The 72,089-nt window shown below is 40.2% G+C and overlaps 1 protein-coding gene across 4 annotated transcripts; it reads right to left on the bottom strand.

Moving 5' to 3' along the window:
* Nucleotides 1-20,438: 20,438 nt before the first annotated feature.
* LOC148030368 (chaperone protein dnaJ 15-like) lies at nucleotides 20,439-71,644 on the bottom strand. 4 transcript variants are annotated; one of them, XR_015692184.1, is made up of 13 exons: nucleotides 71,160-71,644; nucleotides 54,202-54,297; nucleotides 43,482-43,605; nucleotides 42,326-42,408; nucleotides 42,110-42,221; nucleotides 41,901-42,005; nucleotides 26,756-26,806; nucleotides 26,562-26,651; nucleotides 26,330-26,438; nucleotides 26,050-26,198; nucleotides 25,793-25,846; nucleotides 23,535-23,621; nucleotides 20,822-20,944 (listed from the first exon to the last, which is right to left on the bottom strand). XR_015692184.1 is itself a non-coding variant. In XM_087686691.1 (12 exons), exons 1-12 carry the CDS (start codon nucleotides 71,321-71,323, stop codon nucleotides 20,732-20,734), a joined length of 1,350 nt encoding a protein of 449 aa, XP_087542817.1. In that variant the 5' UTR covers nucleotides 71,324-71,638; the 3' UTR covers nucleotides 20,439-20,731. The 4 variants fall into 4 exon arrangements, 3 of the variants coding, with proteins under 3 accessions (XP_087542817.1, XP_087542818.1, XP_087542816.1); XM_087686691.1 differs by lacking the exon at nucleotides 23,535-23,621 and having other exon boundaries at nucleotides 20,439-20,944; nucleotides 71,160-71,638; XM_087686692.1 differs by lacking the exons at nucleotides 23,535-23,621; nucleotides 54,202-54,297 and having other exon boundaries at nucleotides 20,439-20,944; nucleotides 71,160-71,633.
* Nucleotides 71,645-72,089: the final 445 nt, after the last annotated feature.

Genomic DNA, 72,089 nt, shown 5'->3' with positions numbered 1-72,089 from the left:
ACAATATGCATGTTTTATGTGCGTGTACAATGTTCGTTTGAGCACCACTTGCTCGAGTGAACCTACCCCATCCTTTTTGAAGAATCCTAGGTGTTCACGAAAGGTATGACAAACCTCATTGTGCAACAATCATGTGCACACATGACAACTCGCAAATTCTCTTGGAGATCTTAGTTTCAGTGGGCAGAGAACCCAACACAAGCCAATTCTTGAGGATATTCTAGAATGCTCTCATGGACTTGTCATTGTCCTCCTCCCCCTCTTCATTCTCCATGGGCTCTTTATATAGCCTCCATGAGGGATTAGATTAAGCTAATCTTCTTGATTAACATAATCCTAGATGATGTATGGCATCTTTGAAAATATGGAGCATAGTGAATGGGACAAGTCCCCACCTTGGTCATCATGCAAGAAGCCAAGGGTGGTGGTAGACAACATAGAGAAATGGAGCTAGATTACAAGAGGTGGGTGCCCAAAGCACATTATTATAATATATTTACAAGAAGGATAGAGTGGAAAGTTGGTGTGCTGAAAGAGAGAAGAAAATTGCATGTAGCCAGCAATCTGCGCCTTTGTAACTTCAAATCTATGAGGAATTTGAAGATTTTGAGGCTTCTATTGCTGAGAAGCTGGATGTTTCTCAGTTCAAAGCTGAGAACATCATTGAGGAGAGCCAAGGAAATGCAAAGCCTGCAACAACTGATGAGAGTTCTCACTATACTGTTCCTTCTCTACCATCTATACCTTTCAAGGAGAAGGAGTACACATTACTGTCCGATATTCAAAAACTTTTCAATCTTAGGGAAGATTATTGTCTAGCCATTATTGCAGAGGCTTCTAATGCTGCAAATGGGATAGTTAGCACAGAGAATGAATCAAAGGAAGAGATACTCAAACTTGATACCGAAACTGGAGATGATAAGTTTATTGATGCTGGTGAAGCCCTCTTTCTTTGTTTTGGCAAGGCAAAAGATGCTGATAAAGAGTTAAGTATTACTAATGAGAATTTCGATCACATGCAAAGCCAACTTGGGATTTCCAATTATGGAAGAGAGGAGTCTGAGCACGTTAAAGAATTGATAAACACCAACGAGACATCATCATCAATAAATTTATGGAATCCAGTTAAATTGGAGTACGATGAAAACCAAGTGGTAAGATTATTTCAAATTTGCTTTTACACATTGGTAGGTTTGAGTTCCACGCCCATTTGGTATGGGTGTTATTTGCAGTTGGAGATTGCTGATTCAGATAACTTCTTGGGATGTGGCAAAGGATCGAGAGCTGGTGGTAGTACATTGAAAGACATTGCACTTGGCCACTACTTAGCTAGGATTGACCCTAATTCCTTTTTAGTACTTCATAGTAGTTTCTCAGAGGATGCAACATGGCCCATACTTTGTATTAAAGCTCTTACAAGGCTTCTAGGTTTCTTAGGATTACAATATAATGTCCACAAAGTAATGTTTTTGGAAAGATTGCAGCAATTAGGATTTTTGGCTACGGTCCAGGTTACTCTACTTCTAGAGCAGGATACTTTTTGGCCTTCACATCCTACGCCTTGGCTACAAATCAAACTGATGTAAAATCCATAGTTGGCTACAAGAGAAGAAAATTTCTACGTTATAGAGGAAAGATCCCTGAGAAGGAAGAGAATGTGAGAGCTTTGGCAAGCTAGCTTTGTATATATTCTATCTTATATATAAAAGTGTGACTGCTCATGTGTCATTGCCATCTTTTATCTGCATTCTTTGAAGTTGTCATCGAAAAAACCAATTGAATAGCTCCTCCAAAGCATTGCTTTTTGTAACTCCTCCCCCATGCCTTGTGCTTCGAAAATAACTTGTGTGTGCTTGATATTGGGATTTTTCCATGCCTTGGCTACTATAAGTTGCTAAGGGGCCGTGCTCCTCCACAAAGTAAGGCCCATGAATATGAAGAATATGCTGCAACACAAAGTAACACTCATTTTATACCAATTGAAAAACCTATCAAAATAAACCCATATTAAATAATTGTTACTTTACCAGATAAAAAGTGATATCTTTTTCTCCCCATGCCTCTTTTATCTCCTGAACAAGATTTGTGATTGATCTTTTGAACTCTTCCGCATATGTATATGTTGTCTTATGTTGCTTGAGGAGTTTCAGAAAAACATCAAGGTGTATCCAAACCTCCATTCTAAGAAATGCAAGCCTCGGCATGCTTGCAACATTTGTTGTGATCTCACATAGCTCTCTCCAACACTCCCAAGCCACATTCACCTGCTTTCTTGAATGGTTTCCTAAGAATAGTCTAGCTTTTGAGCCTCCCATAGAGACATCGGCCAAGATATCTCTTGTTTTTCCTGAAAGTGTTGGATCCTTTCTCAAGTGAACTTGGCATCCATGAAATCCCATTTTCGATAGTAATGCCTCGCATTTATCAATACACTCATCTGATAAAGATAATGGCTTAATGGAATATGCGTAGTCAAGATGCAACCTGAGAAGCTTATCGATTATTCTAATCTCTGCATGCAAAGTACAAATATGAACATTCTTAAGAGAGATTGAAAGAATGGGATCCCAAATGTCTTCTATGTTTTTAAATTTACTCGAATCTATAGAGTCTCTATTTGGGGCTATTCTTACTGGTCGCAAACTACTCCAATCTTTAGATCCAACACTTTCCATGCAATAAATGCAAGGATATTTTGCATTTGCACCATTACATATTCCAAGCATACATTTGATAGTTTTTAAATCAACACTTATATACAATTCCACATTAAAATTACCAACCCCATCAACTACCAACATTTCGCCTTCACTTTGAGACTTAATGATATTTGGAATACCTATATGGTGAACAACCATTTCAATGTTTGATGATTTTCAATTGGTATCTGGGCTGCACCAATCCACCAAATCTCTATCTCGGATTGGATCTTATGCAATGGAGCTTGGCCCTCACCATTGCTGTGGTCCAATGCCATGTTCATGAGGAAAATGCTAACTCTTTCCATCTTCTGCCCTTTTGAATCTGTCCTTCATCCAACTTCAAGGCAAACTTTAGAACGCCATAACTTTCTTCTACTGTGATTTTATACATGTGAACCATTGCAATTTGCACCTTTTTTAGATCAATCCATATATTGTTAAACGCATTGTAATAAAAATTGACTTTTTTAAAATTTTTCATAGGACATAGACCCTTCGATGTGAATGTGATCTCTAAAAACATGTGGAATCTTGCGATTCATGGCAATTCTTGGAGTCAAAACTGCAAGGGCTCGGGGCAATCCAAATGCAGTTACCCTATTGTGCCTAAGATTTTTAAACCATAATCCAAAGATAGCACGATAACCTTTCCGACTTATACCCACATTATCACACGTCTCTACAATTTCATTTGCTTTCACCGTGCCTTTTAAGTCCTTCACTAACTCTTTGAGAGTTGGACCTCCCAAATCCGCATTTTCGGGTGACAAGAATCCTCAAAATATCTTTCTTATTCATGGTTTCCTTCAAAAGTTCGATTATTTCCTCATTCTCTCGGATATTGATGCCTAATATGTTAGAGACATATTTCTTTGTAAGATTTAGTCTCCTTTTCTTTGCTCTCTCACACAAGTTGGTCATATTTTTTAATGGTCTCTTCCTCTCTCTAAATCCTATTGGAGTTTCTCTTAAGCGTGTTAGCTTATCCTGCAATGACTTGTTAACATTTTTCAAAACATCAATCTGACTTGTCAACTCTAAAATATTTGTTTGTGCAGTTTCTAGTGCTTTTTTCATTTCGTGCATTTGAGCTATATATGTGTAAGATGCAGAGTATAACCTCATACAATAGCCAAGCATCCCATTGTAACCTTCTCCAACATATCTTATATAGTCATGGACATTGAAAAAAGGAGGTGGTTTACCTCTAGAAGGATCCCTGGGATAAATATTTCCGTCCACCCACAAATCTATATGTTTCATTCCTTGTGTTCGCAACCTGTTGGCTTCGATCTCATCTATCAATACTCGATGATGTATACTTCTCCAAGATGTGTAAATCGGATCTAGCTGAACAGTTAGCTTGATTTACGTGTGCTTGCGCCTGTGTTATTTGAAGAGGTATTGCTAGACATTTTAGCAAATGAACCAAGCAAGAATCTCACAGTGATAGAAAGCAAGTGCAACAAAAAGAATGGCGAAAGAGAATAGTGTGTAGAAAGAAAACGTGGGAGCAAACAAATGTGATTTTCGTGCAAAAATCTCGAAAATACAAAATCTCTCAAGTTCCAAGACAAAAACGACCAAAAAGGTGACCCCTGACCTGGATTAAAAGATGAGGGCAATTAATGGCCGACCTCTTCAATGAACCAAATATTATCTCATTAATCACATCTGGACAACCAAATTTAGAGGTTTCATTCTTCCTAAACCTTAACTAATTAGCAACTTAATCACTTTCTTACAAGTGCCTTTTTTGAAGCGGTTTTGGCCCTAATGGCTAGCATATGGAATGATGTTTAGGTTTCTATTAACTAAGAGAGTGGAAAAATGTCGTCGCCATTATGCTTCATGGCTTCATGGCTCGATAGGTTACATAGAGTATAACAAGATTTTTCTCCATCATGGGACCTTTTGGATCAAGAAAGGAGGGCTAGAAAAATGCATTTCACACTTGGTAACAGTGAGGGGAGGGAGACCCCACTCCCTGTTGCTAGCACTTTGTCGCACCATGAAAGGTAAGCGTGAGCAATGCTATCAAAAAACCGTGCAAGCATTGAAAACACTAATGAAAAACACCATTATAACTCGGCTTTAGCAAGGTTAATGTTACTCATCGATTAATAGCTACCTTTACATGTAACTCTCCTATCTTGCACTAATCAAATCCTACTTTCTAGCATTCTGATGCTTTTTCTTCACCCTCTAAGGATAGGGTGTAAGTCCATTTGATGCCAAGGGCAACTCATTTGACTCTAAACCCCACTATCCATATATGTGCAAGACACGACACCACTGTGCAAAGCTTGGTAAGACATTCACCATCATGGGACCTTTTGGATCCAAATATTCCACCCTCCTAGACAAACTTCTTAGTACTAACTCAACCGAATACAGTGGACCTTTTGCTTTGTTTCAAAATAGAAGGCAATAATGTAACATATTGACATCCAAGGAATTACGAGAAGATGCTTATTGATCTGGTTCCTAAATCATACTAGGGTTAGCAATACATGGGTTGTATTAGAGTTTTGTACACTTTTCGCAAAGAAAGTGGGATTCTTAACCCTTTTTTCACAATTTGTCAACAATGAGGGACATGTCCACAGTTATAAGAAACTAATCATCATGGTTATGTAATTCAAAAGTTATTTATCTATGTATGTGTCTAGCTATATACACATTAGTGTTTTAACAAGTGGGAGTATGTACAATAATTCTTAGTATTATGCGCCAATTGTGTATGTATATAAATCTCAATACACAAGTGCTACTACTCATATCTCAAAATTTAAGATGATACATATGTAAGTGTCAAACAAGATATGCCTTACTATTTCAACATTGAGGGGTATGTAAGGCAGTTTTTGATATGTGTGCACAAGCTGTGTGAATATAACTACATTTTAAAATGCAAGTGATGTCTCAACACATATGAATGCCTAGGTATGTAAGGATGCAATAAGTATATTCTACTAGAATGTTAAGTTTTCATTAGTCAAAGTGTTCTAGCAAGAAGCAAGTAACAATATAATGCAAAATGTTGTATGCACACATCTATACACATTTTCACATATCTTTTAGACATGGACATGTAATGCTACCTTACAAAGTAACAATGGCATCCTTAAAATTTTTATGAGTGTGTTAAAGTATTATAACTCAATACATGAATAAAATGTTCTTTTAAGGATTCAAGTTGCCTAGATGATAATACCATCAAAGTCAAATGAGAGATCATGTGGTAAACCTTTAGGGATAAGATTCCACAAGGAAGACCAACATCTCTAATTTGTAGATTCTTATTATGGGTTGTTAAGGTTGTAGTCTAAGGGTGTGAGCATTTCGACTCAAGAGGCCTCTTTAAGAAGTTGGACTCAAGTAACTAGTAGAATTGGTGGGCCTACCATTGTGCTCATCCTTGTGGCCCCATTACAGTGGCTATCACATCCCTACCAAATGTAAGGCTATCTAGCAAGAGCAGCCTTTTGGTCTTATATGTGATTGGCATAGCCTAAATGTGTTGCATGATGTGGGGAGGGTTGATGAACATCACATGGTGAGCAACTGGTGCAAGCATATGGTCCCTACTAGCATGCTTTGCATGGGTCCATGCTAGAGCTACAACAAGCATTGGTTGATTGGCTCATTCAATATATATTAATGAGAATATATACATTACTAGTATTAGTACTGTTGAGATATCGAGCTCCACTCGTGATATGCCAAGGTGACTGGTGTGCATTTATGTCACCGACTTGTTAGTTGCAGATGCGGTTGGTACACCGCCCATGAATAATAGCTAGATGACAGCTATCCTTATCTACTCTAGTTCGTGGTTCAGTTAGTATGCCACCTTAGTTAGTTGAGTTTGGTTTGAGACCCATATATAGGGTTCTTTTATTTCTTTGTATGAGAGTTCTTTTGGCTTACACAACTAAGAAGAGGAAAATTGTTTTCAGCCTCCACCTTTGTGTGTATTCCCCCATTGTGTAAGTGAGAAAGCTACAAGTGAGACTCCTTCCTTCTCTAACACAACCTTGACATGGCATCAGAGCCTTGTTCGTGGTAAGGAGCTCAAGAAAGCAAACCAAGTTCGCGGTGTTCTGGTAAGAGGACCAATGTTGCTTTCATTTTTCTGTTTTGGGAGCAAGTCTCTGCAGGTAGCACAGCCGGAAAGTGCAAGAGTGCATTGTCTTAGATTGAGACGCCCTTCACGGTGTAGCAAGAGGGCAGTATATGCTGCGGGATAGGCCTTTAGCCCTTGGTTGCATTGTTTTTTTTATTTGAGGCCATTTCGGGGCCTGTTTTGGAGGTGGAAGTTTTTTGCATGCACACAGGAAAAGGCCTTGTTTTATGCTGTGCGACCACTGTTCTACAGGTCGGTGAAAAGTTACCGTAGAAATTACATCGTATGGGGTGCACAGAGACATTGGGAGTTACAGAATCATCCTTGTTGCCTGTTGATGCAAAATTGTCACTAGGAAGTGACTGTGTGATCAAATACCACTTTCGTCAGTTTTGCAGATTTGCCCTTGTGAGGCTAAAGCTGTGTTTTTTACAGTGACAGAATTTTTTTGCAGTGTTCTGTAATGGCGTCTGATTCTCTTTCACAGATTGTCACTGAAAAGCTTGACAAGAACAACTTCCAAGCATGGAAGTTTAGAATGACGAATTTTCTTATGGGAAAAGGATATTGGGAATTTGTTGCAGGAAATGAGGAAGAACCAGTTCTTCCTAATGTTCCCAATCAACAGCAAATGCAGGCATTTAAAGGATGGCATGAGAGAGCCAGAAAAGTTATGTACTGGCTGTCTATCAGTATTTCAGACTCTATGATTGTGCATATTCAGGATGCAAGTACGCCAAAGGAGGCATGGGATACTTTGTCAAAAATGTATAGCACAAATATGCAAGCTAGGAAAATGCAGCTCAAGCAAGAGTTGCACAATGTGCAAAGAGAAAGTATGAGCATCAATGACTACCACATGAAGGTGAAGAAGATTGCAGATGCAGTTGCTTCCATTGAGTCGCCAGTGGAAAATGATGATTTAGTTTTTGTAACCTTGAATGGTCTAGGAAAGGATTATGCACAGTTCCAAACATCCATTTCCGTCCGTGAAAGATTTCCTAATTTTGAGGAGTTGATTGCTCTTCTAATTTCTGAGGCAGAGAAATGGTGGTGCATCTTCTTCAGGAGGAACTTCAAAAGAAACTGTCTTCTACTCAAATGCTGGAAGAGGTAGAGGCAGAGGTAGAGGAGGCCGATCTGGAGGCCGTGGTAGAAATCAGAATATGCAGCAAACTCAAGAAAACCAGTCCTATGGAGGAGGGCATGGTATCTCTAGAGGTAGGGGGAGCCAAAGAGGTCGTGGTGGATGGCAAAGAGGCCAAAATGCAAACAACAATGTTGAATGCTACTACTGTGGTAAAATGGGTCATATGGGTAAAGACTGCTATAAAATGTAGAATGACATCATGAATGGAAAATTGCAACAAGGGAATTATGCATCTTCTAGTAGACAAGGTGATGACAGAAATGAGCATTTGTTTATGGTGCAGCACATGAACAATTCTGTGACAAGTGCAGAAGAAAGCAACGAAGTGTGGTATGTTGACTCAGATGCGTCAAACCACATGACAGGTCATGCAGAATGGATGCAGGATGCAAGGAAAATGGAAAAACTAGGATTTGTGGAGACTGGTGATGATACTGCACATCCTATTGTGCAGATTGAAAAATTTCATTTGTCTATGCAGGATGGGAAAAAGAAATACCTGTCAGATGTATTTCATGTCCCGAATATCACCAAGAATCTGGTTTCTGTTGGTCAAATGGTTGAGCAGGGCTTGTAGGTCAGATTTAATCCTCATGGATGCTTTGTTGAGGATATGAAAAATAAAGGTCGCTTGATAGCAAAAGGAAAGAAGAAGGGCAGAATGTATACGTTGGATGCAGACATGCCTGAATTGAGTGCAGCAATGTTTGCACATGGGACCGGTGTAGTTGCAAATATTGATATCTGGCATAAACGCATTGGTCATGTTAATGTACAGCGACTTAAATCAATGCAGGCCCAAAATATTGTTGCAGGATTTCCTAAATTCAAGGTTGCAGAAATGCATAAGGTATGTGAAGCCTGTCAATTTGGAAAACAGGCAAGGAAACCATTTCCTACACATGTTCAAGAGAGTAAGAAGCAATTGGAATTAATCCACTCTGATGTGTGGACTACTAAAGCTGCATCTATTAGAGGCTGTCATTATTTTGTCACTTTTATTGATGACTATAGCAGAAAAGTTTGGGTGTATTTTATGAAAAAGAAAAGTGAAGTCTTTGGGCATTTCAAAACTCTTAAAGCTATGGTTGAAAAAGAAACAGGCCTGCAAATAAAATGCCTAAGGTCAGATGGAGGGGGAGAGTACATCTCAAATGAGTTTGCAAGGTTCTTGCAGGAGCATGGCATAAAGCAACAATATTCATGTAGTCATACCCCACAGCAAAATGGAATTGCAGAAAGAAAAAACAGGCATATTGGAGAGGTATCTCGTGCCATGCTCAATGAAAAAGACCTGCCAGATTTTTACTGGGCTGAGGCAGTTGCTACAGCAGTCTACATAATGAACAGGACTCCCACTACATCAATATATAACATGACTCCAGAGGAGAGGTATACTGGTAGGAAACCAGATATTTCTCATTTGAAATTTTTCGGTTGCATTGCCTATGTTCATGTGCCAGATGAGTTGAGATCCAAGTTGGATCCAAAAGCTGAGAAGTGCATCTTTATTGGTTACTCTCTGCAGAGCAGAAAGGGTATAGATGCTATAACCCTTCTAGTCGTAAGTTTACAATGAGCAAAGATGTTGTTTTTGATGAGATGAGTAACTGGTATAAACCAGTAAATGTGATTGATAATGTAGATGCACAAAATGGTAATGCTGCACAGAATTCACAGCAGTAGTCAAACAAGATATTAGTGGACCTGGAGTGTCCTCTAGCAGTGGTTCACATTCTTCGCCATGGACAGGCAGATTGAGATCAAGAGAATCTTCTCAAAGCAATGCAGATAGTGGTATGCAGATATCACGAAAAGGAAAAGAGAAGGTAGATCAGCCCATGTTTGATGTGAATGCAGGTCACTCTTATGTGGATGGTGAATCCAGTGGCTCAGAATAGAGCATTGATGATGAGTTGGGTATTCCTTCTATTGTTACATCTAGAGTAAGGAAGACCAGGGATGTTTTGAGAGTACCTGGAAGTGAGTCTACTTTGCGTAGGTCTACCAGAGCTAGGTATCCTGTGGATAGGCTGAAATATGATGGATTTACACAGCCATTCACTATGCCTATATAGTCAAAGTGATACAGAAACCAGAACCCACTTCTTTTGAGCAAGCCATGGGAAAAGAAAAATAGGAGAAAGCCATGGATGAAAAAATGGATGGTTTAGAAGTAAATGCTACATGGGAATTGGTACCTTTGCCTAAAGATAAGAATGCAATTGGTTGTAAGTGGGTTTATAAGATGAAGCACAATACAGATGGTTCTGTGAGCAGATACAAGGCAAGATTAGTAGTCAAGGGGTATGCACAAACATATGGCATTGATTATGAAGAAACATTCAGTTTGGTTGCAAGGATGGCAACCGTAAGAGCAGTCATTGCTATCGCTGCATCAAAGGGATGGTCTTTATATCAGATGGATGTAAAGAATGCCTTCTTGCATAGTGATTTGCAAGAAGAGGTCTATATGGAGCAGCCACCAGGTTATGTGCATATTGTTCATCCTGAGTTTGTTTGCAGGTTGAAAAAAGCCTTATATGGCTTGAAACAAGCACCTAGAGCATGGTCTAACAAGATAGGACAGTATCTTGTCACTATTGGCTTTCAAATTTCCAAGGCAATTTTCTCGCTTTATGTGAGAAAAACAGAGAAATGTATTATGTTGCTTGTCATTTATGTTGATGATTTGATTATCACAGGTGATAGTGATGAAGATATCCTTCATGTGAAAATGCTATTGAAGCAGAAGTTTGAGATGAAGGATTTGGGAGAGCTGCGTTATTTCTTGGGCATTGAGGTGATAAGATCACCAAGTGGGATATGGCTCTTGCAGAGGCAGTATGGATTGGACATGCTGTCCAAATATGGGATGACAGGCTGTAAGCCTATTTCAATTCCTTTGGAGCAGAATGTGAAGCTGAGTGCAGATGCATGTGAGCTATGTTTAGAAATACTGAAGCAAAACAACATTGTAAATTGTTACAAACTCGTATGCTAAATTTTCAAGTGTAAGTAACAAACCATCAACTTCACTTGCCACTGCTAAGTGATGTTTGGCTGCTGTATATAAGTTGTTTTCCTAGTTTCCTATAAGCTTGGAGGTTTACACCATGCTCATGTCACAAACCTTCATCCCACTTTCAAAATTCATCAACATCATTGCTTCAAAAACTGTTGGATTGATAAGTCAGTTTATGCAGACTCCAAGGAAACCGCATTTGGATGCGGCTAGACGCATACTCAGGTATGTGAAGTCTACATTGCAGTATGGACTATTTTATGAGACTGGGATTCAGATACAGTTGCATGGGTACACTGATGCTGATTGGGCTGGTAGTATTTCTGATAGACGATCTACCAGTGGATATGTGTTCTCTTTTGGAAGTGCTGCAGTCACTTGGAGCAGTAAGAAATAGCCTACAATTGCCTTGTCGAGCACAGAGGTTGAGTACAGGGGTGCAACAATGGTTGCATGTGAGGTAGCTTGGTTGCATAAGCCACTTTATGATATGCATCAGCCTACAGATGGGCCAGTTGTCATTTATTGTGACAACATGAGTAGTATACACTTGGCAAATAACCCAGTGTATCATGCTAGAACAAAGCACATTGAGGTGCATTATCACTATGTACGGGAGAGGGTTTTACTAGGTCTTATTGATCTAGTTTATGTCAGCACAGAGGATGAAGTAGCTGACATATTCATGAAGGCATTGGGCGCAGAGAAGCTGCGCAAGTTCAGAGACCTGCTTGGTGTGCAGGAATTGGGATTGAGCTCGAGGGGGAGTGTTGAGATATCGAGCTCCACTCGTGATATGCCAGGGTGACCGGTGTGCATTTATGTCACCGACTTGTTAGTTGCAGATACGGTTGGTACACCGCCCATGAATAATAGCTAGATGACAGCTATCCTTATCTACTCTAGTTCGTGGTTCAGTTAGTATGCCACCTTAGTTAGTTGAGTTTGGTTTGAGACCCATATATAGGGTTCTTCTATTTCTTTGTATGAGAGTTATTTTGGCTTACACAATTAAGAAGAGGAAAATTGTTTTCAGCCTCCACCTTTGTGTTTATTCCCCCATTGTGTAAGTGACAAAGCTACAGGTGAGACTCCTTCCTTCTCTCCCACAATCTTGACAAGTACATGTGCAAGAGCTAGTACCATTGGCGTGCCTTATAGCTAATTAATCTATCTATCATAAATAGACCATGACTATGATAGTTATGACTCGTGAGTATGAGCATGTTACTATTGTTGGGCTTTGCACCCAACTCATAAAAATACAAAAAAAAAAAGAAAGTTGTCATGAGTATTCTCCAAACTCGTTAAGGGATTGCTTTGTGATTCCTACTGTCTAGCATAGCTACAAATGTATTTGTTCTTTTGCTTGTAGCCTAGTCTCTTCTAAGTACTTTAGGTATTGTCAAAATCATTACATAATTAGTTATGAATACTTTTCAACATGAAACTGATGAGTTTTGAAGTAAGATTTAATTTGGACTACTCGTTTAATTCTATGTCATCATTTTTTCCTTGACTTTAACAAAGTGAACTGCAATCTTTATAACTAAAATCTTTCACAAAATAGAATCTCCCCCTCTTTTTTTGCTAAAATGACCAGTAAATTAAAGTAACAAAAATCAAAGAAAAGTGCACATCTTCTTGAAAGAGAGGGGAATGGTACCTTCCCCCAAACTATGAAATAACAAATACCCTTGTGCCATCTCTTCAACATGCTCCTCTATGCTTTTACAAAGTTATAAGTTAATTCATAACCAAATAAATATGTAAATATCAAAGGCACTCCATCTAAGACTTTAACCAAGCAACTTTCTGGCTTTCAGTTCTATGTTTTGTAAGGTACTCGTCATCAGCAAAACATGTCAAGCTATGTGACAAGTATTCAGCCAAATTTAATTAGCTTCAAACACTTACGAGTGTTGTTTATCTCATGCATAGTTAAAAACATACGTTCAACAAAATTGATATGATCCATTAGTAAAAATGCATTCAATTCTCATACATATTTCAAAAGGCATGAATTCAGTTTTTGTAGATATGGCTAAAAGGAGCTTCAATTCGGCAATACTTATATGATTCTTAATGTAAATAGTTAGCTAAACCTTTGTGGACTATAATGGTGTTTGATCTCCCCCCTCTCTCTCTCTCTCTCTCTCTCTCTCTCTCTCTCTCTCTCTCAAAGCACGTAGAGGAGACGGGCTTCACTGCCAGCACAAAAGCTTTTTTTTTTTGTACTGCGAAAAGCCAAGCGGTAATGGGAAGAAATAGAGCGAGCGAGCTCTAAAAATGTGCTGTTCTTTTCCATTACAAGGAAGGAAGGCGCGAGGACGACAAGGACGATGATGAGGATGATCGAGTACGTGAAGAAGAAGAAGCAGCAGCTAGAGCCTAGCGTGTAGGAAGCTCATGTTGGTCGTGCTGGTATTATTCATGTTCATGATGATAGCAGGCCGCTCTCACCAATTAGCTGTACTGGGCACAAGATCGAGCTTCGTGATCTCGCATATCGCATCAGTATCGTCGTCATGGGCAGAAGACGGAAATCGTGTCGATCGGCTTCTGTTAGTACAGACCACGTCAACAGCTTGTGATGATGACCATCATCCTCATCAATACGATCAACAGGCCAAAGTCACCACAGATCGACGTCACGACCACCAATATATTATCACGAAGCATGATCACGATCAACGTCACATGATTAAGTCGGGGCGCATGATATTAAGCAGCACTAATCATAATAGCCGCTATATTCTTAGTCGCCGCCGTGGCGGCGCCCGGCAGCATCTGCACGCTGGGCTTCATCGTCATCGTCGTGAATCGTATAGTAATAATGATCACAAACCACCGGCGTCAGCTCTGCACGATCGTGATCTTCAGTACGATCGTCATGACCGCCGTCGTGCTGACGTCGGTGTAGGCCGTACTTCATCACGGCTTGCTGTGAGCCGCAAACTCAAAACCAGTCCCACCGTTCCTTCCGCTCCCAGTCCCTCAATCCAAAAGCCGTGAAGGCGCCGCTTCACGAGCTCGCATGCCTGCCATCTACTCTCCTGTTAAAGATCGATTACTGCAGAAACCTTAATGGCTTCCTTCATGTTATTTTTCTGTAAACAAGTGATCTCAAGCAAGCCTGTATAACAGCTCGCTTAAGCACGCTCTCCTTGTCTCGTATCAATGGTTAAATTAGAATAGATATCAGTTTTTAACTTCTCATATTCATGTGTATACAACGGAGTTAGCATGTGCTGTCTAGCCACACACAAGCCATCGCAGAAAGTAGAAGACCTCTAGCTCATCAAATCTGTTCGGCAAGGTCCATGGCAAGGAGACGTTCAACCCTTTCGACCCCCAATATCAGAATATCTATATTGATCTTCGGAGTTCAAGACAAGAATTATTAATATGCCAGTGGCATTGGCAATAGAGCCATGGCATAGTGGATCGTGTGTAGGTTGAGTTCTATGTGTGCGTGAGTTCGATTCCAACGTCCCATATCCCCTGGGGTACGTTACAAAAAACTATTCGTGTGCAATGTACTAGACTCGGCTCTAATTAAGCGAATTTCAATCACAAAGTTTTGGCGAGGACCCAATGAGCTATGAGGAAGTTCTTCCAATTGCCATAAGGACCTAGACCCTTAAAATTTTTTCGTGATGAAGCCCCTATTGTTCAACTTTCAAAGATTCAAGTTCTTCTACATGTGATGCAGTCTATCCTAAAAGCACCAAGACATAAATAACAAGGAGCAATCTATACACCAAGGAGGTTTGTAGAATATATTATCAACTACATCTCCCATGAAGTCGAACATGTTTTGTGAAAGTGTCTACATTTGCCCCAAATAAGATGTATATATCCCATCTTAAATGCTTTTAAATATCACAATCTTGAGAGATCTCCACAATCTTTTGAAGCTAGAAAACTAGTTATCCATGCTTAGACTCGGCTCTAATTAAGCGAATTTCAATCACAAAGTTTTGGCGAGGACCCAATGAGCTATGAGGAAGTTCTTCCAATTGCCATAAGGACCTAGACCCTTAAAAATTTTTCGTGATGAAGCCCCTATTGTTCAACTTTCAAAGATTCAAGTTCTTCTACATGTGATGCAGTCTATCCTAAAAGCACCAAGACATAAATAACAAGGAGCAATCTATACACCAAGGAGGTTTGTAGAATATATTATCAACTACATCTCCCATGAAGTCGAACATGTTTTGTGAAAGTGTCTACATTTGCCCCAAATAAGATGTATATATCCCATCTTAAATGCTTTTAAATATCACAATCTTGAGAGATCTCCACAATCTTTTGAAGCTAGAAAACTAGTTATCCATGCTTAGACTCGGCTCTAATTAAGCGAATTTCAATCACAAAGTTTTGGCGAGGACCCAATGAGCTATGAGGAAGTTCTTCCAATTGCCATAAGGACCTAGACCCTTAAAATTTTTTCGTGATGAAGCCCCTATTGTTCAACTTTCAAAGATTCAAGTTCTTCTACATGTGATGCAGTCTATCCTAAAAGCACCAAGACATAAATAACAAGGAGCAATCTATACACCAAGGAGGTTTGTAGAATATATTATCAACTACATCTCCCATGAAGTCGAACATGTTTTGTGAAAGTGTCTACATTTGCCCCAAATAAGATGTATATATCCCATCTTAAATGCTTTTAAATATCACAATCTTGAGAGATCTCCACAATCTTTTGAAGCTAGAAAACTAGTTATCCATGCTTAGACTCGGCTCTAATTAAGCGAATTTCAATCACAAAGTTTTGGCGAGGACCCAATGAGCTATGAGGAAGTTCTTCCAATTGCCATAAGGACCTAGACCCTTAAAAATTTTTCGTGATGAAGCCCCTATTGTTCAACTTTCAAAGATTCAAGTTCTTCTACATGTGATGCAGTCTATCCTAAAAGCACCAAGACATAAATAACAAGGAGCAATCTATACACCAAGGAGGTTTGTAGAATATATTATCAACTACATCTCCCATGAAGTCGAACATGTTTTGTGAAAGTGTCTACATTTGCCCCAAATAAGATGTATATATCCCATCTTAAATGCTTTTAAATATCACAATCTTGAGAGATCTCCACAATCTTTTGAAGCTAGAAAACTAGTTATCCATGCTTAGACTCGGCTCTAATTAAGCGAATTTCAATCACAAAGTTTTGGCGAGGACCCAATGAGCTATGAGGAAGTTCTTCCAATTGCCATAAGGACCTAGACCCTTAAAAATTTTTCGTGATGAAGCCCCTATTGTTCAACTTTCAAAGATTCAAGTTCTTCTACATGTGATGCAGTCTATCCTAAAAGCACCAAGACATAAATAACAAGGAGCAATCTATACACCAAGGAGGTTTGTAGAATATATTATCAACTACATCTCCCATGAAGTCGAACATGTTTTGTGAAAGTGTCTACATTTGCCCCAAATAAGATGTATATATCCCATCTTAAATGCTTTTAAATATCACAATCTTGAGAGATCTCCACAATCTTTTGAAGCTAGAAAACTAGTTATCCATGCTTTGAAGTTAGAGAAGAACATTGTTGTTTTGATTAAAGATTTTGGAAAGTTGAAATGAAGGAAGAAGAAGACCTAGAGGATCATGGGATCACTAATGGGATGAACTTTATTTTCACATTCCAAAGGTCTAATTGAAGAGGCAATCAATTTTCAATATGAGATGAAGGATTAAAGCCCAACTAGAGGAGGAATATTCAATTGGGTTTTTGGTGTTTTTTTTTTTGGGATCACTCATAAAGAAGGGTGCCATATAAAGGGGTCATTAACAAATAGAATTGAAAAGGGTGTTTAATCTAAGACAAATTCATATGTAAGGGTATTTTTAAATAGGCCTTGAACCTACATGATATAGAGGGTTTATATATAATGAGCTCTCGAGGTCTACCTTTACATGAGGGCTCTATGAATGTATCCATGGATTATGTTTTACTGGAGTTTTATTTGGTCATGATATAGGCTTTTCTATGGAGTTGTGGGATGAAGGGAAAATATGACATTGAAGAACTATGTTTTCAAGATAAAATAGCTAGGAGAGGTGAACGTTGAAAGAGTTGGGGAGACCATTGGGGATTTCTATTAACTAGAGCATTGCAAAGAGCCATCTCTTTAAGTAGAAGTTATATCAACAATTCACAAAAGATGACTTTAGATCACAACAGAATTATGCTAGCACTTTCATTTGTTTTTAGCCAATTCAAGAAGTTTGTTTCAATGTGAAATTTTACTATACCATCTTATGCTTTACATGGGTGCCTTATGGATTGAAGATTGGGGATCGAGAAGGGGGGGAAGAAATTAAATGAGGCATTGGGGCTTTGTTTGGAGAAGCTAGTGGTAGCATATGGTTAGGGACCATTTCTATGAAGGCATATACTTCTGAAATTGGTTTTGAGCCAAACTATGGTTGTATACAATTAAAATTTTCCAAAGACTCCCACGAAAATATTTTTACTACATTAGCTTCTAGGCATTTCATTACCAATGGCTCTTTACCCTATTGGTATAAGGTAGCGCCTATAAAGAAGAGGGAGCTAGATCCATTCCCATGAGTGGCATGTGCCTTTTGCTCAAATTTTCCCAAACTATGGTTGTATACAATTAAAATTTGCCAAAGACTCCCACGAAAATATGTTTAATACATTAGCTTCTAGGTATTTCATCACCAGTGGCTCTCTTTACCCTATTGGTATAAGGTAGGGCCTATAAAGAAGGAGCTAGATCTATTCCCATGAGTGCCATGTGCCTTTTGCTTAGATTTTGCACCGCACAATGTGGGCCCTTGTCAACCCCTTAATGAGGTTGTCCACTACTGTGGTCTATTTGCAATGGTGGGCACGACATTCAAACCTGTAAAAATGCAAATTTTAAACTTCTTGGTATCAACAATTATAGATTTGAATTTGATTTGTCCCTCTTCACCTATGTTTGAATTGGATATTCAAAAATGAAATTTTTTTGGCAAAACCACTATCCTTCTGAGAAAAAACATGACTAGTGGACTAAAGCTAGAAAAGCAAGTGGATAGAATGTACACATCACCCCCTCTCCTATTGGTCCACCTCAAATCTTGTATGATTAAAAATGTGATTAACAGTTTAGCTGAGGGCCCTTTTTTAAACCATATCTCCCCAAATGACTTTTTCTTGATGATCAAGATAAGGAAATGTATCGTAACTCTCAACACGCCAAAATAGCCTAGTGAATTGTTAGTCATGGAGGAGATGGAAGCATGCAATTCCTAATGTAACTAAGTCATTATGGAATTCTTGGAGTAGCGAAGGCTTGAAGCAAAAGCTTAAATGAAGCATGTATTTGGGAGCTAGACATAAGAGGGACAACCTTAAGGAAAAGGTTCAAGCCATATATCTCTTATTTAAAAACTCAGCCTTAACTTTCATGATAGTAGTTTTGCCAGAGTCTCTACTTTATAACAAACATCAAACTTCTCTACTTCACCTACATAAGCAGAAACCGATTTACCATACAAATATTTAAATGTTGGTCTAATTTCCAAGGGTTATTGTCAAGATTTTGCACAATCCAATCCCTTTTCGAATCAATCTTTACCTTTGAGAATTACACAATTGTATACAAAAATTTTAATAGCCTTTCAATGCCATTGCACAAATCTTGAATAGCGGAAAAAGTTGCATCACAACATATCCAAAGAGACCATCCTCACTAAATAGCCCGTCTCCTCAAGTGAGCCAAATTTTGAAATTTTCCTTCCCGAAAAAGCATAATTGTATACACCTTTTGAGTCTAGGTGACAATAAGCTTGAACACAAATAGGAGCTCTAGGTATTATCAAGATAGGTGATGGATGCATTACAAACAAGGCCTAAATTTTATGCCTCTAATGCCTACTAATGATTTTCCTTTTTGAAACAAAACAAGCAAAGAATTCGTGTCTGCCAAACATGTCGTATTAAAAACATTATTTTTCCTTTAACATTATTAATAACATACCTATGTAGATAAATGGAATGCACTTCAACAAACTTAGCTATCACATGAATATTGGCCATCTTGCCAAATTCAAGCCTTGCTTACAAAACCTCACCTGCACTCTAACTAAGATATTTACAAACTAAAAACCTCCACATATGTACTTGTATAGCCATTTCGTTCTTAAACACCATTGGTGTCTCGGCTCTAAGAGTCACAATGATAACTAGAATCCCATACATTAATAATCACAATAAGCATTTCCAACCTCTATAGTGCACATAGCTCTTTTCTACACGGTAATATTGCTCAATCCTAGTAAAGTTGTTCAAAATACTCAAGCGATCAAATGAAGTTGGCACTTTTTTACCATTTAGTATAAATATCAAACTTCGACAATAATATATGTGTTCTTCCATTGGAATATAAAATATGAAACTCGGACATCAATCCATGCAGCTTCAGATGGTATAATGATACCTTGGCCTATAACAAAGGGGATCAATATTAATACAAAAATGCACACCCCTTTGATTAATTAGGTGATTGTTAAGTCAAAAAGCTATCATTGGAAAGCAACTTACATTGGGATTCATCCATTAGCAACATGTTCAACTTTAAAAATGATAACAAGATCCTCATCACAAACCCCTTTCTGCAATAATGGCATTGTGACCCGCTCTCAAAGGTATGTTGATGCAAGTCGTACCCATGGCTGGCATCCACAACATATTTGCATCTCTAGCAGTGGTCCTAAGGCTTGAGTATCAAGCCAGTAAAGAATTCATAGGATCTTAGAAACCCAGTCTTCTACGGCTTGCTCAAGAGGAAGAGATGGAGGGCCCTTTGAGGTCCTCCCTTCTAATATCCTATAAACATGGTATGGCAAATCATGGTTAGTGTTGTCTTACAAATGCCTTAATGGTTGCACAAAGCCCAAGACCTTCATTCTTTGTCTACAGCTCGTTGTCTATGGCTGGATTCTTGAGGGCTAGTTAACATGCACGATTCTTTCTTTGGGGAACAACGTGTGAGGTCATTGTCGAAGTCAATTTGTACAGACGTGGGCTCATTCTCACAAACAACTTTACAAGTATCGTTCTCCCAGCCATGTGTGAAGCTTAATCATCTCAAACTCTGAATTGCAAGTCTGCCAGTTAAATATTTCGTCTTTGGAGTTCTAGACCCATTTTGACTTGAAATTCATCATTAGGTGAAAAACAGCATCCAACTATTTACTTGACTGGATACATCACATAAAGGTTAGAGATTTAAAAATACCATGTTTTGTTAGTTATTTTGATGGTGCAGTGCTTGTTCTACATTCTTGCAGCTCTTATTCTCTTCTTAAAAGCCTTACTTAGAGAAGGATTGTGTTCCTTGCATAAATGCTATCAACTCACAGGGAAGGATACCTGCAGAAGTTCCATGAAAGATTGTAATGAGGCACATGAAAAAGCATCCTCTTTGAATGAATAAAGTGTTATTAGTCTAAACCAAAACAAAGCAGCTCTCAGATCGTGAGCCAGTGTACGAGCATAGTCTACACCTCCAATGCTTAAGTCGAATGCCTACCAATCGTACAGTGCACATTATACAGAACAAAAATTGTGGAGACCCCGAGATAGGGTCTTATAGCCTGGAAAACTGTCTGAATCTAGCTAAATCACCAGACTAGACCAGCTAAAAGCAATAATTTAATTACAGCCAGCTTCTAAAAAGAATAGTCTCCCTGTCATGGTGTCCTCTTTTCAGCTTTAAAGCCAAACCACTTCTTCTTATTCGATCTCTCTCTCCCCCCCTGAACATCTTCCTTGTGCAACATAGAATCTTCTTTCCTGTCTTCATCTGGAAGGTTAAGGTTTGTACTGCTCATGCTTCTCTTCAGCATTGAATTGCAGGAAAAAGATGCCTGAATGATATCCCGTTGTTTTAGTAGTTCTTCGACCTGTAAACATACCAGTTAGCTTTGTACCAAAACGCACACAGACTACAGCATCATAACAGTGAGCACTCTCAATGGCTGCACAGCATCATAACAGTGAGCGCTCTCAATTAGACAGCTTTTGCCAGCAGTAACTATTTCCATCACAATCATCGCCACACATAAATGTACTTCATGTCCAACTTAATAACCTGACATTATATCCATCTTGGTAATCATCATTCTCACATTTTTTAATATCCTGCAATTATGTTGCACAAGTCGTGACATGCACTCTAATGTCTCATGTTTACTGAAATTTGGAGAGTAGTCAAGAAGCCTCATCCATAAGATTGGCCACAGGATTTTAACCAGTTCGACACAAGCCAATAAGTGCTGTAAATAATAATAAAGAACTGACTGTTGAGATAGGATTTCACAGATCATGGATTATAACATAGATGTTACAAAGAGGGTTCCTTTTAGAATGGCATTTTACTCAGGGTCTAGGAAGCCGCATACTGATTCTGAAATGTGAGTCAGCGTCGGAAATTGTATACATTGTAAACTAAACAGACATCTCTCCCAGTTTCACACTCAAATTTTGTCCCATACTTCTCTAACCATGTGACAAAACTCTTGATGTTAACATAATCAGCATTTTCAATAAGCAGAAAATCATGAACATATACTCCCCCTTCCTCTAAATGGAAATTATCTTTCAGTACTGCTAGAAATTCTGTGGGATAAAGTACCACCAATTCCGTAAATCATCTGTGGCTGAGGCTACACATCAGAAGTCTGAGGAGTCATCTGTTGGCTAAAGCTCCCTAAGCCATAGCAACAGGGGGACACAGGACGGGGGTCCAGGATGGTCCCTATGTCCCAAAACCCCATCCCTTGTGCCCGGATTTTGGTCCATCCCATTTTGACCATCTGGCAAAAGGGGACACGTCCCAGGACATTTTGGGCGCCAGAGGGCTGAGGGGGATGATGATGCCATGTGGCATGGTATGTTGGACCTGGCACACCTGCCTGGGCCATATAGCATTGTGCCTTTCTGCATCTGCCAGCACTGCTCCTGACAGCAATGTGTCACCTTCCCGCTATACACAACTAAGGACTCACCATTGCTGCCCAGCTGTAGCCTCCCTGTCATTGCACCAACTAGCAACTCCACCTGGCACCAAAAACTTGTTTCCTGCCATCTCCGCCAAGTCCCAACTTCCAAGCTCTAGACTGCCTGTGAACTCCCGTGAGAAACCTATCTTGGGACCTTGTGGGCTGCCATCTCTGCCAAGCTCCATGAGGCCTTTGTCCACCCACACCAAAAAAAGTATGTAATTTTCTAGGTCCCCGTCCTGCCCCACCCCCCAAACACTTTCCCTGACCTCCCGTCCCCTGTCCCCAATCCACATTGCTATGCTTCAAGTATTCCTCCAAACCATTTCTGGCTGATGTGTGAAGGTAGGAAAAGTGATTTGATGCCATGCTCATGGGGGCACTATCTACTACTTGCATCATATACTGTTCAGTGAATTGAGTCCTTAGAGCCCCTCCTCCAAACATCCTGAAACATGACTGCAAAAGTAAGCCCTGCTGCATTGCTGAGCAAAATGGCCGATCTGTTTGCATTTGCAACATACATCGGAGAAGGATCCAGAGATAAGAACCCCAAACATTCAATCTAACACCCAAAAAAGCAAGAACCAGGATACTCGTGTCCATCAAGACACTTGCCCAGGATAGGTATTCTTTCTTGGGAACATGCAATCCCCTGCGAAGAAACACTGTGATGGAGTGAGCATCTGGCATTTGTAACATGTAATACCCTACAAAATTGCTGCAATGAAGTGAACATGTGCATCAAATGCACTGGCAACCCTTTTCAAGTGATCCCGTACCAGGCTTCTGTCATTGGCTAGATCACAGCACAGATCCAATGTGCAAGGAAGCCATTTCCCCTACTACAAAGCCACTCCATATTAGAGCGTTCAGCATAATAAAAGCCTTTTCCAAGTAAAATGAAGCTATTTCTCCTGCTGCCTCCTTGGCTTCTAGCAATTTACAAAGCCTCTGTAATGATAGACCCCATGAAAACATACCAAACCTAGATGCTGAGATTTCTTCAGTGTTTGCAAATTGAATATCTCAGCAAATGTGACAATTCGATAGAGCCTCTAGAGACTGGAAATTTGATAGGGACATCCTAGGGGTTTCTCCCTTTCAACTTTCCCAGCTTACAGCAACAAAAGCATGCAATACTCTAACTTACTGTTACATGGATGAAAGCATTTGCTATCAGCTTTCGCATGTGAATTAGCTTTTTACATCCTGGGAAGATAATCTTTGAACAATTTGGAAGAGCAAACTGCCACAAAAACAAGAGGTTTTTCCATAGTGGCACCTGGTCAAACGCAATATTTTGGGCAATAAAGCACACAGCACCTGCATACTGCGAAAAGATATTCACTTGGTTGTGCAATGGTGTACCATTTACTCTAGACTCAGTTTTTCCATAGTGGCACCTGGTCAAACGCAATATTTTGGGCGATAAAGCACACAGCACCTGCATACTGCGAAAAGATATTCACTTGGTTGTGCAATGGTGTACCATTTACTCTAGACTCACGCATTCTCCCAAGCCTTCCCAGACTTTCTATGTGAGGTAAAATAAGTTACCAATAAGCCCAATTCTTCACTGCAGACACAAGTAAACAATTTTTTGTTCTCCTTTACCTCTCTCTCATATGCAGAGATACACAAAGAATGTCTCCATATACACTTTAGTTGCAAAGCAACAAAACTTTAGTCCTGCATGGGACAGCTGCTTTCATTAACTTAACAAGAATTGGTAGAAAACTCCTAATTGCTGTAAGGCTACATCTATGAGATCACAAGTCACAAAAGGAATGCTGTCATGATTTCCTGAATGGGTGAGCTTGTTATGGGGAAAGCAGATAGGTCGCAATGTCCAACAGATGAGCAAGGGGCACCCTGCCAAAGAGCCAGAATTGTCTATCCAGAATCCAGCTCAAAAACTGGCTTTCAAATAGTGTGGCAATCATGAGGTTCTATCAAAACACAAGTCTTTCTCAATAATGAATTGCCGACTGGAATGCTTGCAAGCATTTGGGAAAACTCTTAAAGATACAATGTCTTTTTAATTGATACATTTTCTACAACTCTGCAAAACCTAAGTCATAGTATACATCTGTTGAAAATGTAAGAAAACTAGGGGGAAAGTTATCACTAAGCTATGTAGCATGAACACAGTAAGTGCTTTGCTGGCTTCCAAAGAAACATTGATAGACTGGAACTGGACAACTGAAGTTGAGTTGATAGCAACTCTTGAAGAGGTGCATAAACAGATTGATGGTTGATCCCTTGATCATGACTTGCCAACTAGTCACAGAAATGAAAAAACATACTTTATTCCACAAAGAACAAATCATACAACAAATATCCCTTTATAAAGCTTCCATTCACTGTTCACATTCGTAACGTCTCTCAATAAAAAACACTGGGCACTGTGCGAGAATATTCCCTCAAGAAACCACCTAAACAAGTTGTCAATGGACAGCCAAAGAATCCCATGTTCAAGATGAGAAATCCTGCATGGTTGCCTGGGAGTTTCTGTAATATTTCTTTGCCAGAGATATGACAGCACCTAAGTTACTACAACAGGCCTTCAAAATTCTCTTTAGTAGAAAATCCAAAGACTGCCAAAGTATGGGCTGCCTAGAACAAGCAGCAGCAGTTATCAACCACAATGTTTCCAACTACCATGAAGCCAGCATATGCTGCAGAAGAGGTCACTTCTCCAAGTTGCCATCTTAAAATATGACCTCAAAGAGCTGATGATTGTGAAACTAAAAGACGATGTTGTAGCTGAAGTATTTCCTTAAGATATTGGTTTTTCACAGCTTCCATGCTTTATCCACATTTTAGCGATCTTTTCACTCTTCATTTCAGTTTTCTTGCTTGTTTTGGTCAAAACAATAACACTGCCAAATAACAGTTTCTCTGCATAGGTAAGCCCACAGACTGCAGTACCTGATCATGTATTATCAGCTGGGTTTTACCAGGTGTGTTTCAAAAAGAGCTAACCAAATCACAATAGAGCTAATAGTTCTGGCTCTAAATGTAAAAGAAAGACACAAAAAGCCCATGGTCTTCCTAGAGCATCTATTCAAGTAGGAACATACTCCAAAAGAGAGTGCTGGTAGTGGAGCCTGAAAAAGATTTCTTAAGAGAGAGAATGTGACAAGAACGAAAAATTGGAGGATTTACAGAAAGTGTCACATCAAGCACTGTATACAGTCTGATGATAACTCCAACAACTTTTACATGTTGTGCCCTTTGGCATGCTTTGTAGCTGTTGATTTAGACAACATTAAGCCATATTTGAACTTTTTTTATTTGAGAATGTTTCATCCTTGTGCATACCACAGTTCCCTATGTTTCCTTTCACTAGAAATAATGTTCAGATTTGGCCAAACTAAACATAAATTTTCCTCATCAACTTAATGAGAGCAACAAATTTGGCAGGAAGAGAATCCATTTTACCGTACGGACCTACTTAATGACCAGTGACACAAATCATCAATTGATGTATGAGCCTTAGAGAGACCTTTCATTTTGCATGTGTCATAAAAAATTTTAAGAGGCCTTCATGAATCAAAATAAATAGCAAATCAATGGGTGACCATGCTAGAATGCTTTAGCACTTAGGAAAGGGACATCTGTCAGCAATGACAGCATAAAGCATGTGTTCAACGCTCATGAGAACCACTGTGTCCCATTGGCATTCATGCATTAGAAAACTGCCCAAAAACCAGGATACCAGATTTGAAGGTTGAGAGGACATACTTCCTGTTTCTCCTGCGTGTACCTGTTGGTAACTGCATTGAAACGTGCCAATACCTTCAGAGACAGAATCAATAACAGTTAGTGAGTGTGCTACCACCTCCAAAGAGACAAGGTAAATATTAGCAAGTTGCCAAGAACCCCCATAGAGACATCAATAATCAATAGCAGAGTGTGCAGCATCAACAAAAGATAATGACCAAGTTATTTAAGAGTGAATTCTTATTCTTGCACAGAAAAGTTTTTTAATAAGTAAGCACCTCTCTGTATTCCGCCTCGAATTCACGAAGCTCATTTCGCTTACTTAACATACAAGCTTCAAGAGCTTTCAATTTCTCTTTTGATTCTGTAAATCCTTCAGCACAAATCGCCTCAATAGTGTAGCTGGCACTTTTAAAGAAATTATCACCTGAGGTTTTGCCAAGAAGGGAACCTCTTACAGTTATTAAAAATACAAATTCAAGACAAACTTGAAAGGAGCAAGCTTCTAGAACATAGTGTACATGCAAGTTCAAGACAAGTTTGAAAGGAAGAACATACCATACACGGCAAATATATGTGTCCCCCCTCCCAGTGTAGAAACTTCACAGGGTTGAAGACCTTCAAGTTTTTTGAAAAAAGCAGCATCTGGATCCTTTGCCATGGCCATCTGCCAGAAAATTAATTCTGAGTTTCCATGGCATCTTATGCAGTACACGAGAAAACCATCTAGTGATCTGCAAGAAAGAAGATTTGGAACAAACTTCACATAAGTTACTCTACAGTAACTTACTGCATTTACAGTTGGATCCAACCGATAAACTTGAAAATGAAGAAAGTACATCCCTGCACATGTTATTTTCCCCATCTTCAGACTGTCCTCCTGCAAAAGTATCTCAATTTCAAAGCACTACAACATATCGATACAAATGAGTAATAACTTCAATGCAACAGACCTCTTTTTGATGGTCACGAAAGAGATCTAACCTGCAATGCAAGCCCAAGTCCCCCATTGTCTTCTTGCTCAAAGTACAGAAGCTGTCCACAAGAACATAATTAGACTATCGCTGAGAAGAAGCAAGGCTGTGCTTTACCTAGGACGGAAATTTCTTTACAAACATGTGAGATGAAGACTCTGGAATTTTGTAAACAGTTTGAACAAACAATGAAGCTTCTAAGTTTTTCCAGATGACTGCCAATAAGGTCTGTTCATGAACATAACAAAAGGGGGTGATTGCTGCTAAGGCCTCTCTCATTGACATAACAAAGGACGTGAAGATCCATGTGTGAAGAAAACTGTGGAGTGCCTGCTAGGGTTTTCACTAAGGAAACACACAGCATACAACCATGACAAGAACACAACGATACAAACACAAACATGCAAAACTCAAACCCTAAAAGCAAAAATCAAAACTCAAACACAAAAACAAACACAAGCAGCAGGAGAGAGAAAGAACACGACTCTGAAGTGAATGAAAACTGCAAATGAATGAAGAGTGTACAAAGTGCCCAAGGGCAGAGCTGTAGTGTCAAAGAGTGACGTCCACAAGCAACAATTGAGGAAGCTGATGATGATCAAGGCGACACTAGAAAGTAGAAAATACAGCAATCTGAGAAGTCATCAGGTAGTCAAGAGATGATCCACCAGTCGCCAAGCATCAAGGGCTGAAAATGTAACTGATCTGGAGGCTACAAAGGGTGGCAATGGCTGGGATGTCCAAACGCACAATGAGGAAGGGGGTCAGGCTGCAAGGCAGCAGCAAGAAAGCACTCCCCGAGTACCAAGGCTAATGAAGAGGATGTGGCAGCAATCGCAGAGGCTGGACAGCCAGTGGAGGAAGACTAATGGCTAGAATCTGCACTTAAGAGAGAGAAACATGCACAAAAGGATGAAGACTGAATGGGGGCAGTCTGTCTATTTATAGATGTGGATGGACCCTCCCAAATTAGGCTTTTGCTCAAACTCTCTTAAACCACACACGGTTTTTGCATTTTTAATGAAATAAGCATGTTTTGGGGATGTTTAAGAGGCTAATCAGCATGTAATGCATTTGTTAGCTCAATACTCCCTCTCGGGCCCAAAATAGGGCTAGAAAGGAAGGTCAACCCAAGTTTGCCAAAGGTGTCCCACCCCAAAGCAATTAGAGCATCGGACAAAAGGTGCACAATGGCTGCCTAGTGGCCTACCAAGACTACAAAGGAGATGGTTATCTTACCAAGGGAGTCCAAGCAGTCACCCCAAAGAGGATAGGGCATCGGACAAACAGTGCTCGTTGACTGACCAATAGCGTACCAAGTCCTGCAAAGGCAGATGGAACCCCGATGGACTTTTTGTTTTTCTTTTTAAAATAAAGGTGGTTTGAGAGATGGTTTGCGATTGATTTAGTAACTCTACTAGACAAGAGAATGAGAGAGATGGTTAGGTTCAACCCATCACAAAACAAACAAGCTACCCATCCACTCCAAGGTGTCCATGATGAGGAAATGGTGATGAAGTAATGGTAGTATGATGTACAAGCCGTTAGTGGACACAACTTAGGATCCATCTTGTGCTGCACCGTGCTCTGCACAATAAGTACGCTACATGCTGTGAAATGCTCGTGCAACAAGAGCCACTTAGACAATGTTTCTCATAAAGAAATTGTTCACTTGTCCAAACACCCTTTACAAAGATGATGAAATCATGCAATGCAAAAGGAAGAAGTACAATATGAGGGAAAGGCCGATGTCGAAGACAAGTCCCGAAACATGTAGAATACCAAGAGGGATAGCAACCCCCTCTCAATAGCGGATGTCGAGGCCAAGGAAAGGAAGAGCTGGATGTCGGTCTTCGGGTGGTGCCCAAAACCATAATGTTAGGAAGCGTCCCAACTATTAAGACTTGGATTGATCCGCATGTGCACTCTACCACAAGGTGCAACAAACTCCGTAGCCCATATGATGAATACCATGCACAAAGTCTTAAGGGACTTTATTACACAACTTACTCTTCCATTTCTTGATGATGCACCTATCAAGGGATGTGAAGTCAATGAAAAGAATGAGGAGCTTGACGAAAATGGCTGCAGGACATTTGTAGTTAACCATATTCATGATTGTGACAGGATTTTGACAAGGCTAGAAAAGGTACATCTTACCCTTTTTTAAGCTAAGTCGATTTTTAGATTAAAAGAACTCCTAGTGGTCGAACATCTGTGTGGTCCCTATGGACGTAAACCTTCACCAATCAAGATAGATGCCATCAACAAAATGCAAGAAAAATGTACAAATATTTCAAAGGTGAGAAGATTTCTTGGCGCATGTGTATTCTATCTCATATGGATACCACATTTTGCTCATGTCGCCGAAAATCTTTATCAATTATTAAGAAAAGGCCAAAGATTCTCTTGGGGGGAAGAGCATACTCTCACTGTACGCAAACTAAAGAAGTTAATTTCAGCCCCCACTCTCAAAAGGGCCGATTATTCAAATGGTCAACCCATCATCCTTACTGTGGATACAAGTCCCATTGGGATAGGATGGGCTGTTGGCCAAGAAGACCTTGAAGGTCACAGGTATGCAATTCGTTTTGGAGCAAACATTCTCAATAAACATAAAAGAAGGTATGCACAAGTAAAAGGGGAATTGTGGGAAGTTGTAACAGCATTAAAGTGTAATCGTGAATACTTTATAGGTGCTTCAATAGTCGTAGAAACTAATTGTCTTCCACTCTTGGGCATGATTGCCAACTGCTCTACACCCAACATTGCTATGCTAAGATGGATTGCATATATTAAATCTCTCAACCCCGAACTAAAGCATATTGCAAGAAAGACGAATCCAATTGCTGACATGCTATCACGTGCGAGATATGACAATGAAGAAGAGCTGATGGAAGAAGATAAAGCTGAAGAATCTATACTTGCTGAATTTCATTCCATGGCTGCTGAAAGTACCTTTTCAGTTACCGCATATACAAACCCAAAGCTGAATCTTGTAGGTGAAGCTGATCTTTTTAATGGTATAGCATTAAGTACAGTAAGAACAAGAAAAGGTATTGCTGTAAATCAACATACAGTAACAAAGATCAAAGATTTATCTATGGAAGAAGGGTGGTTAACTAGAAGCCAACATGCTCATTGCATTGCTCAAATTCTAGTTTATTTCCTTGAAGAAGATTGATTGAAGATTGGCCAATATTTGAGCACAATGAAGAAGGAAGAGTCTTGGACTGATGAAGAGTTCAAGCGTATTAAGAGGAAAGATTATGGCTTTTTTCTTAAAAAATGGCATCTATGAAAGCGCGCAAAGAAGAAGAAAGGAGTGTCTGTCCGAGTTTTAGGTAACAAAAGGTTGCAACAACAAGTAATGAAGGAATTTCATGAAAGCATATGGGCTGGCCATAGAGGCATATGGGAAACCTTTAGTAAAGTCAAAGAAAAATATTGGTGGCAAAACATGTATCGGGACATAGCACATTTTGTTGAAACCTATTATGTGTATCAGATGTATTCTATGGTCAAGCATCGAGATGGGTTACAACCAACTTATCCTTTGTCTATACATTATAGATGGGTTATTAATCTTATAACCATGCCTATAGGGATATGGAATATGCGGTATTTAGTACTTACAAGAGAGGATCTACCCAATCAAGTTGAAGGTAAAGCTTTAACAACCAAGACCACTAAAGTTGTTTGTCGCTTTTTGCTTAAAGAAGTATTTTGCAGATATGGTTGTGTTGGCAAGGTAACCGCAGATAGAGGAGAATTGGATGCCGATGAGGCATGCAACTTCTTTGCTCAATTGGGTATTAAGTTGGCTTTAACATCAACCTACAACCCTGAAGGCAATGGAAAAAGTGAGAGAGGGCACCAGCCTATTCTCAAAGCTCTAGGTAGAGGAAAGATCAAAGAATGGCCTAAAATAGAAGAGCTGAGCAGGGCCAATGCTGCTCTGATACCAAATGTGAGGGAGGATAGGATCGAAGCTATCGAAGCTCAGCACAGAAAACCAGTAGACAGTAGAGAGTGAAGCACGACACCCAATGCAATAGACTGAAAGAGTGTAAAATTGAAACTACAAGGTACAACCCTTAAACCTTAGGGTTGTAGGGAGGTGTTCACACCCGAACACGGTAAGTGCCCGTAAGTGTGTGTCATAAGCATATACGAAATAATACCATAAGTCTAGGGAAAAAAACCTCTCCTACCGAGAGTAAAAATTGCCCAGTGTCCTACTAATCACCTACACTCCTATGTAAGCATAGGCGTAAGTGAGGCGTGAGTGAAATACCCAACAAACTTCTAGATTAGGATGACATGTAAAAGAAAGCATGTAGCTTTCGGCCAATTTGAGAGGATTTTATGTAAAAAGAGAGATTGGCAAAATTGCCCGACGCACGATCACTGTTTTCAGGCAGTGAACAGCACTCCGAAGTGGAAGATGAAGGAGTGATCTAGCACAATTCTCGCCATGCGTGGTGGTATTTTACCGCCCTTTCAGAGCCAATGGAGGCATGAGATTGGCAATCTGAGCAGCATAGAGAAAGATATTATTTTATACACGTTTTTGTCTATTAGAGTTATATCTTCTCATAATGCTGAAAGAAACTGACAGGCTTCATCTCTGTTAGTATTCTTCTACATTTTCCAATTCTTTTTGGGAGGATTCTTCTACATCTCCAATTTCTTCGAACCCCTTTTCTTTCGTCTACTCCTCTCCCTGAATCTACCTTCACCCTGCTGTCTCTTACTCCCGTGGTGGACTTTCGACACCAAACACTCCGACACCATATTAGGGGAAGTTTATGCTATCATCAGATGTGAATTCCGAAAGATATTTGGGTTGATTTGGGCCGATATCTTCAACCATATCCAGAGAATTAGCTACAACAATGTTCTTTTCATTTATTTCTTACTCTACATAAGATATATTGTCAAAATATACAAGTATTATGTGCCCCTATGACAAGGCAATGTTTAGATGCTTTGAGTTGAATTAAAAGGAGATTTTTCTCTTATTTCTTGGTTGTGATAACTTATCCTTATCAAGAACTCAATTTTAAGCTCTCTTAAAGCAAGTCTCTTTGCCCTACAAGCCTTGTAATTGACTCATAAGCTTTTGTCCCTAACAGTCTACATTGAATGTAATCATGCAGTGTTGATTCATACTATGGCATCATGTATGAATGATGGAATGCAGAGTTGTTTATGATACATGGCAACATACTGTACTTGATTTTATAATTTATGATTGTTCTTACAGTCAAGAAAACAAGCTTGATTTGAGATAATACTCTTGTGATCTTTGCTAAGAACATGCGGTTGGAAGCTCTATTAACATCTTCAAGAACTTGGCTTGAAACCTTCAACCCTTCTCTTATCTCTATCATCTCTGGAGTCTAAGCTCTTCAACCACCTTGCATTCTTTTCTCTCAAACCCCTGTGATTGACCGTGAAGTACCTCTTGAACCTTTAAACATTCATTGTAATCTACTTATCTCTTGAAGACGCATCTCCATCTATCTTGTCCAATTTTCTTGCCAAACCCTTGTGGTGACCTTCAACCCTACACGCTGCAACAACGCAAAGCGCCGACAAGCAGCCAACAACCAAGGCCAATCGCAACAAACGTGGCATGCGAGGCCAGGCGACGACGGGCAAAGGTCAATGTTTTTTTTTTAAGAAATATCATTTTTTTCCTTTTCTTTGTCATCGAGCATTCACACGCCAAGGCACAAAGCCAAATTCTCCCCAAGAAAATTGGGGCTTTTCCCGGATTTGGGGACTTTAATCCAAAAGTGGATAATCTTACTCAAAATTTGAAAAATCAGTGTACAATTGCCCGTGAAATTTTGGGGTCTTTTCACATTTTAGTGAATTTTCTTCAATTTCAATGAAATTTGTGCACACCGTACCCAAGAAATTTAGGGCTTTTGCAGAATTTCATCAATTTGTGCAAGAATTCTCTGGTATATGCACTTGGGTACTTGAATTGATGCAATTTAAACGGATTATCCTCTAATAATTTGGGGCTTTTGACCCAAATTGTTAAATTTGTGCTCCGGAATGCCTTTGGAGCAGAAATTGCAATGAAATTTTGCGGATTTCACATGTAACTATTAGCTTGGTCTCTAATTTTTGTCAGAAATTGCTTGAGGAGTGCAGCAAACGACATTTTTTAATTCTGAAAATTCATTTGCAGATCTGAAATTTCTGCAATCTTGGAATTTTCATTGCTGGTTGGTACTTCAGTGTACCTAGTCACTTGTGTCATATTTGGGCTTGTCTTTGGTGGCTGGTTAGTCAATGTGGGACTGCAAATTATGGCTGGAAACAGTGACAGCAATAATCTGTTGCACATTAAGAAGCTTGAGGGTGCCCATAATTTCGCAATCTGGTAGAAACAATGCTATAATGTCTTGGTGCAGAAGAAACATGTAAAGCCCATCAAAACAAAGGAAATGAAACCAGCAGACATGGAACAAGACGAGTGGGATGACTTGGATGAGCTTTCTCACTCTACCATTGAGCTCTCAGTGTCAGACAACTTGCTCTTCAACATTGAGAAGCTGAATTCAGCATATGCAATGTAGCAAAGGCTTGAAGAATTGTATGCTCAAAAAGTGCAGCCCGCAAGGTTTATTGGCTGAAAAGCTCATGGACTTTCACATGAACGAGGGTACAGCCATGCCTGTACGTTTGAATGAGTTTAACTCAATTTTCAATCAGCTGATTGCTTTGGATTTTCATATTGATGAAGAATTCAAAGTTACCTTCTTGCTATGCACTCTACCTGAAAGTTAGGATACTTTCAAGACAGCTTTAAGTAATTCGAATGCTCAACTGTTATACTTTGATGTGGAGAGTTCTTTGCTACTGGAAGAACTCAATAGGCAAAATAACTCAGCAAACAAGTCTTTAGATGCATTACACGCTAGAGGCGAATTTCAGCATAAGAGCAGTTCTGAAAATAGAGCACGCAGCAAATCTCGTGGAAAGAATGTGGAGTGCCATCATTGTGGCAAAAAAGGGCACTTCAAAAGGGATTTCTTTCAACTAAAGAAAGAGAAGGGCAAAAACAAAAACAATGAAGCCAACAAGGCTAAAAACAAGGACAGCAAGCTTGCCAAAAAGAGCAATGTGAAAATAGAATAGATCAATGCAGTCACTCATGACAATGACATTGATGGTAATGTACTTTTTGCTTCTTCTTTGGATGCACATGCATTGATTGCAGATTCTGAGGATGATATTCACACTTGGATACTTGATTCACATGTGTCTTTTCATGTCACACCACATCATGAGTGGTTCTTTGACTAAAATGATGTTGTACATGGTGTTGTCCACTTAGGCGATAACTATGCATGTAAAATTGTAGGCATTGGCAATATGAAACTGGAATTTCAATATGGCTCCGTGTTTGTTTTGCATAATGTGAAACATGTACCTCAGCTCAAAAAGAGTTTGATAAGCATAGGGCAACTAGATGATGAAGGCTATCACACCACCTTTGGGAATAGCAAATGGAAAATATGTAAGGGCTCCCGCATTGTTGCCAAGGGGTCCAAAAGTGATACTGTGTATCATTTGCATGCATCTAGTGTGCATGACCATGTTGTCACCATAACTGAGCAGCCAAGTGTTTTTTTGTGGCATAGCCGGTTGGGACACATGAGTCAATCTGGAATGAAAGTGCTCTCTCGTTTGGATTATTTACCGCCTTTGAGGTATGTTGATTTTCAACAATGCGATCATTGTATTTATGGTAAACATGCTCAAATGTCACATAAAAAATCTCTCTAAAGTCTTCGCTCTTAGAGATAGTACATTCAGATGTATGTCAAATGCCAGGATTATCTCTAGGGGGAAGAAGTATTTTATTACCTTTGTTAATGATGCCACACGCAAAGTATGGGTTTATCCAATCCGTCGCAAAGACGAGACCTTGGATAGCTTTAAAAATTTCATGACACTTGCTGAAAATTAGACCAGCAAGCCATTACAATGCCTTCGCTTTGATAATGGTGTAAAATATGTGTCCAAAACCTTTCAAGACTTTTGTGACAACAAAGGAATTAAAAGGGAACTTACTGTTCCTCACAATCCTCCCCAAAATGGTGTTGCAAAGCGTATGAATAGGACCATTCAAGACAAGGTCTGTACAATGCTATCACATGCTGCTTTACCCCATGGTTTTTGGGCAAAGGCTATTATGACAGTCATACACTTGATTAATCGATCACCAAACAAGTCTTTGGGGGAGGGAGTTCCCTAAGAAGCATGGTCGGGCAAGCCACCTTTGTATGCACACTTGAAAGTGTTTGGTTGCAAGGCATTTGTGCACATACGCAAGGAAGAATGCAGCAAACTTGAGCCAAAGTCGTAAATGTATTTTCCTACGATATGGTGACGAAGGTGAAATGGGATATAGATTATGGGATCCCGAGAAAGAATAGTACGCAGCAATGATGTCATCTTCCGGGAAGATCACATGCACAAACGGCCCGAAAGAACAGAGCAAGTCTGAAGGGTCGTATTCTGAAGAATGTACCAATAGGATAGCAAAGAATGCCCGTTAGACAGCAGTAAATACCTGCTGAAAATGTCCCTAAAAATGCAAGGAATGATGCTGTAAATGATCAGTAGGATCTTGCCATGATATCCCACAAATTCAGTAAGAACACGTGCACCTGGAATAACCTAAACCAGTTATACAACAAGCTGTTAATGCAGATTTGCAAGCTAAATAGCTAGCAAATATTGACCATGGGTCCGTAGGTCAACCAAAGTGCAAAAACAACGAAATAGATTTGTTCCTGGCGTAAACTATGTGGCTGATTAAGTCATGTTAAAAGATTGTGGTGAACCGTCATGCTTTGAGGAAGCAATGGAAAAACAGGATAGTAAAAAATGGCAAAAACCAATGCTATCGAAAATGGAATCTCTTATGAAAAATGGCACTTGAAATTTGGTACATTTACCAAAAGGACAAAAAGTGCTACCCTGCAAATGGGTTTACAAAATGAAAGTCGCTTCTGGTTCTTTGCCAAAGTACAAGGCACACTTAGTTGCTAAAGGGTACAAGCAAGAACATGGAATTGATTTTGATGAAATCTTTTCTCATATAGTCAAAACGACTACTCTGCGAACCATCTTGGGCTTGGTTACATCTGAGGACATGGAACTCATACAAATGGATGTAAAAACCGCATTCTTACATGGTGATCTGCATGAGAAAATCTAGATGCAGCAGCCTGACGGTTTTGTTGCAAAGGAAAAAGAACACGTGGTATGTAAACTCAACAAAAGTTTGTATGGGCTGAAGCAAGCACCACGAGAATGGTATCACACATTTGATACATTTATGCAATCTCAACGATTTCATCGTTCTCAAGTTGATCACTGCTTATACACCAAGAAGACAGCAGATGGCAACCTTATTCTCTTGGTTTTATATGTGGGTGACATGCTAATTGCATGCAAGGATGTTCATGCCTTGGATTCCTTGAAGTAGAGTCTACACAATAGCTTTGATATGAAATATCTTGGTGAGGCAAATTACATTCTTGGCATGCGTATACTCAGAGACAGATCAAAGGGTCTTCTTTATCTGTCATAGCAAGAGTATATCACGAACGTTCTACAACGTTTCAATATGGAAGGGAGGGAAGCTATCAGTGTACCATTCCCTCCATATGTGAAACTTAGTGAAGATGACAGCCCTACATCAGATTATGGAAAGGTTGAAATGGCCAAGATACCCTATGCTTCAGCTGTTGGTAGCTTGATGTATGCTATGGTCGCTACACGTCCTGACATTGCATTTGTGGTAGGAGTGGTTAGCAAATGCATGGCATATCCTAGCAAAAAGCATTGGAAAGCAGTGAAGGGTATCATGAGATACCTTAAGGGCACAAAGAATTTGTGTATCTGCTTTGGTAAGCAGAAGTCATCTGTTATTGGTTTCATGGATGTAGACTATGCTGGCCATCCTGACTACAGGAAGTCTACGTCAGGCTATGTATTTACATTCACAAGAGGAGCAGTCTCTTGGATATCTAGGCTGCAAAAGTGTGTTGCACTTTCTACTACAAAGGCAGAATATGTGGCTGCCACAAAAGCATGCAAAGAAGCTTTATGGCTTTCACATCTGGTGACAATGCTTGGGATTACAGAGGTTCCTATCCTCCACTATAACGGTCAGAGTGCTATCATGCTAGCACGGAATCCTGTCTTTCACATAAAGACAACACACATACAAGTATCACTTTATCAGGGATGTACTTGACAGCAAAGGCATTGAACTTGTCAAGGCAGATACAGATGATAATCTTGCAAACCTTCTTACGAAGGGTCTTCCAACCGAGCGGTTTGCTCATTGCCACTAGATGATCAGGGTTGGATGGTATATGTGTCTTTCAGCTTCGTACATACATAGACTTAGCTGATTCTTTCCTCTACCTTCAAGCATGTTGCCTTTAGGTGGAAGGTTGTTGGGAATAAAGGCTCACGGTGCCTTTTACCATGTTCGGGTGTGAACGCACCCTTTCACTTTTTGTACTTTATATATATTCAAAACCTAAAATGTGGTACACAAGTCTTTGTACCAAACATCAAGTGTCGTGTTCACTCTCTTACTCTACTGCTCTCAACTCTCTGCACCTTCACTCTTAACTCAGCTCACGAACAGTCTTCACAACACCTTGCTCTGCCATCCTCTGACATGGCCGAAGAGACTTTGGATTACCATGGAGTCCATAGACCCTACGAGATTTCGAGAGCTAAATACTATCTCAACAAATTCATGGTAAATCTCAGTTTTCCCCTTTAGATTCGGTGCACTAGTCTAATGATTTTGCAGAAAGGACAAAACCTCCACAAAGGACTGGCCATCCTGATATGGAAACTGGCATGGAGTGCAAACCCTTCATGTCTCTACTACCATCATCTCCATCTCTACCACTTTCATCTATGCCATTTACATATTTCAACATTGACTCCTATGTCAGGTATGCAAAACAACACTTCTCCATCTTTTGGGTTTTCTTCCTATTTTCAGTAAGATATAGGCAATTCTCATGAAGAAGGGACTATACAAACACGGCATTGATTCATTAATGCTGAAGGAGATAGATTCTTGTTTTTTAACACAAAGAAAGGTAACAAGTACAAAAGATTAACTCAAACACCTATAAGTTCTCCCCCTCCATTTTCTTCAATTTTTACTTCTCAAGATCATTTTGAAGATCTGAACCATGATATTCATTTAATGCATTTAATGGACAAAAGGATCCAACCACTGTATCAACCAATCCAATTAATCCACCACCTCCTTCTTACCCATCTTATTCCACCTATCAAACATCTCATCGTCCTTCATCCTCATCAACCAAACATGCCTTGAATGACAAGACTCGTTTTAACAGGTCGAACTAACCTATGGGATATTGCAAGTCGAATGATACCAAACTACCAATGAAGAAGCCCTCTTAGATAGCAACGTGATTGCACACCCCTCAAGCAGAATAAAAAATGAGCGCATTCCGGATAGTGCAATATGCCAACTCCTCCAAGAACGCAAAAAGTGGAAAAAAACCTCCACATGTGGCTACACAAAAATTGGCAATTTTGTCTTTCCAAAGACCCACTCTCTTGGGTGCATGGCAAGTCCAAACACATGGCACCAGATAGCAAACCAGACCATACTTTTCTTGCCATCGAGCAAGAAAGACAACGTTGACGAGAGATACCTTCACTAATAGTACAAAAGAAGCAAAAGTTTTTGGAAATATTATGTTTTGATTGAGCAAAAGCATTCTCAAAATAAACACTTTGTATTTGAAAGGGCTTTTGTTAAGCCAGCCCACCATCACCACAAATTTCCACTAAGCTTTGCCTTTGTGAATGCCCTAGTGTCATTACCTTGCAGTGCCAACTAACACTGATCTCTAATAAGCAAATGACATATATGATTCATGGATGCATAGTCTAACAACAATCACCCTTTGATTTTCCAATCCTACCAAGGGGTATCCTAATTTAAGGGGGACAACTCTCCCTCTCTTTTTTTGTGATCAAGTGGCTACCCTAGTGGTAGGCCACTCATTTTATCAACCCACTGACCTGGGTTTAAATCTCCCTTTTTTCAGTTCATGTACTAAATGATCTCTTGTCAGAGTGCAGCAAATGCAAAAGTATATGACCGGATAGAAATAAAATGAATACGAGAGAAGAGGGAGAGAGAGAGAAGAGGCTGTAGAACACACAAATCTGCAATAGACGAATGCTGAAATGAAGAAGGGAGATGTATACACAGGGTATCGAATGTATCTCCACAAGCCGACCTCTCTCACCACTTGAAAAGACAAGTGAAGAATGACCAGGGCAGGCTGCCTATACATAGGCATGAAAAATAAATATAAAATAATCAAGCCGGCCAGTAAAAACTGGCCAACTACTGCACAAGAATAATTGCTGAATAAAATAATCTCAAAATGTTGTGCAATAAAAACAAATTGCCATGTGGCATCCTGGTGGTCTGTCTAGCCTGGCCGGCTGCTCAGAAATGCTGGAATTGACCTCTAAACTGTCCGACCTGAAAAATAGGAAATGCATAACTATGCCCAAGAGTACTAACTATACAGTAGTAAATTGCCAATACATGTCCAAGGGATGAATAAATCTCTAACACCCCCTCTCAGATCCAAGACAAGGCATAAGGCTTAGAGATCCGAAGTGCTACCAAAGGGCAGTTTGAGGAACAGTGTTTGTAAACAAATCTACCAAGTTATTCTCTGTCTTGCAGTAAACCACATCAATGGTCTCATCCAAGATCTTCTCCTGAATGAAATGGTACTATATCTCAATGTGCTTTGACCAAGCATGGAATACCGGATTCCATGCCAAAGCAATGCAAATCTCATTGTCGCAATACAGTGTAATAAAACCTGTCTGAGGACAACCAATCTCTCCTAACAATCTTCCTAAAACCTGTCTGAGGACAACCAATCTCTCCTAACAATCGTCGAAGCCACATGGTCTCACGTGTGGTAGGGCAATGGGCTACTTCTTGCTACTCCAAGAGATAGCACATACACCTAAAGTGAAGTAATATCCTATTGTGGACCTCTCCTGGTCAACATCTCTAGCCCAATCTCAATCCATCCAACCCTATAGTACCAAGGTTGAATCTCTTGTACCTGCTGAATAGTAAATACCTAGGTAAGGGGTCCCCCTCAGGAATCACAAAATCCTTATAGCAGCCTGCCAATGAACCAAATTGGGTTCACTCATGAACCCTTGGGTTTAGTCATAAACCCTGCAAACAAGCCTATAGGAAAACACAAATCAATCCATAAGATGTATGAAGCAATGGATCATCTCATTGAGAACATCTGTGCTCTTGACCTTGCTCCATCCAAGAAACAAGAAAAATGAGAAGTCTACAATAAGCAAATGGAACCATTACTACTTTGCAATTCATTGCATTGCCTATATGCTTGAGCCAAAGTTCTAGCATAAGGGAAGGCAACTCCAAGCTGATGTTAAGTTACTTAGAGTTGGAACTCCACACTTCAAAATATGGTAGAAATTCCTAAAGAATGACGGTAAATCAAAGACCAGCTCGCTAGCTACATTGCGAAAGAAGGCATGTTTCACTGGCCCGATGCATAGCTCATATATAATTCATAAACTTTCTTAGGTTTTTTGTTTATATAAAGTTTTAATTTTCAATACAACCTTTCCTTGTATCATCTTTTCCTGGAATACTAAAGATTTCATGTAGGTGGACTTATATACTGAGAGGACCAAAGGTTGATTCTCTAGAGCTGCAAAACTCGGCTATCAAAATCCTAGGCCAAGTTTGCACATCTTTCACACTAGAAAGACTTTGAAATACATTTGGCCATATATACACAAAGAAGAGCAACGAGTTAGGTATGCAAAAGGCCATATATACTTACGTTTGCTAACAAAGATGAAGTCCAAGTACACTCCTAACTTTTACATTGGCTTTCATAAAGATACAAAATCCAAGTTCTATGCAAAAAGCTGCAAATGAGCAGGAGGACGATGTCGCTGAAGAAAATCAAGAAGATGAGATCAATGAGGATGACAAAGAGAAAAATTCTAGATGAGACAAATATTTGATATATTTTATTTTCCCTCTATTTCTACTTTATAGAATTTGTTTTTTCCATTTTGTTCTTGAAATTTGAATATAGTCTTTATATCTTTGATCTTTTGTAAGATCGGTCTTGCCTCCATTTTATTTTCTCGACTTCTACTGTTATGGAATTTGTATTTTCCATTTGTCCTTAAAATTTGATTGATCTTTTGTAACTTTGGCCTTGCCAACATTATTAATTCAAACAAGTGCTTTCATTCTCTTCCTTCCAAGTTCCAACTTACAATATTGACAAATGAAGTTTTCTAATATACAAGTCTTAAAATATTCTTAAGAAGGATATTATGTGACATGCACCCCTCATGTCCCCTTGATGACATGGCATTCTCGTTCCCGCTTTGCCCCTTCTGAAAACTGATGCTCCCATTTTCGTTTCCATTCCTGTTCTCATTCCCATTCTAATGTTTCTCTCAACTATGTAAGGGAGTGTATGCCCAAAATTAAAGCAACTAAGGAGGAAGGCAAGCTGGCCTTCTACACAGGAGAAAGAGTAGTGATCTTGGAGAAGCACACCAAATATGGTGTGAGACCTATGGGACCAGTCTGGAACTAGCTGTATGGAACTACAGTGGCTTACTAAGGGCAGATACACTGTCTTCATCCTCAGCCTGACCCCATCCACTGCCACCTACTAGTGTGCAAATATGAATGGCAAGATTCCAAGAGTAAATAACCCACAAGAAGAAGAAACAGGGAACAGAGAGGCATATTACTGGCCAGACTGGTCAGTGGTTGCCTACTGTTTCTCCAGTCCAACCTATAGGAGACTCTCAACTTTTCCTGTTTTCTCATACTGCATCCAATGCCATTGAACCTGCAATTCCTGGGACTGTACTCCGATTCACTAGATTAACCAGCATTGACACTTTCTAAGATTGTGCTAGCCCTTGCATTCTTTGATTCACTGTATTAACATGCTGCGCAAACAGAGAAGACGGGGAAAAGAATCTTGAATTGCCTTAAATTTGCTTTGTGCAGTGGATGTGACTCGGACCACGATCCCTGCTTCAGCTTGTGCATCTGAAATGGTTATCCCAAAGAAATGGGCTCCCTGCTTCTCCACCTGACATATCACCACATGAGACAAAAGTAGAGCAATATTTAGATATGCGAAAGGCCTAACTTAAAGACTGAGTAACCAAACCCAAAAAGAAAAATAAAGCCTACCCTGTCATGCACAGATCGGCCCAGTGGCAATGGTCTTATTGTAACTGTGCCATTAAGGGCCTCCTCTAGTACAGCAGCTGATACAGTCGTTTTGATTGGCACTCCAAGTTTGCTATGTTAGCAGCAGACATTGATCAAAAAATAAAGACCATGCTTCAGAAAAGTGTGTTCATCCTGTTGGACAAATTACTATCGTTAAAATGACAAAACTTATACCTGAAGAGAGCTGCGAACATTGTATTTACAGTCCCTAAATTTGACAGATCCAACTCCATGTCAAAACCCTCAACTTCGACCCCCTTACATAAAACAAGCAACAATAATAATAAGAAACCAGACCATGAGTGTACATTTGAATTGGAATATTTACCTTTTCAGATTGCAAGCGTTTTCCTTTGACAGTCCATTGGACTTTCTGTCTCATTAACGTCATGATACTTACAAATTGGAGAGAACTTTCATTTCCCCCATATCAATTTCAACTTTCAAGCTAACTGCATAGCCACAGTTCTGTGAAGAAAAAAGTCCCCTAGCTTTTTGACAATCTTTGCCAATTTCAGAAACCCTCCCTTAGGAAAATTATATAACTATTGTATAACCATCTGCTACCTCCCCACCTCATTAGTGGCACCCAAACAATAAGAAGAGCAGCGGCAGGAATATGTGACCAGACACCAACTTGAATATCAGGGGATCATCACCCAGATCATGGATGATGCTACTAGACAATTTGGGGTTCGATTTGATGAAACAAGTACAGGTGCTGGTCGCTACTAGGCAATTTGGGGTCCAATTTGATGAAACAAGTACAGGTGCTGGTTGCTCATAAGAATGTAGAAATAAGAGTATTCTTTAAGTGCAATGTAGGTGGGCAAACTCCTCTTTTGTTGTTGAATTCCTAGTACATAATCTTTCAGATAACTGATCTTTATCTTTCACACCAATTTAAACTAATGCTAGCAATTAAAAGGAACACATATGACTTGCAAGCTTTACAGGCAGTACTACATCCTAAACAAAATACAGAAAAGAACCTGGAAACATTAGATTGAAAAATATTAACAGCAGGTGCAAATCATACATGTCCATTTTGCTCAAAGACTTTGATGGAGGAAAAGGGTGCTCAAAACTCATCCAGACGAGAAAGCCCATTGACCACCAAAAGCAGAACACCCCAACAAACAGATGTCTGAATCAAGCAGCAATATTTTGATTGCCTTCAATATAAGAGCATTGCAAGCTATCCAACCAGCTTACAGGGTTTCATTGGCAGATTGCAGTCAGAAAATGAGAGAGATTTGACAGTGGTACAACTGAAACATAATGGCAATCTGGTAATAGCACAACAGCATGGAATGAAGACATGTCATACCTCAAATCCGGCTATATCATAATGTCTACGTTTCTCTGGATCTGACAAGATACTATAAGAGTAAGCAACTTCTTTGAATAATTCAGCTGCCTCTGGGTTATTGGCATTTTTGTCAGGGTGATACCTGCAAGAAGAGATCTTTTCACTAAGCCGTTCCAAGCATTGTAAAGGATTATCATAGACATCTCAAAAATTTTCATTCTCAGTTTAGCTGCAGTGCAATCGTACTGAAAGCTCCTTTGTGCGAGTTCACGGTAGTCACTCCCCTTTTCTCACTTCAAGCCACATGCCTTCTCCCACTGGCACCCTATCTCCATACCTTGAGGCTTGGCTAGCTGTTTACTGCCACACTCTTGCAGCTTCATAACTCAAGCTAGCTGTTTACTGTCCTTCCCTCTCTTTGCAGCTGTAAATAAGTGCAAGTTCCCCACAAGCACATGGTCACCCTCCATTTCCCAAGGCTAGAGGTGGCATAACTTGCAAGTGTGTTAAAGGTCCAGGTGGTCTTTATGCTCAAGCACCTACAGCACCCTGAGGCCATCAAGATTATGGAAGGTGATACTATATAGTCAACATGTTGTCATTATTGGATAGCCAAACCAGTGTCTCCTATGCCATGAGTTTTTCTATCAAGTGACCAACTAACCTTGTTTGGGCACAAGGCCACACAAAAGGGGACCACTCCACATGTGCAGCCTCCTCCTATAACGGATGATGAGGGATTCACAATTCACCAAACTCCGATGTCAAGGCAAGGTTAAGGTGATATGCTGACCCAGCAATTCAGCCACAAGCTCAGACTTCAAGTGTAGAATCACAGCAGAGATGCTTCCTACACTACATCCCCATAAGCTCGGACTACATGCAAAATACACACGACAATAAAATGATATTGCAAAAGGTTTAAAAACTTGTATGAATGTCCTATGCTATGTCAAGTGAGAAGAATATGCTAAATTATTCAATAGGATGAAGCCATACATGCAACTCTTAATAACTGCCTTTGCAACACTTCCTTGGAAACTATAGTGGCAGAAGTGAATTCTACACACTTGAACCTGTTTGGAAGTAGTGCATATGTGCACATAGTTCATTCAAAGCTGAGAACAAAGCTGGATCCCAAGGCAGAAAACCTATCTGTTATGTGTACTCACTTCAGAAGAAAGGGTACCATTGTCACAGCCTTGTCAAACAAGCTATGAGAGTGAACAAATGTTTGATGAGATGAGTAGTTTGAATAATGGAAGATGATGAGAAGAATGACATCATGTTTAAAATATGAAAATTTGTGCCATACATTTCCGTATGCGGTCCTTGTCCAACCATAGCATGAAAAATCGTGCTTTCACCAAAATATCCTAGCTGCCCCATCATAGCATGCACGCCTGGCTATCTAAGATCCGTTGGATTGGCCCTTCCGTGAGGGCCCTACATTTGCATTCCTTGCCCCGTAGGTACCAACTGTTATATTTCATTAGCATCTTTGGGAGCTTAAAATGAAGGGTTTGGCATTCTCTTCAGTGCATCTTGCTGTCCCGAAGGTGTAGAGGACGTCTTCTTATTCTTGCCTTTGTTGTTCTTCTTTGGAGCATTCAAAAATCGGGTAAATTGAGGATCCTTTGCCAATTCAGCAAAGAGATTTGCTGTTGTCCTCATCCGATTCTTGAACTGGTCATCAAATTCCTATTCACTTTGCTGGTCATCAGCCTCCTTATGCCCTGAAGGCCATGCATCTTGCCCAACAGCAACATTTTCAGCTTGCTATCCATGGTTTGAGCCTTGTCCAAGGTCAGGCATTGCATTTCCTTCATTCCCATGTGAACGTTCATACTGAGAGACATCATCACTGCTTGAGTCCATCTCACTGGATGAAGACATATTGCTGTAATTTCTCAGCTGAGAGTAAAAATCAGCACTAGCACAAAGCTTTGGCTTGCAATCAAGTGCCTCGGGCCCACCAAATCAAGGGATTGAGTGGTGTCCTGGCAACGGAACCATGAAACCAACCTTCCTCTTCGAATAGGGTGGTAAATCCCAGATTACAACTTAATTACAGCAGCAAATAATAAATAAAAAATCTGAAAATACAAATTTACCTACTAATCTTGGGCAATGCACACTTGATTAGCCCCAAAATTGGCGCCCCTTTCGGTATTTCTTTAGCTTTATTGAAGAAAAAGTTGACTTACAATGGGATTCTCCCAATTCCTTTCGGTATTTCAACTCCCCTTGCTGTCCAAAGTGACCAGCAAGTCTTCAATCTATTTTGCCCCTTGATTCAGACACTCAATTGGCCTTCACCCACTTCATAGACGATGGAAATGCCCCAAATTCAATGGCTGGCTAGTCCTCCATCTGAATTCGGCTGAAATTCACCTTCAACCTTGTTGAATTCAAGTCTTGAAGCTTCCCATTTCTGGCATGCTTTCCAAGGCTACTGCTAAACCCTAATTTATGCTGTAAATTAGGGTTTACAGCAGAGAAATTTGCAATTTCTCAGCCTCCCAAGGGTCCAAATGCTGAGATCTTTGGAGCAAGGCTGTGAAATGGCTAGAAGATGAGAGAAAAAGCTGTAGAGAGAGAAAATTCAGAGTTTTGTCGCGAAGAATGATTGAAAATCAGTCAAGTGCAGTTGAGCCCTGCCACAACAGCATGTAGATGCAAAGAACTGAAGAAAATCGGTCATTTACTGTTGTTGACCTGCCTCAATAAACTATAGATGCTGTCTCTTGCTGTTGATTGGTCTTCGTTTGCCCCTAGCTGCCTCAGAAGGTCCTCCAATGGCTGCAAATCAGACCAGCAACCTCCCCTCTCTCTCTTGCAGACTGAATTTATAGAAATACCTCTCTCCAACCTCTAAAGACGTTTTTCAGTCTTGCATTGGCATTTTTCACAAGTGGCAACCTTCCCAAATGGTTTTTCCAACATTTTTTATAATTAAATATTAATTTTCAGTCTTAAAATACTGAAAATTAATCTAATAATTATTTCGATGCCTTCTGACTGGCCAATAATTAAATTGGCTAGGCAACTCCCATTCCCGAGTGTCTCTGCGCCATCCTTGACACTTAGATTGACATTAGGTATCATTAAACGCCACTTCTCTAGTGTCACCAACTGACACTTGTGGCCAAATGGATGACCTAAGCCAACAATTGGCACCAGATACCACCAAGTACCTGTGCGGCATAACTTATAGCAACTTTTGCCTTGGACATCCTGTGATTTCTTCGGGTCCCGCGCTCGTAACACATCACATGTGCATCATTTACTCAATCATGTGATTAAAAATTAATCCACAGGTTAAGTGAGGTTTCAAAAATACATGTCCTCATGACAGATAGCCTCCGTAATAAGCTCCACCAAATCATAGAACTCCAAAATAGCAAGAATCATAATCTACCAAATGCGATAGTTCTCACCATCGAGCTTTTGATGTGATAGAAGAGCCACTAACACAGGCATCTTCTGGTCCATGATTGTCTAAAACTCTATCTTGGTCTCAAAAGACATCTTCACACACTCCAACAGCTAATCCCCACGAGACCCATCATCATCAACCACCCTTCAGATTACCTACACAGAACACAAAAAGCAGCCCCCTCTGACTTTGTGAATGCAGCCTCCTAAGGCCCATCATCAACTCACCAACCACCCTTCAGATTACCTATACACAACACAAAAAGCAGCCCCCTCTGACTGTGTGAATGCAACCTACTAAGGATCTCCTTTGCTTATCCCGTTCCTTCACTCGCTGAAGGAGATGAAAAGGTAAAATCTACACTTGAAGGCCCAGAATGCAACCTTCTTCCTTCTCAAACAACAAAAATCAGTAGCAGCTTCAACAACTTTGCTCCTTTCTCGCACACCCACGCTCACCTTACCAATTCAAAGGATTTGATGGTATCGCGGCAATGGATCCATGAAACTAGCCTTTTTTCTATGGATGGGTGGTAATTCCCTTATTATAACTTAGTTGCAGCAGCAATATTTATTACAAAATTGAGAAATGCAAATTAACTCACAATCTTGGACAATAGATACCCTTTTGGCCCCAAAATTGGTGTCCCTTTCGATATTTCTTTAACTTAATTGAATAAGTTGGTATACAATGGGATTTTCCCAATCCCTTTCGGTATTTCAACTCTCCTTGCTGTCCAAAATGACTAGTAATTACGTCTTCAATCTGATTTGCCCCTTGACATGGGCATCAATTGACCTTCATCCACTTTGATGGAGATGAAAAATGCCCCAAATTCATTGATTTGCTGGTCCCTCCACTTAATTTTGATTGAAAACACCTTCAACCTTGTTGAATCCAAGTCTTGGAGCTTTCAATTTCTAACACGCTTCACGAGGTTGCTGCTAAACCCTAATTTCTATTGCACATTAGGATTAACAATAGAGCAATCTGAAATTTCTCAACCTTTGAAGATCTCAATGCTGTAATCTTTGGGGTAAGGCTGTAGAAAGGCTAGGAGATGAGAGAGAATGCAAAGGAGAGAGAAATGTCAAGCTTTCTCTACGAAAAACTAAAGAAAATTAGTCATTTACTATTGCTGCCCTAACAAACAGTCATGGAAGCTGTCACCTACAACTTAGGACCACCACACAAACTACTACTCCCTTCTATATGCTATCATTTGCACCACAAGGACCTTGGGTTGTTGTCGCTTGCTCGTGGAGGGCTCCAAACTAATATCACATGCTACAAGACTAATCCCTAGTGGTTGCAAATCACATTAGCAGCCTCTCCTTGCTCTCTAACAGCCTCCTTCTCTATCTCACAATGGTTGAAATAGACTTCCACCAACCCCTAAAAACGTTTTTCTCACTTGCATGGGCAAGTTTTGCCAAACAAGTGACAGCCTTCTAATCTCGTTTTCTAGCATTATCTTTAAGTAAATATTAATTTTCAGTCTTTAAATACCGAAAATTAATCTAATAATTATTTTGATAGCCAAAAACATAATCTGACTAGCCAATAATTAAGTTGGCTAAATAACTTCCATTCTCGAGTATCTCTGTGCCATCTTTGACCATCAAATTGGTATTAGATACCATTAAACGCCACTTCTCTAGTGTCACCATCTAACACTTATGGCCAAATGAATAACCTAGGCCAATAATTTACACCAAATACCATCAAGTACCTGTGCAACATAACTTATAGCAACTTTTTAAATCAACATTCCGTGATTTCCTCACGTCTCGAGCTCGTAAATTTACTCTAATCCCAATTACACCTCACATGTGCAACATTTACTTAATCGTGTGATTAAAAATTAATCCACATATTAAGTAAGGTTTTTAAAATACATGTTCTCACGATATGTAACATCTTACTAAATCACCTTCACTCATATCTCAAGTTACTTGCACAAATAGGCAACACGTCTCATTACACACTTGATACAAAGAGACAAGTTTATCCCAAGCATCCTAAATATGAGAAATTACCTATCTCTTACACAATAGTGCAATCAACGCACATGCATGGGCATCTCACTCATCCCATCTCAACTGATCAACTGTGGGAGAATGAGAAGTAAGTACTAATGACCTACTAGTTATTGAAGACACCCTCGATGCACTTACGCCATTCTATGTATCAAGGACTACAGATGACCTCTGTGTACCAAACACGCATCCCCAAAGTTGCTTTACAACCAAGATAGGTCTCATTATGTGTGTCCAAATTGGATAATTGGGCCCAATCAACTTATTATCATTACCAAACATGTTGAGCAAGTCGTTTTGTGCAGCCATTGCTTGCTGCAAATTGCTGGTATTTTTTGTCAATTGCTGTCAAAAGTACAAAGGCAAGTGCCGCACAAAAAGAAGTCAAAGGGGAACTCAAAAACTGACAATTTTACTACAAAATGTCGATGGAGGAGCTAAATGTCAGAAAATCGAATAAAATTTTCTGCCAATTTCCCTGAATATTATGCAAGATGACAATTTGGGCCTCAATGTCAATGAATTTGGGAAATTTTCACAAAAGCCCCAATGTTTATAATGTAATTTGGTCAAATTGTGGCTCAAAAACAAAACATCCCAAATTTTGGTCAAGAAATTTTGTACAGAAATAACGAATCCCCAAAATTTTCAATGAGATTTAGATGCCTTGGATAAAAGCCCCAATTTTCTAGAAAAAGTTGTGGAAATTGATGCCTGCCTTGAAAATTCCAAAAGTTGTGCTTGTGAAGAGGTTCCATGAGAATAGGGGCTATTTTGTTAGAGCAATGTTGATTAAGGTTGGTACAAAAATAATTTTTCCATCAAGGTGTTGAATTTGACATGGCAGGTTGTCGACATGAGGCCATCAAGATAGGAGCAGGTTGGCATTTTTGGCACACACTGTCGGGCTAGGATGGCATCAATATTGCACACACAAGTCAAGACTAACAGGACTGCTCACTAAAAGTCAGCCAGGTGTCTCTGGCCAGGTGTCAAGCAGACTGTTCATGATGTGGTGCTGACTGCAAACAGGGAAACATCACACCAGGCTGCACAAGCTAGGTGCAGGCTGCATAGAAAAGGACACTTCACAAGTAGGTTGCACAGGGCGAGAAACTTCACAAGTACATATGTATGTATAATGTGTGTGTGTGTGTGTGTGTGTGTGTGTGTGTGTGTGATGTGGTGCTAAATGCAAACAAGGAAACATCACACCAGGCTGCACAAGCTAGGTGCAGGCTGCATAGAAAAGGACACTTCACAAGTAGGTTGCACAGGGAGAGAAACTTCACAAGTACATATCTTTTTTTTTTTTTTCGTAAAAGGCACAAGTACATCTCTCTCTCTCTCTCTCTCTCTCTCTCTCTCTCATATATATATATATATATATATATATATATATATATATATATATATATATATATATAAAGGCACGTTTGGCACACAGACTGGCTGAAGTAGGCGTGTAGAAGGCAGCACATGCATGATAAGGAGCAAAGGCAAGACCCCAGCCCCCAATGAATCTGGAGCAGCAATAGCCAAGCTTGAGGCTCAATGGCAGCGGTGGCAGCCGCAGCTTATGAGCTGAGAGGTGGTGGAGCAAGTATGGCTCTAATACCATTGTTAGGTCTAATGATCAGCCTACACACATGCGCAGTGCACGCACACATACACACACAAAGTGAACAATGAGCAACAAGAGAGGTCAAAGTGCTAGAATGCCACATCCACTAATGTGAGAATGGAATGAGAGTGCAATCACTAAGTTACTAAGGTACCAAACCCAAAGTGGATGTTCATACAAGGGAAAACCCTTCTCTAGCTAGAAGGTACTTATGGTTAAAGGAGCGTTCACACTAGAACAACACAAGAGCATGATAACTATAACATCTAGCTCCCACCTTGATCAAAGTCACTGACTAGACTAATCACCTCTTAGTTGAGGAAAGACTATCCACTTGGGACATAACCAAAAGTCCAAGTTCTTCACAATCAAGCCCAATGGCACTTTGTACAATCCATTTTTGTGTGGTCTTGATTATGTCTATACTCCTCCTTCCATTATAGGGCTAACTATAAGTCACTTTGGAGACCAGATCATTACCAATATGGAGTAAAAGAACACTTGATGATCAAAGATGTTCCACAAGGTAATCCTTTATCTTTTATTTCAGTTGAGTATGAGTCTATTGCTTCATATTCATCTTCACATTTCCTACCCTTCCCTCCCACTTTCAATGCGGATTTAGACATCTTTCTAGAATACCACTTAAGACCTACCATAGATTACCCAATCTTAGCCTATATTGTCTTTGATTCATATTTAAGCTTTAGGGCATCATTAGACACTCAAAAATGTATCGGTTTGCACCCTGATACTTTGTTGCTAGGACTGCCACCTGCACACTTTGCACCTCTATTGAGCGAAAAATGCATTACAAACTTAATTATCTCTTAATTACAACACCAAAACTCAAAATTACCAAACTTTTATTAAAAGCAAGCACGGGCCCTATGAGAAACATGTAGAGAAGGAGGGGGGAGAAGGAGGCTCCAATCTTCCTAAGCTATCACAATGGGAATGAGGCTCTAAATATCGATCTTCACATCGCTCTTCGCAACAATCTAACTAATGGGACCACCTACTGAAGGAAGACTAAATGATCTCCTCATTTGAGTCATCAAACCTGTCAAATTGGTACCCATATCACTTCAAATAGACCTACAAACACACACAAAAACTCTAGCATTTATTGGGCTGCCCGAACAAAGGGAAAATCACCTACATCCCTACAAAGAGTGATAGATCTGCTCCAAACAACAAGTTGAGTGTAGTCTTCTCTTCGTAGAACCTCCAACTCCTCACTTTGGCAATGATACCATGTGAGATTGTGTTGCATGAATAATCAATACTAGGCAAGGAATGAATAACAGTCGGATCTTGAAAATGTCCCTATTAGACTCTATCCCTTGTTCACAAAGAGGAAATGTCCAAGACAAATGTGATTAACACTAACAAGGTTATGCACGAGCGTATGGTATAGACTATGAGGAGACCTCAAGCCCAACTGTGAGAGGATACTGTTCTGGTTGCAACAAAGGATAGCCTTCACATAAAATGGATGTAAAGAATTGCTTTGAACATGGAGATTTATACAAGAAAGTGTATGTTTGCATTTATCTTGCCATGAGGATGCTAGAGACCTTGTTAATTCCTACAAATTATAAAAAGCTTGTTGAGCCAAAAAAATGTGGCATAAACCAATTAGCTCTTTATAACAGCCCCAAAACATGATTATTACCAAAAGTTTCATTAAATGACCGCTTTCCTTGAGAGTCTATGCCCCATAAGCCAAACCCTGATTTGGGAGGGCACGCTCGTCTATAAATAGACATGCTTTCCACCGCTAAGCCTTTTGTTTTTTTGGTTGCATTAGTCTTCCATGACCTTTCAAGCTGTTAGCACCTTGTGTCACCCTACTGCTGCATTTGTTGTCCTTCTACAGTTGCCAGATTCCATCAGCATTGCAGCCCCTACCCAGCCTACGTTTGCTGCTCCTACTACTAGGTGACAGGCTGTCTACCACTTCTCCAACTTTGGACACAGTCCATGAGAGTCTTTGACCCTAGATCTGCCATTTCCAGCTGCCACCCTGCTCAACCTGAGTGCTGGAATAGCTGTGTTTTGGTGCAGGCCAGGTCATACAGCTGCTATTTTGGAGGTCTCCATCAGCCATCTGCACCCTATTCTGGGCAGCACATTGCTGCATTTACCAGTTCCAGCTCTCCATACAACTGTGTTTTGGTATCCAGCCTGCTGTCCTTCCACATTCAGCTTTTTCTCCACTCCGACTGGTGGTTATAGACCTTCAGATCCATCTCCAATAGATATCACTCTCAGACTACTCCCATTGCTCTTCCTTTGAGCATATTTACACTTTCATTCGTTTACAGCATCAAGGTTCTTTTTCTTTTCTATTAGTGTTTTGTGTTCTTGTTTGAGTTCCTATGTTTTAGTCGTGTTAGTATATTCTATGTTTTCTCAATGCAAACCCTAGCATCACAAATCCTTGCATGGATTTGGAGCAAGCACTTAGACCATAGTCAACAAACAAGATGGGTGAGTTTCCCATCAAGTTGAAGTTTTCTGCTTCACATCTTGATTACTCATTATGTGTAAAGAAGTAGATAGCAAGGTGTTGATAATTGATTGTTACAAGTCAAATTGATCATGATATCGATGACTTCATGATGCATTTTAAATAAGATGTGAAATAAAGTATTTGGGTGAGCTCCAATACTTTATTGGGAATTGAGGTAGTGACATACAATAAGGGAATTCAGCTTATATAGAGGCAATATGATTTGAATATGCTAACAAAGTATGGAAAGGTAGCTTGTAATCCAATTTTTGTTTTGTAGGAGCAAAAGGTAGAATTGCATGCTCATGCAAAAGAGTTGTGAGAAGACCCTACTATCCATATGCAAATAGAGGAGAGTTTGATTCACATGCCTATCACTAGGCCAAATTTGAGGATGGAATTGAGCTAGTGAGTGAGTGTATGCATGCCCAAGGAAATTGCATTGGATACGGCGAAAGGCATTTTCGGGGTATACATGTCCACTCACCTAAATGTAGAAAAGGGCAGATGTTTGTATGCACTAGATATGGCAAAAGGCATGTCGAGGTATACATGTCCACTTACCTAAATGTAGAAAAGGGCATATGGTACAACCATCTGCCTATGAGGATGCTAGATACCCTACTTATGTGTACAAATTAGAAAAAGGCTTCTCTATGGCTTGAACCAACTACCTAGAGCATGGTCAAACAAGATTAGTGAGTATCTTGATTATAAGTGATTGTGGCATGAACAATTGTTACAAGTGACTATGTCGTCAATGATTTTCAGGAAACTTTTTGAAGAAGGAATTCAAAATGATGGATTTGGATAACACTTTTTGGGCATAGAAGTTGCCACACATAATGAAAAGATTTGGCTTGTATAATTGTAGTTTGGTTTGGATATGCTATCAAAGTACGGGATTCAATTCCTTAGAACAAAAAGCAAAACTATGTACTCACTCAAGAGAGTTTTTGGAGGTCCCCATTGGATAAATGCAAGTAATAGGAAATTTGACTTATATAACTACCACTATAACAGATTTTGAGTCATGAAACTACTAATGTCTCTAGTTTTCGAAGTCAAAATGCTTGCTTTCATAGTAAAATATTTCTAAAGTGCAATCAACTCATTACCAAGGCATGTCATGTTTCTCCCAAACAATGCATTTCAAGATATCGACTAAAGGATTCACACACCGCCTCTGATGAGTAAAATTCTTCAACAATAACCTACAAACCAATTAAATCAAATTCAATTAAGAACATTTTAATGTTAGGCCAAAAATTTAAAATAGGGATGAAATTGACTGCTCATTTAAGCCTATCTAGAAAATCTTTAAATTGTTTTGGAAGTTTCAATGGGATCTTAGGCAGGAGAAACCCCAAGGTTCTCAACTCAAGATATTAATGGAGGAATCAGTTAATAAAAATATGTTTATTGTAAAAATAAAACTAATTTACATATGAAATTGTAAGCTAAGATTAACCTAGGCTCCAACCAATCAAAATATTTGTGAGAAAATACTAGCCACCAAATCCACAACTATGCTCATTATATAGCATGACAATTATTCATTTTCAAAATTAAATGAGTAGGAGATCAAAAACCTTAAAAATCAACCCATAATTAAGGACAAGTGACCAAGTTGTATGCAAGGCAAGTTTCTAGGAGCATCACTAACGAATTCAAGTCAGACTAACTCAACAACCCAAATTAGACAAAAAATTGGGCATGGATTTTTGGAGCTACTCACTAGGTCTCCTTGACAAAACTTCAAAATACGAGGCTTCCTCTCATTTTTCAAGCATTTCCACTTCTTCACTACATGCACTCAATGGTACACAAGAAGTAAATGGAGGGCACCAATGGGGGAATTAGGAGAGGACACATGAAGGAGAAGAGCCACAAAAAGTACGAAGCACAAAGGAGGATGTCAGAGTAAAACAATGCTGAAGCGTATGCACGGGTTGAGGATGTTACTTGCTATCAGTGTGGGCATAAAGGACATAAAAAGCCCAATTGCCGATACTACAAGAAAGAACAAGAAAGAAAGAAACAGCAAAGACAGAAAAGGAAGGATGACCAAAAAGATGATGACAGCTCTTCCTCAAAAGAAGTTGCAAAGGCAAATGTTGCATCTAGTGTGGTCATTGAAGAACTTCCTGACACTGGAGAGATACTTGTTGTGCCTCATGCAATGATGTAGATGTTATGGCAGCAACAGGTGATATGCACATCACCAAAAAGAAGGTGATTGACGTCTTAATTTCAGCCCATGATGGGCTGTCCCAATCATGGATAGTAGACAACGGTGCCTCTTTTCATGTTACTCCCTCTTTGGAGTCATTTTCTACATACACTGCAACTAGCCTAGGCAAGGTTTAACTGGGTAATTACTATGCATGTGATATAGAGGGTGTAGGTACCATTCACTTGGTCCTTGAAAACGGCCAAGAGCTGATTTTACAACATGTCAAATATGTACCTCGCAAGAAAAGTCTACTAGCAATTGGGCAACTTGATGCAAGAGAATATTTTACTACCTTTGGTGGTGGAACTTGGAAGGTCCACAAGGGCTCTATACTGATTATTAAAGGCGGCAAAAGAGGGACTTTGTATTATTTGCATTGTAAAGCATTACTTGGCAAGTTCTTGGCCGTGATTGAAGCTCATTCACAAATAGAACTTTGGCAAGAATAGGGAGATCTAATGTAAAAGGCTCTGGTCTCAAATTTTGTAATGATTGCATGTATGAAAAACATGTGAAGTCTCCTTATTACTCTAGTGTTGTTAAGAAGTTCAATGCTCTTGATTTAGTACACTCTAATGTGCACTATACCTATTAATTCTATTGGTAATAAAGGCCCTCGTGCCTTTTAATGTCCTCGGGTGTGAACACACCCTTAGCACTTGTACTTACACATATATATCTATCTAAAAACCTAAAGTGGTACACTCGTCATTGTACCCAAAAATCGTGCACACTATCTACACTGCTCTCTCTCACTCTCTGTCTCGTTGCTGCTAATGAACACTGAAAGTCTCAATCTTCGTGCCTCCCGATCACTACAAACTAGTATTAGAGCGGGCAAGAGACAGCTCAGGTGTTGCAAAAGTCCCAGGTGGACTCGACGAGCAAGAGTCGGTAGTCGACTAGTGCAGAAGCGACTGCAGCTGAAGAACAGCCAAGGCGACTAGCAAGAAGCAAGCGAACCGACTGCAGCTGACCAATGATAAGCGAGCAACTAGCAGGAAGCAGGTGTTGCAGCATGGCATCTGACGAACAGCGAACGGGGACGGCAGACAAGGCGTGACGGTCGACGAGGCGAGCTGCACAGCGCTGATGACAGACACAGCACGATCGAGCAGGTCACAGGTCCAACGCATGGCGGCACGGTCGAGCCGGTCAATGGACCCCCTGTCACAATTTCGTTTTAAATCAATTTTTTCTTAAAACCCCTTTTGCCCCCTTTTCCTTTACCGAGTGTTCACACCTACAACCACAGAGTGCAAATCTGTGTCTTGAAATTTGGGGGTTTTCCCAAATTTGGTGCCTAACACATGTTGCAGTGATCTCTGGACCAAAATTTGCAAACATTGAATGCACAGGCCTCACAAAATTTTTGGGGATTCTCAAATGCAAGTGAGATTTTTTCTTGGAGGAGTCAATTTCACTGAAAATTGTGCAATCTTGGCCCAAAAATTTGGGCCTTTTCTCAAATTTGGAGATTGTGAGGCAGGACAAGACAATGTCTCAAAAATTGAAAGAATTTGTGACATTTTGTCTCCAACATTTGGGGCTCTTCATGTACATGCGATTTTTGGCTGAAAATTATCGAATTTCTTGACATTGATGCACATTTGACCCCGTGCAATTTGGGGCTTTTGCAATTTGGACAAAATTTGTGCGCCATTTGGTCATTTAATGTACATCCAGGTTCAATTCCATGCAATTTGGACATCCAACACTTGGAAAATTTTTGGGGTTTTGTTGAAATTGCTCTATTTTGGAAAATTGGCCTATTCTATGCATCACAAAGAAAATGCAGATATGTGGTTAATGCTTTCAACACAAAAATTTTGGGGCTTTTGACCGTGCGTGTTAAATTTTATACCCGTGGGTACATGTACAACAGAAATTGCAGCTAACATTTGGAACTTCTCACGTAATGTGATGTATTTGCCCTTGGAACAGCTGTAATCAGTTGTTGAATGCTGTAGCACATGGTTTCGTGCTTCTAAAAATTTACTTACAGATCTGAAATTTCTGCTTCTACGTGGTCATTTATTGCTGGTTGGTACTTGTTTGTTCCTTTGTCACTTGTGTGACACTTTGGGCCTGCATTTGCTGTTTTTTTTTTGTCACATTTCCGCTGAAAATCATGGCTGGCAGCAGTGAAGCAGTAATCTCATGCACATAAGGAAGCTTGAAGAAGCACATCACTTTGCAGTTTGGCAAAAATAGTGCTACAATAACCTGTTGCAAAAGAAGCAAGCAAAGCCTATTAAAACAAAAACAAGTAAAACCTGGAGATATGGAATAGGACGATTGGGATGAGTTCAATGATCTTGCACGCTCAACCTTTGAGCTATCGATTTCTCATGCCTTGTTGTTTAACATTGAAGGTTTGGATTCTGCATATGCTCTTTGGACTCCACTAGAAGAACTGTATGCGCAAAAGAGTGCCGCAAGTAAAGTGTATTGGCTGAAAAAGCTTATGGATTTGCGTATGAAAGAGGATACAACGATGTCTACTCACTTGAGTAGTGAGTTTAACTCCATTTTCAGCCAGCTGGTTGCCTTGAAGTTCTTGATTGATGAAGAATTTAAGGCTACATTCTTGCTTTCCACTCTTCCAAAGAGTTGGGATACATTCAGGACAGCTATGAGTAATTCTAATGCGATTCTTTTGTATTCTGAGTAGAGAGTGCTCTACTCATGGAAAAATGAATCGACAAAACAATGCATCCAGTAAGTCTTCCAATGCTTTGCATACTAGGGGCAAACCAAAGCATAAAGGCAAATCTGATAGCAAGGGACGCAGTAAATCACGTGGCAAAGATGTTGAATGCCATCATTGTAGCAAGAAGGGTCACTTTAAACGTGATTGCTACAAATGGAAGAAAGAGAAAGGAAAGGGCAAGAAGACAAATGATAGCAAGGAAGAAAAGAAAAAGAGTCAACCTAAGAATAGCAGTGTCAAAATTGAAGAGGTGAATGTAGTCATCATGACAGTGACAATGGGAATGGCGTACTCTTTGTCTCTTCACGCTTTGGTGCACATGCTTTACTTGCAAATACAGATGATGACATGCATACCTGGATTCTCGAGGTGCTTCCTTTCATGTCACCCCTCATCGTGAGTGGTTCTCTACCTATACAGGGGGTGGACATGGTGTTGTCCATCTTGGGGACAACTATGCATGTGACATTGTAGGTATTGGCAGTGTGCAATTGCAGTTTTAACATGGTTCTATCTTCACACTTCAGCATGTACGGCATGTATCTCAGCTCAAGAAGAGCTTGATTAGCACTGGGCAGCTAGATAATGATGGATTTCATACCACCTTTGGTGATGGGAAATGGAAGATTTGTAAGGGATCTAGAGTAATTGCCAAGAGGTTCTAAAAGTGATACCTTGTATCCTCTCCACGTATCTAGTGTGAGTGATCATGTTGTTGCCGTGACCGAGCAGCCAAGTGTTTCTTTGTGACATGGCCGATTGGGACACATGAGTCAAACAAGAATGAAAGTGCTCTCTCGTTTGGGTTGCCTTCCTTGTCTTCCTCATGCTGATTTTAAGCATTGTGATCACTATGTTTATCGTAAACATGCACAGATGTCTCATAAAAAGTCTCTTTTGCTGAAATCTTCTCCTCTAAAGTTAATACCTTCTGATATATGTCAAATGCCAGGATTATCTTTAGGGGAAAAGAAACATTTTGTCACCTTTGTCGATGATGCTACCCGGAAGGTATGGGTTTACCCTATTTGTAGCAAGGATGAAGTGCTTGACTAGTTTTAAAAAATCTTGGTATTGGCTGAAAATCTGACTGATAAGACACTCAAGTGTCTTCCCTCTGACAATGGTAGGGAATATATGTCCAAGGCCTTTCAGCCATTTTGTAACGGCAAAGGGATAAAGAGGGAGCTCACTGCCCCTCATAATCCACCCCAAAATGGCATTGCAGAGCATATGCGTCAAACCATACAAGATAAGGTCCGTACAATGCTATCTCATGCTGCATTACCCCATGGTTTTTGGGCAGAGGTTGTTATGGCAGCCGTACACTTGATTAATCGATCACCAAACAGGTCTTTGGGAGGGGGAGTTCCCCAAGAAGCGTGGTCGGGCAAGCCACCTTCATATGCTCACCTGAAAGTGTTTGGCTGCAAGGCTTTTGTGCATATTCATAAAGAAAAACACAACAAAATTGAGCCAAAGTTCTATAAATGCATTTTCCTACGATATGGTGACGAGGGTGAAATGGGCTATAGATTATGGGATCCCGAGAAAAGAAAAGTAGTATGCAGCAATGATGTTATCTTCTGAGAAGATCGCATGCATAAACAACCTAAAAAGACTAAGGAGGTCCGTAGGGTTGTATTCCAAGAAGATATACCTTTTGGACAACAAAATGTGCCCGTTGTACAACAACAAATACCTGCTGTAAATGAACCTGTAAATGCAAAAAAATAATGCTGGAAATAATCAACCAGCTATTGCCCATCATAATGAGCCACTACATGTGCAGGAACAGCCAGGACAGCAAGCTGTTAATGCTGATTTGCAAGCTGAAATGCCAGGACAGCAAGCTGAAAATGCTCAACAGCCAGCAAACAATGATCATTGGGTTAGGAGATCTTCTAAGGCTACTAGACAACCTGATAGATTCATTCCTAGTGCAAACAATGTGGCCGATTATGTCATGTTGACAAACTGTGGTGAACCGTTTTGCTTCAAGGAAGCAATGGACAGACAAGACAGCAAGAAATGGTATAAAGCCATGTTGTCAAAAATGGAATCTCTTGAAAAAAATGACACTTGGGACTTGGTGGAGTTGCCTAAAGGGCAGAAAACACTTCCATGCAAATGGGTTTACAAGACGAAGGTCACTTCTAGTTCCTCACCAAAGTACAAAGCAAATTTCGTTGCGAAGGGATACAAGCATGAACACAGAATTGACTTTGATGAGATCTTCTCTCCTGTACTCAAGATGACTACATTAAGAACCATTTTGGGCTTGGTTGCAGCTGAAGATATGGAGCTCATACAAATGGATGTAAAGACTGCATTCTTACATGGTGATCTACATGAAGACATATATATGCAGCAGCCTCAAGGGTTTGTTGAAAAAGGGAAAGAGAAGATGGTATGTAAACTCAAAAGGAGTTTGTATGGGCTGAAACAAGCACCAAGAGAATGGTATCATAAGTTTGATACATTTATGCAGTTTCAAGGTTTCCATAGCAGTCAAGTGGATCACTGCTTATACACCAAGAAGGCAGTAGATGGCAGCCTGATTATCTTGGTTCTTTATATTGATGACATGCTGATTATTGGCAGGGATACTCATGCCTTGGACTCACTGAAGCAAAGTCTTCATGGTAGCTTTAACATGAAGAATCTCGGTGATGCAAATCACATCCTTGGCATGAGAATACTCAGAGATAAGTCGAACGGATTGCTCTATCTACTCAGCAAGAGTATATCTCTAACGTTTTGCAGTGTTTCAATATGGAGGGGGGGAAATCAATTGGGGTTCCATTGCCTCCATATGTGAAACTCGGTGCAGAGGACAGCCCTACATTTGATGATGAGACGATTGAAATGTCCAAGACACCATTTGCTTCAACTGTTGGCACTTTGATATATGCTATGGTTGCTACACGTCCTGACATTGCCTTTACAGTGGGAGCGGTTAGTAGATACATGACAAACCTTAGTAAAAAGCACTGGGAAGCAGTGAAAGGTATTATGAGATACCTTAAAAGCATACTTTGATGTATGCTATGGTTGCTACACGTCCTGACATTGCCTTTACAATGGGAGTGGTTAGTAGATACATGACAAACCTTAGTAAAAAGCACTGGAAAGCAGTGAAAGGTATTATGAGATACCTTAAAGGCACAAAGGAGTTGTGCATCTTCTTTGGAAAGCAAAAGGCATCTGTCGTTGGCTTTACGGATACAAACTATGCTGGTTATGCGGATTGCAGGAAGTCCACTTTTGGGTATGTGTTTACTTTCACAGGAGGAGCAGTCTCTTGGATCTCCGAGCTACAAAGTGTGTTGCATTATCTACTATAGAGGCAGAGTATGTGGCTACCACTGAGGCATGCAAGGAGGCTTTGGCTTTCACGTCTGGTGGGAGAGCTTGGCATTACAGAGTTACCTATTCTCCATTGTGATAGTCAAAGTGCTATCATGCTAGCACGGAATCCCGTCCTTCATGCGAAGACGAAGCACATACAGGTGAAATGTACCACTTCATTAGAGATGTACTTGACAGCAAGAGCATTGAGCTTGTCAAAGTGCATACAGATGTTAATCCTGCAGACCTTCTAACAAAGGGTGTGAACACACCCTTAGCACTTGTACTGAGTGTCTCGATCCTCGCAGTCCCCGTCACTACATAGTGCCGATGGGAGCATCTTTGTACGCTTACCAGACATTGAGCAGTGCGGGTTATGCATATTGAGCTTTTGGATCGTTGAGACCGAGATCTCCTTGTGGATGATATATGGTTGATATACCTTGGTCTGTGTAGATGTACTTGGGCTGATTCGGCTTTGTATTCACTGAGCAGACACCGCCTTGTGTTAGGTCTTGGCAGTGGTATGTACATTTTGCCCTGTTGATTGAGGGTGTACCGACTTTATTGACGGACTTTGTTTAACATGCTTGGGTGTTGGCTCATGTCAGTTTGACCGTTACATGTTGTTCATGCCTGCTTGATGCTAGTTTTGCATTGACAGTCAGTGATTGACTTTGAATATTGGGTTTTGAATACTGTCAGCTCTCATTGTACACTGATGTCATAAATTACAACAAGCATATATCTTCGGACTGTCATGTATTTTTCATGTTAAACCATCCTAGTTTGATGTTCTTTTGATGGTACTTAGTGGATAGCATCATTCAATACTCGTTTCTCGCCATTTTGCCTTGGTATGTGTTTTTTGGTCATTTTTTGTAGTCTACAGCAAGCAGTTTTGAACTGTCTGCACTGTTTCAGCTCGCAGTTTGGCATTTTCTTCCACTGATAGTGCTATCTTCAACATCACTAAGCTTGATGGTACGAATTATACCTATTGGAAGAGCCCAGTTTGGCAGGTATTGGTGCAGAAATCACAGATAAAGCCACTAAGGTTGAGTGGAGAGCAGCCCAAAACTATGACTAATGACGAATGGATGGAGCTTGATGAGTTATGCAAGTCCACCCTCATCTTGTCTCTCACTAAACAGGTATATTACAATGTGGTTGAGGAGGCACAAAGTGCTTGGCAGCTTTTAGATAAGATCAAAAACCTCTATGACAAGCAAAGTTCTCCAAGTCAAATGTATTGGCTGAAATAGCTTATGGATCTCCGCATAAAAGAGAATGTAACCATGTCAACTCATCTGAGCCAGTTTCATGCTCTTCTTAAGAACTTGGTTTCATAGGGCATTGATTTCAAAGAGGATGTCACTCCGTTGTTCTTGCTTGGAACTCTTAATGAGTCTTGGGATGTATTCCGCACTGCCTTATGTGCTTCTGCCACTACACTGAAGCTATTTGATATTGAGAGCTCTCTTCTACAAGAAGAGATAAACCGTAAGAATTTGGATGCCTCTCATGTGTCTCATGCTTTGACAATTAGAGGCCAACATGATGAAAATGCAAAGAATGACCATGGTCATGGCTGTGGACGAAATTCACAAAAATCTCAATCCAAGTCGTGTGGCAAGTCGCGCAATAAGTCTCGTGGGAGAAATGCAAATCTGACTTGACATCATTGTGGGAAGAAAGACCACATAAGGCCACAGTGTCATGAATTGCGCAATAAAAGGTACAAAGACAAGGGAAAAGAGAAAGTGCAAGAGAAGTCTTCTGATCGCAGCATAGTACCTACTAAGTCAAGTGTTAAAATTGAAGAGATCAATGTTATGCAAGCTGAGGATAGTGATGGGAATTATATCCTTGCAACAGCTTTATCTAGTGCTTTGCATATGTCACAGATGCGCTCTATGTATGCACAGTGTTGGCTCTTGGACCCAAGTGCATCCTTTCATGTGACACCTTGCCGAGAGTGATTCCATTCATACCGTTCTATTTCGAGTTCTATACACTTGGGTGATGACAGGTCTCTTGAGATTGTCGGCATTGGTGATGTTAGGCTACTGCAGTTTCCTTCTGGTAGCAGTTTTGTTATGCACGATGTACGTCATATACCTGTATTGACATGCAATATCATATCCGCTGGATAGCTTGATAACGCAGGATATCATATATCTTTTGGAGACTCTACATGGAAGATTACTTGTGGCAGGCTTGTGCTTGCAAGAGGTGCCAAGGCTAGCAACCTCTATCCCTTAGTGGTTTCTAAACCTACAACTAATCATGCTTTGTCTATGGGATCTTTACCTCATGTATCTCTTTGGCATACCCATTTGGAGCATATGTTCGTTAAGGGAATGAAAATGCTTTTTGGTTTGCAATACTTACCGCCCCTTGACTATTCCCATTTTGATTCTTGTAATCATTGTCTTTATGGCAAGCAGACTAGGTCTACGCATAAGAAGTCTGGTATATCATGCATGAGTGAGCCCTTGGCTTTGGTACATTATGATGTCTTTGAGCCCATGCCCTGTTAGTCTGGGTGGTGCGAAGTATTTTGTTATAGATGATTTTTTACGTAAGGTATGGGCTTCTCCCATAAAGTAAAAGTCCGATATCATGGCAGTTTTTCAGAGATGGCTTGCTTTGGTAGAAAACCAATCCAGGCATAGGTTGAAATGCCTTAGGACAAATAATGGGGGTGAATATGTATCACATGCTTTTGAGCAGTTATGTGATGAGAGAGGTATATCATTAATAGATCGCCCTGTAGTGCCATTGATTTCTAGGTTGCAGAGGTATGGACAGGAAAGCCTTCCTCTTATACACATTTACGTGTCTTTAGATGTGGGCATTTGCCATGTGCCCAAGGACAAGCATAACAAGTTGGATCCTAAGAGTATTAAATGCATATTCCTTGGCTATGGAGATGCAGAAGAGATGAGTTACCGTCTATGGGATCCGCAGGCGCGGAAAGTCATCTGCAGCCATGTAGTCTTCCATGAAGACAAGATGCATAGGCAACCTGAGAAGATAGTGAAGATAGTGAAGATACGCAGGGTTATATTTCAAGAGGAGCCACAAGCTCCCATACAACCAGCTAGACAGCCTGCAACAGTAGCAAGTACTCATGGCCAGGGTGTTGGACAGAATGTTAGGCAAGTAGCAAAGCCTGTAGTGCGGCGTTCTACTAGAGATAGACGCTATTGCAACGCATAAGGTTGAAGGTCACCACAGGGGTTTGGCAAGAGAATAATGTATGGGTGTTCAAGAGCTTAGACTCCAAAGATGGTAAAGATAAGAGAAAGGTTGAAGGTTTCAAGCCAAGTTCTTGAAGATGTTGATAAAGCTTCCAATTGCAGTTTCTTAGCAAAGATCACAATAGTATTATCTCATAAATTCTAACTCAAAGCTTGTTTTCTTGATTGTACGCAATCAAAAAAATCAAATACAATATGATGTCATGTATCATAAACAACTCTACATCCCATCATTCATACATGATGCCATAGCATGAATCAACTTTGCATGATTACATTCAATGTAGACTGTTAGGGACAAAAGCTTATGAGTCAATTACAAGGCTTGTAGAGCAAAGAGACTTGCTTCAAGAGAGCTTCAAATTGAGTTCCTGATAAGGATAAGTTACCACACCCAAGAAATAAAAGAAAAAGCTCCTCTTAATTCAACTCAAAGCATCTATGAATAATCTACAAACATTGCCATGCCATAGGGGCACATAATACTTACATATTTTGACAAGATGTCTTCTGTAGAGTAAGAAATTAATTAAAAGAACACTGTTGTAGCTAATTCTTTGAATATGGCTGAAGATATCAGCCCCAAATCAATCCAAATATCTTCTGGAATTCACCTCTAATGATAGCATAAACTTCCCCTAACACGGTGTCGGAGCGTTTGGTGTCGAAAGTCCACCACGGGGATAAGAGACAGCATGGTGAAGGGAGATTCAGGGAGAGGAGTAGACAGAAGAGAAGGGGTTCGAAGAAATTGAAGATGTAGAAGAATACTCCCAAAAAGAAATAGACAATGAAGCCTATCAGTTTCTTTCAGCATTATGAAAAGATATAACTTTAACAAATAAAAACATATATAAAATAACACCTTCCTCTATGCTGCTCAGATCGCCAATCTCATGCCTCCATTGCCTCCGAAAGGGGGGTAAAATATTAGGACACCTGGCCACAATTCTGCCAGATCACTCCTTCATCTTCCACTTCGGAGTGCTATTCACTGCCTGAAAACAACAATCGCACATCGGGCAATTTCACCAATCTCTCTTTTTACATAAAATCCTCTCAAATTGGCTGAAAGCTACATGCTTTCTTTTACATGTCATCCTAATCTAAAAGATATCTACAGTTTTATGGATTTTTACAAGAGATAATATTTGAAATACCAAAATTTGGCTAAAATCTAATATTTTTGAGCCATGGACACTAACACTAAGGTCTAAAATGGCATTGGCTCTCTAAATCAATAAGTAAGCCACACACTAGATTTTTTTACACGGTGTGCGCGTAGTGGCACGACAACGCCCACCTGACAAATTTGAGCCCTCCATGCACTATGTCTTGGTTACAAATGCAAGAGAGCCTCTCACCTATGATGAGGCTATGCGCAGGGGTGAGAGTCACTCCTGGGAGAGGGCTATGCAGTCTGAGAAAGACTCCTTGCATAAGAATATGACTTGGGATTTGGTTTCATTGCCTAGTGGCAAGAAGGCTCTGCTATGCAAATGAGTGTATAAGTTGAAGAATACCCCTCCACACCCCAAGCCGACTTATGAGACAAGACTTGTTGCTAAGGGTTTAAAACAGGAGTATGGAGTTAACTTTGATGAAGTTTTTTCTCCTGTGGTTAAAATGACCACTCTTTGCTTGGTTTTAGCCTTAGTCGCACAGCTTAACTTAGACTTGTACCAGATGGATGTCAAGACGGCTTTCTTACATGGGAACTTGCATGATGAGATTTACATGGAGTAGCCTAAGGGCTTTGCAAAGCTTGGCACGGAGCACCTAGTGTGGAAATTGAAGAAAAGTCTCAATGGCTTGAAGCAGGCACCTAGGAAATGGTATCATAAGTTCGATGCCTTTATGCAGTCACACGGCTATAGCCGTAGTGCTATGGATCCGTGCTTGTACACGAAGAAAGCATATGATGGATCTTTGCTTATTTCGATACTCTATATGGATGACATGCTATTAGCAAGGAAAGCTCATGATGAGCTAGATGCTCTTAAGACTCGGCTCAAGAAGAACTTTGAGATGAAGGATCTGGGACAAGCCTCTCACATACTAGGTATGCACATTAGACGCGACAAGTATCAAGGACTCCTCTACTTGTCACAAAGCGAGTATATTCATAAAGTCCTTGAGCGCTTCCGCATACAGGATGTGAAGCCTACTGGCTGTCCATTGCCTTCTTATATGAAGATATCACAAACCGATTGTCCGCAAACAGATGAGCAAAGGACCGAGATGGCCAAGATTCCCTATGCATCCACAATGGGCAGCCTTATGTATGCCATGATAGCCACTCATCTAGATATTGCCTTTGCAGTTGGTGTTGTGGCACGCTATATGGCTACACCTGACATGAAGCATTGAGATGCCGTGAAGGGTATCATGAGGTACCTGAAGGGCACTGCAGATATGTGCATATACTATGGCAGCCAGGATACAAGAGTCGTGGGGTATACTAACTTTGATTATGCAGGACATGCAGATAGTAGGAAGTCCACTTCTGGCTGTGTTCACCTATGCTAGAGGTGCTGTCTCTTGGATGTCTAGGATGCAAAAGTGTACGGCTCTTTCCACCACTAAGACCGAGTATGTTGCAACCACTGAGGCTTGCAAGGAGGCCATATGATTAGACCGTTTGGTTCATGACCTTGGTATTGATGCTATTCCTACACTGCATTCAGATTCTATGAGTACTATTTAGTTAGCCAAGAATCCGATGTTCCATCCAAAGACGAAACACATTGAGGTGAGATATCACTTCATACGTGGGGTCGTTGAGGACAAGTCTGTTGACCTTGTCAAGATCTCGACTAACCAGAATCCTACAGATCTGCTCACCAAAAGTCTCTCTATAGAGTGCTTTGCTTTCCTCAGAAGATTGATGGGCGTGGGATGAGATGATGTCTTTCCTCATCCTATTGTACATGTGTACATGTTGTACTGTCTTTTCTTTTTTTTTCTTTTTCACTCCTCACTGAGACAAATTCGCCTTTAAGTGGGAGGTTGTTGGGGGTAAAGGCACCTCCGCCTAGCCGCCCATGTATTACTACACTGACAGTACCCGCGCCTGCACACTACTTGCGACGAGCACCCATCACCGTCACTTTATTCTTTATTCTTTTAGTGACAAATAAATAAAAGGAAGGTCGGTCACACATTATGACTGTTGGAGTTTCCACATTGTGAGTCTCTCTCTCTCTCGCTCTTGCTCTCCCGTGCAAGCTTCAATCCTTCTCATTTTTCAAATCGTCCATTACACTGTAGCCCTGGAGGGAGATGTTGCACAAGATGTGCCTCGTGGGAGATGCATCTACTCTGATAATGTGGGGAGCAAAGATCAAAGATGACAATCTTCAGTGGTATAACAGTTCTTGCTACCGTAGGAGCACTTAGTGAACTATTCATCGATATGAGCCATAGCATTAGAGTATCAACTTGTAAAAGGGAGGGTGGGATGGCGAAGAAGATAAGGATAACTCTCGATGATGCAGCAAAAATGGAGAGGTAATAGAAAGATATTACCACTCTCGCAACCTATCTTTGCCTTCTCCGATTCAAAGAATCTTCTTGGCTCTTTGAGTACCTTTGGCTTTGATATGATATCAAAATATGATTGTTGTGAAAGCAAACCAAAGAGATAGTAGGGTTTGCAAGGAGAAACACAGTGTATGGCAAACATTGAGAGAGAGGAGAAGCTCAAAAAAACACAGAAGAAGATAATGAATTATGAATCACTGAATCCTGGTAAGTGAATCAAGCTAACACAACAAAGCTGAAGCTCTAAAGATAACTACATTGTCATGGGATATTGAAGGTAAATGTTGAACAATGAAGGAAAGAACAGCCAATCAAAGAGGAAGCGAAACGCAGTCCTCAACAGTTGTTAGAGATAAACAATATGCTGAAATCTCTCCAAGATTATGATTACCATCAAGGTGACTAAAAGGCAACTAGCTGCTGAGGAAGAAAAAGCAAGAATATATGATGAAGATCTCTCCATGTAAGTGGCTGCAGACACAGGCAACTGTTGGGTAGCCCTTTAGGAGTGAAAAAAACACAAAAACGCAGGTATCTAATCTAGGGCTGATAAAGAGGGTATAACCTGTTGTAAACAGCTTGGATCTACTACAAATGAAGCCTAATGATGACGTCCAATGAGGAGGGCTGATATCAAATGATGTACGCTACAAAATGCCAAGTGGACATGGATGTAGAAGCCACAAAAAAGGTGTGAACTGTAATAGAGAGGATAGAGAAAGGAGAGAAGAATATAGAAGAGAGTGACAAAGTGTCAAGAGGAATTAAAGTGTGAGATGAAGAATGAGGGAAGTCAGTACCATATTTATAGGCACAAACTATCTCAAGTGATGCCCCAACTCTCTCGAGTGGCACCCACTAAAATCTCTCAGGTGGCACCCCGGCTCTCTCTAGTACTACCTCGATGCTAAATAACGATCCAAGTAAAGCATTTTTGGGGCTGTAAATGGAAACCAAAAAAGGAATGAAGTAGGGGCAATGTACTAAATGACTTGGTTTCTCACCAAGGGAGACCTAAACCCATACCAAAATGTGAACACAAGAAGAGGCGATTAGAGAAACACAAGGTCATCAAAACCAAGTGAAACATTTTATGTTGACATATTCATATGTTAATTTGATACTAGGAGCACAATAGACTAGTGTAAGAAGAAATAGATAAAATGTGATTTTTGTGCAATCAAATATTGTGAAAAATAAGAAAAAAATAATGAAAAGTGCGCAAAATAAAAGATAGGTGAAAAATACAATTAGCTTTTAGGGTGTACAACAAACTAGGCTCAATTTCTGATTAGCTTTGACCTTCCTTGGAAGGGAAAGCACAATATTTAGAAAAAGTGTATTGTGCTCTCTCCTCTCCCTTTGGTATAGAGGCTTACCCCTCTAGGAAAGTTTCAATATAGTTTGAATTAGCCCGAATTGCTACAATCATTTGTCTTGGAGGGGGAGAGGAGTACATTGATGCCATCTAATTGATCTCCTCTGATAATCTCATGCCCATATTATCTCTACTAATATCCCCAAAAAAATTTCCCGCCTATTCTTGTAAAATCAGTCTCGCATATCTCTCAATACTTCATGTTGTATCCAAGCATTAAGTTTGTTCACATTAAACTCTCCCTCCTCCCCTACTATAAACACTATTTTTGTGCAAGAGCTATTGTAGACTGTTGGGATTTGGATCCACACTATACCTAGATGAAGCAAGCATGGTCTTGAGGAATACCAATAATAACTCTAGGTCACACGACACCCCACCACTATTCAAAGCAAGGATAGTTCACTCCCTCTTAATGCCTTTTATGGAGCTAGCAATGCCTAGCATATGTCTCACTTTCAAAGGACTAGCACTAAGCACTATTCTTCAAATACAAAACCCTTGATAAAGACAAGGATGTACATGGAAAATATGGATATCATCTAATATGGATATCATCTAGCAAACAAGCCATACGTAGCTTGCTACCTAACACAAATTGAAGGTTTGAACAACAATTATCCACACCATTTGAGGTTATTGGGAACTCATTCAAAGCACCTCTAACAGCATGAAAGAATGGTAAATAGAATTTGGAAGCCATGCACCTTCACATAAAAATTGATGTAATTATAAGGCAATACATGCCACCTTCGTGTCACAATGTATTTTACCCAGAATTGTATAGCCTAGTCACCCCTTACGCAGCCCTCCTAAAAGGTTAAGTCTTTTCCATATTCTATTTTAGCCTAGTCAGTCAGCCCTCCTAAGATGTGAAATCATTTTCCTTATTTTATTGTATTTCTTGGTATAAATCCCACATTGCATATCTCTTTGCCTTTGTTGTACCCGTGGGTACTATCATTTTTTAGTAATAGAGGATTCTCTAGAAAATAATAAAGGACCATCCAAACCACAGAGTTACTGAAAGTAACCCACTTGTTTACTTTGACTGGTTGGATTTAAGGATGGGAGAAACTTTTAAAAACTTCTAAGAGTACGATGAATTTTGTCCCATATATTCTTAAAAGAGTGACCTAGAGTGGCTAAGGAAGGCACCAAAATATCAATTATGGTGTTGTGATTGCTAATGGTGTATTCTATCATATTCCTCGTCTACTGAAATGACTAAGGATGCTCAGTTGGGTAATCGCTCTACTATGAATTACAGATCCTCCAAAACCAGAGTCTTGACATGAATTCCCATCTTTAAGACAATTTCTCATACTGCAACGCGAGGTACGCACGAGTCTCAAATGCATTGTGTATGGCTTACAGATTTCAAAGCAGCCAAACCTTAATTGGTTGTAACAATGTACACCACGATCGTTAATCACGTTTCATGTTCTGGCATCAATCAATAACCCGAACCTTAGTGGGATGTAACAGTGTATATCATGATCTTTAATGGTAGCCTATGTTCTGGCATCAATCAAATAGACCCTTCAATATGCTTTTTTCCCAAAAAAGAACAAGAAAGAAGGACCTACTTGAGGGCCAGCTTCCTGTAGGCAGACTTGATTTGTTCGTCCGATGCATCTTTGGCCACTCCCAAGACCTCATAAGGGTCTCGTCTGGCAGGGGGGGCAGGAGGGGCAGGGGGGGCAGGGGAGGCATTGCCAGCTGCCTTACGGGTCCTGGGAGTGTCTGGCATTTTGGTGCTGCGAAACCCTACGAAGGGGCGTGCCGCCCTAAAATGGAGCAATGGAGAAGGGCCTCATGGCAGGGCGGGAGAGCAGGGGAGCTGCTCCGGATTTATGTACGATGGCGGAGCCTGCTGAGGCGCGAGCGTGCAGGAAGAAGACGAGCTAGTAGTGCCGACAGAAAGAGACACACAGACGGAGAGAGAGAGAGGGGGGGGGGAGGAGGGTGAATTGGCGGGTGTTGAGCTTTCCTCGAGTTCAACGTATGTTGCTCTTTCTTTCTCAATACACAAATACATGGCTTTCAGAAACTTTGAGCCTAAGATTTCCACCCTTTTGCAAAATTCTATCCCCTATCTAAAACCTCAAATCTTATACTGTGGGTTGGGATCTCACCTTCTTATTTGGCATGCATACCATCGCACATGGCCGGTCACATGCCACACAATTCATGCCCCCATATTACAACTTTTGCATGTTGCCTCGTGCAACAGTCGCTGCCCACCCCAACCTATTCTCCAAGTTGAGGAGTCCTGTTACATCTCCAAAAGCCTACACACCATGTGCCTTGAAGCATTTCAAGAGATCCTACAATTTCTTTTGTGAGCATGTGTCTAAGTCTACTTGTTGTTGAGCCTTCTTGAGATGTTTGCTCCTCAAATAGATGGCAAATTAGACTTACATTTTGATGTAGGGGTTGGTTGAAGTATTTCTAGATCTATCCCCATACCTTGCTTTTGACTTGGACCTAGGCTCTTCTAATGTCCTAGGAGCATC

Source organism: Lygodium microphyllum, chromosome 10, assembly GCF_053477565.2.
Source record: "Lygodium microphyllum isolate KBCC chromosome 10, Lygodium_microphyllum_v1.1.10, whole genome shotgun sequence".
In the NCBI taxonomy this organism is placed as follows: Eukaryota; Viridiplantae; Streptophyta; class Polypodiopsida; order Schizaeales; family Lygodiaceae; genus Lygodium; species Lygodium microphyllum.
This window is presented reverse-complemented; position numbering and strand designations above follow the sequence as displayed.

Coding starts and splice junctions, on each gene's coding strand:
- LOC148030368 (XM_087686690.1), bottom strand. CDS start 71,323: ATGCCAGACACTCCCAGGACCCGTAAGGCAGCTGGCAATGCCTCCCCT. Junction 42,222..42,325: donor ATGTTCGCAGCTCTCTTCAG/GTATAAGTTTTG, acceptor CTGCTAACATAG/CAAACTTGGAGTGCCAATCA. Junction 25,847..26,049: donor TCGAGGCGGAATACAGAGAG/GTGCTTACTTAT, acceptor CTGTCTCTGAAG/GTATTGGCACGTTTCAATGC.